This window comes from Corylus avellana, chromosome 1 (genome assembly GCF_965113065.1).
Source record: "Corylus avellana chromosome 1, dhCorAvel1.hap1.2, whole genome shotgun sequence".
In the NCBI taxonomy this organism is placed as follows: Eukaryota; Viridiplantae; Streptophyta; class Magnoliopsida; order Fagales; family Betulaceae; genus Corylus; species Corylus avellana.
The window spans coordinates 28,784,759-28,856,847 of NC_142490.1; the positions used below are offsets into that span (position 1 = coordinate 28,784,759).

The following is a 72,089-nucleotide window of genomic DNA, read 5'->3' on the forward strand; positions in this document are numbered from 1 at the left end:
AAAGCCAAAATTCTCCTTTGTTCTAACCGGAAACAGTGATTTGCTTCCACTAGATCTTTTTTAAGCTGATTTGCTTCCACGCTAAGGTATGTCCAAACAAAACCGACCACCGAAAAAAAAAGATAAAAAAGAAAAAGGTCTCGTGAATCTTATCATACTTGAAGGAACAAAACAAACCAACCCAAACTGGAAAATAATCGTGATCCGAAAGATGGTGGCTTTGCGCAGTGGCTATGGGCGTATTCTGGGGATGGCGTTCGGCACTGGGTTGATGGGCATATTCCAGGGACCGCGTGGGTCACAGCCGTGACCCAGGCGGGTCTGAGAAATTTTTCTCTAGTGTGTGTGAGAGAGTGAAAGAGAGAGGCACTGGGCAGCAGAGAAATTTTTCTCTGCTGCCAGTGCTGCGTGTGATTGAGAGAGATTTATTTATTTTCATTTTTTATGAATTTCTCTCTATTGTCGGCCACATCCAAAAAGGTTGAATTTTTTTCTTCTTAAACAGCTCCAGCTCAGTGCGTAAACATCTCTCCGTAGAACTTGTATGTAAATGAAGCAATTCTCAAAGGCGTCCGTTCAATTAAAATTTTTCATGTCAGAAAAGAATTTAATGAAAGCTCAAATTACACTTACAAATGTTTAAACTAAGAGCAAACCAGGCATATCTGCCAAAAAGAAGATTTAACTACAATATACACTATGCAGAACATTAGATACCAATAGCACATGGCCAAAAAGTGCTACTCCTTAATAGCTCTGCTACAATATCAAAGGTTGCCACGCACGACGTCAACTGGTGAAAATAGCCCAACGAATATTTGTACTGGCGGCAACTGCCCGAAAATGTACTCTGGCTCCTCCATTTACAACCAATATTATATATATATATATATATATATATATATATATATATATTCTTCTTTTTACAGATGTTCAATTGATCCACTTTTGAGTCTCTCCATTCGGGCCTGAAGCCCAGACAATGCTTTCTCATCCATGGGAAGAACACCACTCTGTACTGTATTCTCTGCACCGGTGCGGTCTGATGCATGAGGAATCTGACTAGAAAATCCATGGTTTAAGCTGTCATTCATGGACATCAGTGGCCTGCTTCCTGCATCTGGGTTCCCAGCAGCTGCTGCTAATTGCATGCTCTTCATCCTTTCTCTGATTGCATCTAATGTGCCACTGGTTACTGCAATTTCTTGATAAATGAGTACAAAATCAAGAAACAACAAAACAAATCAAAACCAGACTCACTAGCATAGATTACCTCCAGTTATAAATCTCTCATTTCTTTGGTCGCCTAGTGAGTTCTCAGAGGTGAATCCCCTTGAAGAAGTAAGGGCATTTATGGCCCTGCTGTCTTCAGTATACGACAGTGGTAGATTAAAGTTTGTTGGATCGGATTTCACATTCAATGATTTTGCATCATTCAAAGCATTTGTATGTACAGGGGAAAGAGGCGCAAAATCAGGGGAAGAAATAGTTAAGGCCACTGGAGGAGGGGTTGACATTGGCAAACTCGAGGGAGTCCTTCCAGCTGCTGCATTCTTCTCCATCTGCAAAATTATATCCACAATTTCAATTGATATCTGTGTGTATATGTGCACATGCGTGCACACATTTTTTGCAGCTGCATATTTTACTTCACAATTTTTCTTAGGCTGTAGTTAAATAATTCGAAGGCAAGGATGATGGTCCAAAACCTGAGCTAAACCATCTCTAATGTAAGTCCGAAATGCCTCACTCGCATTTTGGAGCTGAGAGAATATATCAACCTGAAACAATAATTACAAATACTATAACCAGGTAATCAAACAAACGACTTAAGAAAGCGTTATACTTGACGACTTTTGTTTCCATCCCACAAATGAGAGTATGCATGTTCCAAATGGAAACAACAAACTCAATTACTTACCTTTGGGTACAACTGAGTTATGCGGTATAGCTCATATAGACCAATGGTACATGTTTGCTTGTCACCAATTTTCTTGAATATAGCAGCAAGTTCTTGCTGCAAGTTCGGGGAGGGAAACCAAACAAATTATTATTGAGTTACAACAAGAGCAATGGAAAAACAAAATGAATGCAGGAGTGGAATTGATAAGAGAAAAATATTACAACCATTTAGGATAACCACAAATGAGTTATTGAATAATTATGCACTTAAAAACTGGCAAAATGATACCTTCAATTGAGCATCAGCAGAATGCGTGCCAGATGATGGATTGTTAGCCACAGAATCACCCCAATGAGTTTGCCCCCCCGTCCCGGAGGAGGTCAACATTCTTGCTGCAGCTAAAGTCTGAATTTAAAGGAGTAAGAAAGCCAGGTAATTCTCCATCAATACATCTAGAAAAAACATATAGCCTGACTAGATAAATACCTCAAGATTAAGATCAATGTAGGCAAGAATAATTGGCTGAGGTTTCATATCTATAGGAACCATAGAAAGGTGACCCTTTATTGCAGCTCCACGAAGCTTCACAAGTTCATGTAGTACAGTCTTGACCATACGTAATGGTTTGTCATCAGCACCAGCTCTATTGTAAATATATATTTTAGATGGAAGCAAAAGGAGAAAAGAGATCAGTTCATATAGGGTAAGGAGATAAATAACAATAGATGCCATATTCAAAATGAACAAACCACACATACACGCACACGTAAATAATAGATGCCTTATTCACCAAATAAAATACAAACGATAAAGCAGATACCTCCTCCTGATTTCTTCCATCCCCAAGTCTTGCAGGTATAAATGGATGCTTTGAAGGATACGATCAAGATCAACATCGTATATGGTGCTTTGAAGAACCTGTACCAATGAAAGCAGATCTATGACATAAGCAACAACATCTGACCATATATTAGAAAAAGAAAATTTAAAAACATATCACAGCAATCCTTCATCCATATGTACAGGTTACCCTCAGTAAATTTTGTTGCATCAATAGAATTTCAATAACCAGACTCTTTTAAAAATTTTGATAGTCATGGTTTCTTAACAATAAAGAATGACAACTCTTGGAGAAAATGACTATCTAGCATAACTAGCACTTCATCAAAATTAAAATTGTCCGACCTAGCTCTTTAGGAAAAAGCCAAGAAACAATATGAAGTCATTACCAAGGATAAGCATTTAAGATTTTCAACTAGGTGCAGAGTTTAGTACTGTCTTACGAAAGTGCTTCAGAAAGAAAAGATACTTCTGAAAATCAAAGTAACCAAGGAACTGAAAAGGAAAAGTTACCTTTGTAAGTTTGATTAAGCATTTGACAACCAAATCAGAGAACTTTTGATTTCTGGTAGCAAATGACTCGTTTGCTGCTAGTGAAGGCCATCTTGACGGATCCAATGGACGTAAGAGATTAATCAGAACAACAAAGGATGAAGTTCGGTCTGCATTATCCTGTACATACAACCACTTATTAAGCTCAAATAACAGATGCATAAAACTCAGTGCAACATGGATGTATTTTCAAAATTTTTTTTTGATAAGTAAACATTAACCAGAATCTTAAGCATCAACACGTTCAAAGCTTTCAGAAGTTGGCTGCCATCATCCATATGGGGAACCCTTTCATCCAATAGCCAAAGCAGAAGCTCAGTGATAAGACTGTCAAGGGTACTCTCCTTGACAGCATGTGCAAGTCTTTTATTTTGAAATGTCTGCAGAAAATTCCATATCATTAGAATTTTATAACAAAATAATTAATTGATGCAGAGTCTGGGAAGAGAAAATTTGGAGTCTGATAAAACGTAAACATGCATAAAAGAGCAGAAAGAAAAATGTCAGGCTAGTAGGGTGGTACACTTACCTGCATCAGAGTGTTCAGGACATATTTGCAAGACCTTGACGAAGCTCCAGTCAGACTGAAGTCAAAAGTCTTTGCTACCTATTAGGAGAAGAAACAAAGATATGAATATATAACATTTTCAAATTAACTTCATGATAAAAATACAAGTGTAATTGCCTTATTTGCCAAGCATGAAACCAGCCTATCTGAATCCTTCACGAGTTCATCCATTGCGCTGCCATCTGGATCACTAGTGGCCTGAGCCAACTCATGGCACACAACTTTCATTCCTTCAACAGACTGCATATCACAGGCATATTTCAAAGCTCAAAACTTCTTTTACACCGAAATAACATGCATATACATAAACGACTTGCATGTCTCTGTGTATGTGTGTGTGTATTTGAAAGAGACACCCTAAAGAGAACAGCAGCTTAGAAAGAATTGACATCCAAGCACAACAACTAAGGAGCTCAGAACGTGATTAGTTATGGAAATAGGTCTCATACATTCAAAAGGTTAGCTGCTAGAATAGATGAAATTGATATGGAAAACAAACCCACGACGGGTGAATCAATCATAAAACAATTATAGCAAACGAGGATGAGAAGATAACCACACCCCATTAAGTGCTCAACTGATACAGTCTAACTGAGAAGTTTAGGTTCAGATGAAGCCACTATCTTCGTAAATCAGATGATATATTGATTACATACTAAATAAAAATGAAAAACTGGGTTCTTCTGCTAAATCTGAGGATGTTTATACATAAATACCTATATATGTATACATGTATATGCATGTTCGTGTGTGTGCGTATATATACACACCAAAACACACACATGTACAGATACATTTGTCTTTACTAGTGGCCTAAGCATGCCAAAGTAAATTTTTCTCAAATTCTTCACAGTACAACAGAATATATTCCAATTCCAGAAATCCCCTTCCAAACCCCATACCTTGCCAAAGATGAGAAATTCCACCTAGGCATAAAAGACAGTAGCAGCAAATCAACAACTACATATCAAAATAAAATTTTTTAGAAGTAAATAGGAAGCCAAAAACTAGAAGCAGCAGTGAGCCAAATGAACAGCGCTGTCAATACTTCAGAAGCCTTGCTTTTAGAGAGCCAGAAATGATTCATAACCAACGTTTTCTTTCCTTTATTATATAATTGAGCCTAGTTTGGAAAAATATAAGGGTGTAGGAAATGTTATCAAAATTTGTTTGATTTGAGGTGGTAGATGGGTCAAGCCAACAACTTCACCACCTGTCAGGGCATTGACCCACTCAATCCTGAGAAGGCGGAAAACCAATACCCACAAGTCTCTAGCCACTTCATAATGGAGGAAAAGATGGTCAACTGTTTCCCGCTCCTCTTACACATACAATATTGACTCGCCATATTGACACACCTCTTTCTCAAGTTATCCATACTTCAAATCTTTCCTATATTGCCGACTAAACAAAGATCATCACTTGCGAAGGACCCTTATTTTCCCAAATGCACTTCCCAAGAAAGGGAGAGCAAGTAGTAAGAGGAATAAGCGCATTTTAGAAATATTTTACCTCAAACATCTGTCTTTTGGAATTCAATTGGAAAGAGTACAAAAGATTTTTATTTTTATTTATTTTTTATTTGGCACCAAGTATCCGAAGCTTTGCTTCAACTAATCCTGGGGGTGCACAGGCTCTCGGCAAGGAGTTTCCCACAAGTGCACCTCAGTTAAATCAAGGGGTGAACCTCCAGTCCGATCACCCCAAGAAGCAGTTTGCACTCAGTGAAAATAGTATAAAAGATTAAACAACAAGGTAATCAATTCCACCTCCCAATCATGCGATAAGATAAGGAAGGTGTCGATAAAATACTGCAAGTGATTTGCCATCGAAGCCTCGAAGAATCAAGCTATTCTACACAACTCCGAGAATGATGCCTTCAAGGTCTGATACTCGCAACATACATCATGCCAAAATTTGATCTTTGACCCATCACCCACATCAAATCTAACAAATCAATAGAATTGCACCCATGCCACAAAGCCTCCCCTCTTTGAGGCATTACCCCATAACCATTTCCCCAAAAGAGCTCGGTTAAACAAAAACATATTTCTAACACCCAAACCACATGAGGATATCGGAGCACAAATCTTTGACTAACTTACTAGATGGTATTTAAATTCATAACCCACTCTGCCCCACAAAAAGTCATGTTGAAGTGTCACAATACATTTACCAACACTGGTAGGGATGGGAAACAAGGACAAATAATTAGTAGTCAAGTTAAAGAGCATGCTTTTGATCACCATCACCCTTAGACGGATAAAGTTGCTTCCAACCAACCCAACAATGTTTCATCTTTCTCAATAATGCAACCCATATTGATTTTGCCTTGAAAGAAGCCCTCAACAGAAGACCTAGGTACTTTCATAGGCAAAGAAGACACCCTACTGCCAAGGATATGAGACAAGCCTTCAACATCTTCCACAACACCAATAGGGGCAAGCTTTGATTTAGCCAAATTAATTTTCAATCCTGACACACCTTCAAAACATAGAAAAAGGCAACACAGATTATAGAGGTGATGAGCGTTTGCCTCACAAAAGATCAAGGTGCCATCCACAAATAACACATGAGACAAGGAGAGCTCATCATTACTACTAGACCTCACCAAAAAACTTGATAAAAGCCTCTTACTTTTAGAATGCACAACCTTCACTTGGGCCAATACTATCTGATCTGGATCGCTTGCACTACAATGGGCTTAGAAGAGATCCTCTGGGTGAGGCTTTGGCTCAACAACAATATCTACTCATGCATTTTACCGAGCCTACAGAACCCAAGCCAAAATCCTTTCTCCCGATTAAAAGGTTGATTTTTTCCTCGTTATGTGGGACCAATGTTATTAGTGGGCGAAAATCAAGACTTTCACCCAAAAGCCCCATAGAGTCTTTTAAACCAGTTTTCCAACGAAGAAACTAGGAATCACTCAATCCCCAATCACTACCCCAATGCTCCGTACCTTTGTCTCAAAAGCATCAATGGCAGCAATGCCAGAATTGCCCCTACAAGAAGTGGAATTTACTGGGATCTGCCCCGCTCAAACCGGCAACCTCCGCATACAACTGCATACCCACCTCCACCGTTGGAGCTTTCAACATCGGCACTAGTAATACCCGTGCCTATTGATATGGCACCAGCTATGGGTTTTCCAATTGTCTCTGATATGCTCTCAATACCGTATGCCAACTAGAAAAAATTCAAAGCATTTGTAGCTCACCCTGGATGATTTTACATGATCTTTCGACCCCACCCAGGACACAGACTTTTCCCAAGAAAATTGAACTAAAAACCCCTACTTAAACTCAAACTCAAAAAACTTAGCTTCAATGACAAACCATCTCAAACTCCCCATTTAACAATCTTCAGTTGCGTAGTTCAGTAACTCTTGAAACAAAGATTTAATTTATACAAGTATCCTAGAAAAATATGTCAATTCAATAGAGGAACTTTTATGAATTTCCAGGCCAACTTTTTACATAATTAAGGAAAATTTCTGCACTAAATAAATGGACACATCTAGTGACAAGGTGCAAAAAATCAAATATTTTAGTTTAGTGCATGATGAGTGCCCACAGAATAAAAAACATTGACACAAGATAAGTTGGACACCTGCTCAGGAGAACCAAAGGAAATGATATCCAGAGCTTCATTCCAGTCTGTGGGGCCGTTGACACTAGCAAGAGTCTGGGGCACCAACTGTCTGTCCATGTGAAGCTCGGTATGACCATAGTTTTTCCTGGAACTGAATGACATTAAGATCATGACAGAACTATGCTGTACCAAACAAGAAAAAGAACTACAAAAATTTAAAATCCAAAAGTGTCTATTGTACCTTGAATATATTGGGCCAGAAACAGAACGTGAAACTTCCCCACTTTGCTCTGCAACATCGGAGCTGGTAATCACAGATTCACAACAGTAAACATGTTGAAAGTTCAGAACTACCTCTAAGGCAGCAACAAAAATATTACAGCTAATTATTGAACTCATAGTCATAATAGTTCACATGGTTTACAAGAACGTTTCCCTTCATTAACGAGAAAATTTTCTAGTCTGCTTCTCTGCCTTCTTTGAAATTAAATGAGTAATTTGAGCAGGAAAAAAACACTTTATACAAATGCAAGGACTACGACCAAAACTTTTCCAAATCATTCCAGGTTCTTTTCCTGGCCCTTTTTCTAATTTAAAAAACAAGATTGTAAAAGTTATAGTATCATAAGTTCTGTCAATCATAACATGAAATGTTGAAATAGCATGACAGCCATGAAAACTGTGCATGATAACATGAAAATTGTGGATAAAAATCCAAATTAAACCTCAGCTTTTAGACTTGTAATAACCATGAAAAGAATTATAAGAAACAGCATCATAAGTGATGCAGCCAGCAAGCTCTGATTTCATGTTTATGGGGTGTCTTCAATATTTTTCACAGCTCTGGCGGACAATTAATTAATCTAGTTTTGGGGCAGTTATGCCATTAGGTATTTATTTTGTAGTTTGTGCTGAATCTAGGACAGTCATGAGTCTTTATTTTTTTGTTTGATAAGTACAGTCATGAGTCTTTATGAGAGTCAATAAATCTTATTTGACTTTTAATTTTCTGGAGTGTTACAATCTCCCCCATTCAAATTCTTGACGTGTCAGGACCCATGTCATGTAATGACTAAATGCAACTTTGTGTTATTAGGTTGCTCCGATATCATTTGAAACAACCTATGAAAAGTGCTAGCTATGTCCATGCTAACACTTCAAACGTATGGGCCAAGTTGCAATTGGAGTTCCCATTAATCACTTATAAAGTCCAGTTTCACCTAGTAAGGAACTAATGTGAAACTTAGCACCCATTAATTCTTTTATAAAATCCACTACTCCATATGGACAATTCATCTTCCCAATGTGAGACTAACTTTATAAGGTATCACAATCTCCCCACTCAAATCCATGAAGTCCTTATTAGGACCCATTTCATGCAGTGTTTCAGCGTCACATGGTGGTACTAGGTTGCGATGATACCATTTGTAATGATACAAGGAAAATGCTAGCTACATCTTCGCTATCATTCTAAAATGACTAGTCGAGTTACAAATCAAGAATCCTTATGTGAGTCATAATAGAAGTATTTATTATGCTAGTTGTCTCTAGAACGTCTTGGAACTAAGAGATAATTATTAGGAGATGTTGAATTACATAAATCAGTTCTGAAGCATGGTAAGATACTTTTCTGACCAAACAAAACTATTGCAAAGAATTATTCTCTACAGCACTACTTTGGGTTTGTCTTTCCATCTATTCCCCTACCTCTCTTTATTTTCTCTAAATCAGCTTCAACAGTCCTTAGTGTTCTGTGGACTGCTCTGTCCCTCATCCTTTTTATAATTTGATAATATAAAATAAACAGTAGTAATAGTAAGACGTAACCAACAACAAATGTTGGAAGCCAAATAATCATATTTCACATTCACAAATTGACTATCATGACACAGAATATGAAAGATTGGAACTAAGAAAAAGCAAAGGCAAAACTTATGCTGCAAATGGTACAGATTCATGCATATCACAAGCATTAAGAGCAGAACAGACCCATTTTCTCTGACAGAACGCCTTAAAGCAGCTCTAGCTTCACCAGGCCTACCTTCCTTCTTCTTTTCCATCTCGCGTACCTGATAAAATGCATCCTGGTAAATAGATAGAAACAGAAAACAGAACAAAACAGAAATATTAACTTACCTTCCACTTAAATCTATCATCTAACATGCTTTTCTGAGCATCTGTTAGCTTCCCAACATATCTCCATATGTCCTCACCTACAAAAATTTGGTGCATAGAAGTGCTCAGCAACAGCCAAGCAGTAGGGAAAAAGGAAGGGAGACAGATCAAACACCAGTGGCCTCAACTTCAAAGTAAGACAAAGTTAAGGAAATCATACACTCCTATTAAAATACAAATCTTTATTCAAACCAACAAATAAGACCAAAACCTCGCACACAAAATTAATACTATGATAAAAAGAATACAGGCATAAATCATCAAAACGGGAGCTATATACATTACAAAAACCTCACAACAAGTCAAAACTGGCATTGTGGCATTCAGACACAATGACATACCAAGAATCTTATAACCCAAAGCTAGCGTATTTAATGCTGCTTTCCTAATTTCACCATCTCGTTCTGCTGTCAAGCTTGCAACAATTTGCAACGACTTCAATTGTCCACTAATCTGTTCAAACGAGAGTAGACACAAGTATGTCAGAAAACCAGAAAATCAAAGTAGTAGTAGAGCATCAACAATTGATGTAACAAACAAGCCAAAAACCTCTAACTTCACCTCAGCTCCATGATGATCAATGATGAATCCAACGAGATCAACACACTCTATCCGAGTACGGTTGTTCTTTGATCGCAAACCCTCCAAAATATAAGGGAAACTTTTTGATGCTGAACATATGGTTACAATTTGTTTGGTCAGCTCCCGCATTTTCTCTCGTACTTTCTCAATGTTATGCCCTGACTGCAGCACAACATAATTTTCAGCATTTTCCTCCATAACCATTTTAACTTGCACACAGCAGATATCATAAAGCATTCCACATTGAAAAAACCCTAAAATATGTATTATTGAAACAACCCGACAACAGCGAAATCAATAATGTCAAATAAAGTTTTGAGCAAAAAATAATAATAATGTTATTGATTATATGCATCCAACCAAAGAATATAAGGAACCTTCTCTATTAAGCATGGAAGAAAGATGGCTGCTTCAGACTCGGTCAAAGAGTAAGCCTCATCCTTCAAGGTGTCAAAAAGTTCAGGAAGAAATTCTAGCGCCTGTTTGTTTCACCAAAAAGTAGTTAGATTTTGTATAATAGATGGAACAAACTTATAAACCCTGAACAAACAAATAACGTACAGAAAGAAAGCACTAATAAAGAGAGAAAAATACACCACCTTCAACAGGCATGTCGTGTTCGATTTACAGAACTGCAACACAAACCACCTTAGAAGTACATCCAGAACTTCAATAATTTCCTTTGCTATGGATGGAAGTGCCTGAAATGTTTATAGAAGATTCATATAAAACAAGCTTCATATACTCAAATGAAATTCAAGTACTCAAGGACATGAGAAAGCAAAACACCTTCTGTAGCATCTCAAGCCCCTCCACTTGCTTCTTAAAATCCGTACTTAGAAGCCGCCTATGCAAATCCTCTCTGAAGTACCTCATCATATCATTCTACATCAAAGGCATGTCTCAAAGATCTTTGACAACTTGGTGCAACATGGGAAACCTAAATATCATTCTATGAACACCATACAAATACAAACCTCAAGATCTTGAATCTGTTCTATCCGCGGCTCTTCAAACTTGAACCTACGAACTACCATTCTCTCCCGATCATCCTGTATATAAGCCATTCCAAATTACAAATAATTTATATGCGTCTTAGATTCTTCTATAGAGGTTTCAACTTTTCAAATTTCAGCCAATGTACCTTGTTCGAGTCCTTGACATAAAACAGTGCCTGAGACTGTACAGCTATATCTTGAACAGACGTTACTGACTCTGTCTTTGAGCCCTTTGTTACAATGGCTCTCTTTCAAGACCATGAGACACACAATCAATACCTTCATTAATTTTGAACAAGAATATGTTACTGAAGACAGTATAACATACCGAAGACATAGTTCTATTTCCATGCTTCATTACACCATTTGACGTAGATTTTCCAACCCTTGAGCTGCTTTTTGATGTTGGCCCTATTGACATTACTTTTGCTGATTCAAATGATTCTAAGAGAAAAAGGTTGTGTTAGCATACAACACAACTAACCAAAAAGAAAGTTAACTAAGCTACCAGCAAAGCCACCTTGAAAAGCCCCATAAGGTTTCAGTCGTTCAAGAACGAGAGCTAGAGCTGGTCCATGCATGTCTTTAACTATCTTTTCGATCTGAAACAAATCATAATATCAAGAAAATGTTCAGGGACCAATCATAGCTCAGATGAATTATAACATGCACCAGAATTTTATCTAGCAGACATACTGTTTCTTGTCCACCAACTCTCAAAATTTCATTAATGCATGTCTCTGCCGCTTTTCGAACATCTGACGATTTATCCTAAGAAAGATTCCACGCACGTGTAATTTCAATAGGGGGCAGGGGGAACCAAAAAAAAAAAAGAACAATATATATGCAAAAGTTATAATCAGGAAAAGTTTGGCCAAGAAACGACTGAAAATTACTCTTTCGTAAATAAACTCTTACCGTCATGGCAGAACAAGCTGGTTTCAGCAGATATGCTGCATCAGAAAACTCACTTACTCCAGCAAATTGCTTTGACAACCAGTCAAAAAGATCCTTACGTCCTTCTGCCCCAAGCTTAGTGTCTGTCAATGCTACTGTAATGCAAGGAACCTACAAAAAATTATTGTTACAAAGCCTGACACTTAAACAACAAACCTTCAAAACATCAGGTTAAATAAACAATTACCATTTTATCAAGATGCACCGCACCAAGCCAAGAATCTAAAGCATTCAAAGTGCATTCTCTCATATGCTTCTTATTATCACCAAGACATTTCAAAACATCAGATAGAATGCCCTGTGATAAAAACAATTCAGAATAACTCTCAAGCTCCTAGAAGAAAATGATAAATGTAAAGGGTTGTTTGTTAACAACCCGGGTACTGTGCACCTTTTTGTGAAAAAAAAAAAGAAAGAATAATGATTAGCATAGAAAAGTAAAAAAGTGGTATTGAAAAGTGAAAAAGTTTTATTTTGTAGCGATTTTGTTATTTGAATAATAGTAAAAAGTAAATGATGTGATATAAAAAGTGAATGATGTAATATAAAAAGTGAGAATGTTTTGATATTGCTCTTTTTTTTAAAAAAAAAGGAAGTGAATAGTGTTTAGGGGAGGGAGGGCGTTTAACAAACACCCTCTAAATAACATTTACAAACCTTGCTTGATTTTTCAACGGCCGGTCCCATTGCAGAGGCAACACTGCCAATAGTTGTTAAGGTAGCCATGACTAAATTTTTGTTGCTGTCAGATAGACGCCCCCTAAGAGCCCCAAATAACTCAACTGGCAGTCAGAACAAACAGATTGTTTAACAAATTAACTATATTTGCAAGCAAAAGGGTAAACAAGAAATGAAGCTTATTGTAGAAGCATGGCGAGCAGCATAAACAGCCGCTGAACCAACAGCGAGAGGCAGGGAGAGTAAAGGAATAATAGAGGGAGCAATGGTCTCATTTATTTTACAATCTTGAACAGAATGCACAATGGTATTACACCTGTTCCGGTTGGTTGAATTCGCTTATTAGCCTCTTCCAAAATCTTATTGACAGCTTCAATTGACTCTAAACGAACCTGAAACAAAGAAAAAAAAATCCAGAATCCAAATGATTCTAGTCAATTAGTGTCTTCTTGAATCAGTTACTAAATATTGACCGCAGAAGAAGTTAATAAACCAAACTGGTGTTAATATATACAAATACTCAAACCTTCCAATCAGGACTTTCCAAGCTCTTGAGCAGAGTAGGGGTGATCTTTCCACTGATATCTTCACGTGGAAGGCTATCTAGCCCACCAACTGTCACCGACAAATTGGATTCTGATGCCCTAACAGTCTTCTTCGGAGCTGCAGAAGCACCCTGGAGGATGATATACAAGGATACTCAGTAATCCATAAACAAGAAACAGACATATGAAACGATAAAACAAACTTCTTATACCTCAAAGGGATTCTTTTCATACTCGGTATCAAGTGCACTAAGCAGCGCAGGTTTGACATCTGCCAGATATCCTTTAATATCTGCGAAGGAGAATTTGTCAGAACCTAAAAATAAAATTGAGGCAGACGGACAGTTACAAAAAATGATTAGCCACCTGGACCAACAAATTTATGCACAACACCCAAGAGCTTAATTGTAGCATTTCTAGTGGCAGCTGCACTAGACTGTAGTCCAGTTTCTTTGCAGAAATCAATTAGATCCTGCAAAATTACAGTGAACTTCATTATAAATAACAGTTTATAATCAAAAATCAAATAGAAAGAAAGACTGCACATGATACTATGTTAGAACAGAACTAAACACCTTGAGTTTCAAATGTGATACACCAAAGTCTTCAACAGCTGACACCATCCATAATATTCCCTCACTGAGAACCTTAGGATTCTTATGCTCCTTAACAATTTTGTAAAGCTACAAAAAGATCACAGTCTTTGAACTATTATCTAATACTATTGTCAAAATAAATTATATCCAAATGAACATAGGCACCCTTCATCATTGCTAAAGCAGACACTCTAAATATGCATACTTTTAGTTGCACACTAAGGGAAATTATATAAACTTCATACTTACTCTTTCAAAAATAAACCCAGGACCTACTGCTTCAGAAAAGGTAGTGAGGCATTTCATGGCATGAGCACGGGTCTTAATATCAGCTACTCGTTCACTTATACCTGTCAATAAGGCAGATTTAATCCAGCTAAGGCTAAAGTTGACTTGACATAGATTCATTCAGCCACAAGAAGAAACAGCATAAGCATAGAAATAGACATCAGGTGCACTTTAAAAAAATTATGCAAAGCCAACCAAGCAGCTAGCTGTTAATTCAAAATATAAGAACACTAACCAAACAAGCAAAGCACTACACATTTCTTTGGAAACTTTGTCGCTGTAGAAGCTATGTAAGTAGTAACTTCAATAACCTGTTGTTGAACCTGCATTGCTCGACTAAATGCTTAACATTTTTTGCGCCAAAAAAAGAAAAGGAAAAAGACGAATCTCTCAGACAGCAAAAGCAAAATCCTTAATACCTGAACATTTTTCTCACTCCAACCAGGCAAAGCAGAGAGTAAACGAATCAAAATCTCCACCGACTGGTCAAGTTCCTGTAAACCTTCCACTTGCTGCTTCAATAAGGAAATTGCTGGAACAAAATTTAAATTTTAGTAATCATAAACTTAATCAAGTACTTCAGGGACAGACTAAGAAAAATCCTCAAGGAAAATGCACAGGAAGGTAATGATCTCTTTATAGTACATTTTTATCCTATTGTACAAAATAGTCACCGCACAGTTTCAGCCAATACATAAACCTACCAATGTCCATAGCTTGCACCAAAACCAATTCAAATGCAGGGGAAAATGGCTCCAGTGAATCATAAACAGTAAATGGTAGGTGAATTAGTCATTTGACAGTTCCAAGTCAAACTAAATCAATGACAACTGTCACCTCAAAAAGTAAGATTCAGGTCACATATGTACCAAAAGAGGTGCCGGTACTGGTTACTTCTTAGGTTTTAATTTGCAACTTAAACCCAAAATTATTATAGATTGGAAAATGAGTCAAATTCCAGCAAAACAAAAAACCATTAAGCAATGAATATAGTAATTGATTTTAGATTTCAGTTCTTCCTCTCCCTAAATGGGGCCTCTTTTGTATACTTAATGTTTACTTGGGTTGCACCCATTTGCGCTTTCAAAATAGATTAATTTATTTATTAAAAAAAGGTCACAAAAACATACCCTAAAGAGAACTATGTATGGTTGCACATCAATACAGCAAACACAAGTTTAAATATATATGTATGTTTGTGTGTGTGTGTGTATGTATGTATATAGATAGATAGCTACTGACCATGTATGTAGAGGCCCCTATGCTTTTATTTTATTTTCTTTTTTTTTAATGGAACTTTCTATTACTGATCAAAAAAATGTATATAAATAGATAACTCATCGACCAGTTCCTTTTGGATAAATAGGACCATTCAACCTAATCATTCTTCAATTTGATATTTGACTAGCTCAAGAAGCAACATCACAAAGGATGTCAAAGGTAGATGACAACGAACCTTCGAGTCTCTCTTTCCATACAGTGCTCTTCAATTGAGAAATGGTCTCTTCCTGTAAAAGAGAACCTAATCTGCGTTCAATCTCTTCAAGACCCATTTCTGCTGGCTGAAAAATTTGAAACAAACTAAAGGCAGTCAGCACAGAGCTTGGAAAAGCAAACTAAAATCAAAGTAAAGCTTTCACAAACAAACCATTCATTTACCTCAATGTCTTCAGGAGGCTCAATTGGCTTTGAAGATTTCAGTTGTCCAGTTCCATCACTTTTCTTGTTAGCACCTGATTTTATAGAGCCCCCCTTTTTTATAACAGGCTGAAAAGAAGCACAACAAATCAACGAGGAAACACATTGTGATACAAAGTAAATTAAGTAACAAGAAACACGAACAAGCAGAAAAACTCACAGCTGCCAGAACAGGCCTCTTCCCACTAAGCATGCTAGCTGCCGACTTTCTCACAAACGCACCTTCTGAAGTCTGCAACTTAATCAAGTATGACATCTTAAACTTGAAATCTAAAAATAGGAAAAGAATAAACTTGAATGCCACACTAAACCCTACATAAACTAGAAAACAGTATAAAAGAAAAAGTAAATAAAACTCTATATAACTCACACAACACTATACAGTTAATATATTCAAGATACAGCAAAGATAACACTACAATCGATTACTGGTATATACATTAGGTTAGGGACTTCCATCTTGTTTTAGAGTTTTAACTTCTATAAAGACTAGGCATAAAACAAGTCCTTTGTGCCCTCTTATAAGCTTGCCACGTCAGATTGGAACACCAAAACACTTCAAGCTGAAAGCACCGAATCACACCAAACCCATCGACCAGAAATGAACAAACACTCACACTGGGTTGTCAGCAAAGAGAAGGCCTGAGTACGGTAGCCCCAGTGAATCTTAAAAATATGTTTTAGTGGTCATCCTTTTTTGACACCTTTATTAGTTGCAAATTTTTTTGCTATTCTTTATTCATGCATCCTTTATAAATTTGAATTGTAGTAGGGTGATCAAATCTCGAAGAAATTGGGTTGAATGAACCATATTTCACCTCTTTTATTTGAAGCTCCTCTGAGTCTGGCTTCACTGATTCTATCGTCAGTGTTGTTCTTCTAAAAGCTGCAAATATTGTTTTCATATGGTCCATGGACATAGTTGAGGAGTCTCAAGTCATTTGGTGCATCTTTTGTTTCTTGGTTACACACATACACAAATCCGATCTCCTAGTTTTCCTCTAGAGCACACTGTTCGTCCACAATCTGTCACGCTTCGCAGTGTAAAGCCTAGCAGCGTGGGTCTAGGCGGCAACTGCATGGGTCTACCTCAACACGTTGCAGCGGTGCTACTACACTATGCCAGTGATGCGCACTGTGACATTCAGATTTTGGTTTATGAGTTTGGTGTGATTTGAGTGTTTTGGTATTCCAATCAGATGTAGCAAACTGTTATTAGAGGGCACAAAGTACCTACTTTATGTCAGGTCCCTATAGAAGTTAAACTCCTTGTTTTATATTTGACATTTGTTTTCTATGCATTTAAAGGCATATTGGTCGTTGTTCCACACTATCTCACAAGTGTTGTTGATGAAGAGGTGATCCTAAAAATTCGCGTAGTTTGTGCCAGCTTACATCATTAAGTTCCACCATTCTACTTTTGGTCCCAACCTCCTCTAATTCGAGAAAATAAAAAGGATTACTCTCTGGTAGTGTCAAATTTTTTTTTTTTTTGATAAGTAATGATGATATAAAAGAGCGCAAAGGGGCGCAACCCATATACACGGGAAGTATAAACAGAGAGCGCCTAGGAGGAAGAGAAATGAAAAAGAAAACCAGAGAAACTAATCACTAAAGGAGCTAGCCAAGCGGCCGTCCAAGAGTAAAGAGTAAAGAATAAGAAATGAGTCAATTCCTCTATGGTCCTAGTGGAATTTTCAAAACATCTATCATTTCTTTCATTCCAAATACACCACATAAGACATAGAGGGATCATCTTCCAAACAACCGCGCTTCGAGAACGACCTCCTAACCACCAGCTATCAAACAAGGCCCTCACCCGGCAAGGCATGACCCAATGCAACTCAAACCGCTGAAAAATTGTGTGCCAAAGAGCACTTGCAAGCTCACAGTGGAGAAGAAGATGATCGGCTGACTCTCCGGTCTTCTTACACATACAACACCACTCCACAACCACTATATTCCTCTTACGCAGTGTATCATGAGTCAAAATTTTGCCTAGGGCCGCAGTCCAACCGAAAAAAGCCACCCGCTGAGGCGCCTTAGTACGCCAGATGCTCTTCCAAGGAAACTCCTCTTGATTAGAAATGGCCAAGGCCTTACAGAACGACTTAACCTCAAACTTGCCCTTCTTGGACGGAGACCAGCAAATACGATCTACGTTGCCTAAGGAAACCTTGCAAGAATACAACCGATCAAAAAAAGGAGAAACCAAATCCATCTCCCAATCTTGGACCGATCGTACGAAAATGACATTCCACTCAACAACCCCATTCCTCCCAATAAAATTATCCTTCACCCAAGCTTCTTTGTGTCTGGCGATACTGTATAAGGACGGGAAAGCTTGCTTCAAAGAATTGTCTCCACACCAAATATCATGCCAGAATCGGACTTTCGAACCCTCCCCCACCTCAAAACAAATACCTTTGGCAAAGAAATTCCACCCTTTCCGAATATGCTTCCATAGCCCCACACCATGAGAGCCCGAAACCTCCTTCGTGCACCACCCACCTTCTTGGTCTTCATACTTAGCTTTGATCAACTTACACCAAAGCGCCCCGTTCTTATTTGCGTATCTCCAAAGCCATTTCCCCAAAAGAGCTTGATTAAACTGATGCAACTTCCGAATGCCAAGACCACCATAACGTAGAGGGCTACAAACTTGGTTCCAACTTACAAAATGCAACTTGGGCTCATCCCCCATTCCTCCCCACAAGAAATCTCTTTGGACTTTCTCAATCCTTTTAGCTACACTTACAGGGATCGGAAACAGAGACAAAAAGTAAGTCGGAAGATTAGCCAAAGTGCTCTTAATGAGGGTTAAGCGACCTCCTTTAGAAAGATACATTCTCTTCCAACCTGCCATCTGACGTTCCATCTTTTCGATCACTTCATTCCACATAACCGTATCCTTGTACGACGCCCCAAGAGGGAGGCCCAAATACTTCATAGGCAATTCGGCAACACTACACCCAAGAATGTTAGCTAAGCCCCCAATGTTCTCCACCTCACCAATGGCCACAATCTTTGACTTTCCAAGATTCACTCTCAAACCCGAAACAGCTTCAAAACATAAGAGAATGAGACGAACATACTGGATTTGCTCGATAGAATCTTCACAAAAAATCAAAGTATCATCCGCAAATAAGGAGTGTGAGATCATCAACTCCGACAAGACCCTATTTCCCACCGAGAAACCAGTCAAAAGGCCTTGGTCAACCGTCACATTCACCAACTTACTCAAGGCCTCCATAACAAGCACAAACAATAACGGTGAGAGGGGATCCCCTTGCCTGATTCCCCTCGAACTGTTAAAGAACCCTTCCGGAGAACCATTCACAAGAATGGAGAATCTTATCGTCTTAATACACCATTCTATCCAAGCCCTCCACCTCTCGCCAAAACCACATCTATGCAGCAAATACAAAACAAAGTCCCAATTTACATGGTCATAAGCCTTTTCCAAATCCAATTTACAAAGAACACCTGGCACCCCTGATTTCATGCGACTATCCACACATTCATTTGCAATAAGAACGGAATCTAGGATTTGCCAGCCCCCAATAAAAGCATTTTGAGAATAGGAAATGACCTTACCCAAAACAGTTTTCATCCTATTGGCAAGAACCTTAGACACAATTTTATACAACCCTCCCACCAGGCTAATGGGCCGAAAGTCCTTCATCTCCAATGCATCCGCCTTTTTTGGAATCAAGGAAATAAAGGTTGCATTCAAGCTCTTCACCAATTGTCGTCTACGATGGAACTCCGCAAAAACCGCCATAATATCTTGCTTAATAACACCCCAGCAAGCTTGAAAAAAAAGCCATGGAAAAGCCATCTGGACCCGGAGCCTTATCACCATCCATACCTTTTACCACCTCCCAAACCTCCTTTTCCTCAAAATCTCTTTCTAACCACCCATTGTTCTCCTCCTCGATGGACAAAAAAGGTTGGTTATCCATTCTAGGGCGCCAAGAGCTTTGTTCCGAGTAAAGACTTTGGTAATACTGCACTATCTGATCTTTTACCTCCACTGGATCACCGGATAAGATGTCATTAATACGAAGCACTTCCACACGGTTGTACCTTCGGTGAGAATTAGCCATCTTGTGGAAAAAGTGAGTATTCCGATCCCCCTCCTTGAGCCACAAAGCTCTCAATTTTTGACGCCAGTGAATTTCTTCACACAACAATGTATTCTCCAAATCTTTCAACTTGTCCGCCTTACGGACTTTCTCCTCTTGATCTAAGCCTCTCGATTCTGCCAGCTCATCCAACTCCTGGATACCTCCCAATATCCCCAAAGACCTCCTCATTCCACCTTTTCAAGTCCACTTTAAGGGATTTTAATTTACTAGCAAGCACAAAACTAAGCAAGCCCTCAAACGAATACGACCCCCACCAAGAAGCAACCTTATCAACAAAACCCTCTGCCTTAAGCCACATATTTTCAAATTTAAAACCCTTCTTACCTCCACAAGGAGTCCCATAGTCCAGTAATAAAGGGAAGTGGTCCGAGAGTAGGCGTTGAAGTCTCCTTTGTGATACTGCTGGATAGTGATCTTCCCAATCCGAAGACAGCAAAAACCAGTCAATCCTCGACCAACTCTCATTTTCTTGATTATTGGACCAAGTAAATTGACCCCCCATCATCGGAATATCCACCAGATTATTCTCTAAAATGAAGTCCGAGAAATCCATCATGCCCAAAGAATAAGAAGAACCATTGGAGCGCTCACTGGGAAAGCGTACAATGTTGAAATCCCCGCCCAAACACCAAGGGAGCTCCCACACCCTCATCAAACCAGCCAACTCTTCCCAAAGTGCCCTTCTCTCCACTTCCTCATTCGGCCCATACACTCCCCCAAACGCCCACACCCATCTATCCTCTACATTTTGAAAAGTGCAAGCCAAAGAGAAATGTCCCACACACTCCTCCTTACACTCCACTACCCTCCTATCCCACATCATTAACATCCCCCCCGACAATCCATTAGAGCCTTTATACTTCCACCCCACATGTTGACCTCCCCAAAGACTATGTATCACCTCTCTGGAGATAGTCTCCATCTTCGTCTCAATCAAACACACTACATCTACTTTCCAATCTTTCAAAAGACCGCTAATGCGCAACCTTTTTTTGAGGGCATTCAACCCTCTCACATTCCATACTACTATATTAAGCTTCATAATCCACCAAAGCGACCCTCTCACTTTCCTCAATCTCTTCAAGTCCTTTGAGTGCAAGAACACATGCAGAAACACCTCCCAAGTTCGAATCGTACTGCCTTCTAGAAGCTTCAATAGCATTGAATAGAGCCTCCAAGTCCTCCTTTTTCCCCTCATCAGAAACTCCAACTTTTGGGCAAAATTTGAGGCAATTTTCAACTACCCAGCTGGATGATATCGTGTCTAACCCTAAGTCCTCCAAACCTACTGTTTCAGCAATTTTATCCCCATCCACGCCTGAATCAGACCCAAACAACTTCAATGCCGATGTTGGATCCATCCTTTCCTGCCCAAATTGAATCAACGGACCCAATCTCCTATCCTCCCCCCGACGAGCCTGCTGAGCCCACTCCCCCACGGCCAAACCTACCTTCCGGCGAGCGGGACTCCCCCCAGAAACTGACGTGTGGCCAGAAACGACCCCTCCCCAGCCTCGCCGGTCTCCATAGGCCTCTCCAGCGCCGTCTATTGCTCCTCCGACGACAAAAACGTCTCCGGCACCCTCTGAGACTTTTCCGGCGTCGGTCCCAATAGCCCTTTCAGCTGCCCAGACGTCGACGTTGAGGCTTCTAGCAAACCCACCCATGTTTCATCCCTTCTCTGCGGCCCAGCCTTCCTCCTCCTATAGGTCAGTAGAGTTATCCCTTTACCAATGGGCTGAAGCTCCTCCACCGGGCTTGCGGGAGTTTTTAGAACTGAATTCTCTTCGGCCAAGAAAGCGCAAGCATCCCCCGCAGAAGTGCCAACAGACACCCTGGGAATCCCTTTTGCCGCTGACCCAACCCCCCCCCCCCCCTGTTAGCTCTTTGCTGGCCAACAACGAACGCGCCAATGAAGGCGTGAGAACTCGCGACCCAGTCGCAACTTTCTCAGAGGCCGCCGATATAGCCAGCCCAACTTGAGAATGAAGACAATCTTGAGATGGGCTAAAACTATAGCCCACACCTGAGCCCACGACACCTCTTGGCTTAAACATCACCTTTTTCTTCAACTTCAGCCTGCTATTGGCCTTTTTTTATTTTTCCTCCCGGCCCAATTTTCTCCTTCTCTTTCCATACAGCCTTCCACTGACCTGCAGCTTCCTCCTCTCCCAGCCCAAGCCCACTGAGCTTCATCTGATTAATCACCCTGTCAATCTTATACGTCCCCACGTCACATTCTCTCTTCAGACTTCTCAACGACTCCTTCACGTTGAGGAGCTCAATACCTACCTCAGAGTAGGTCTGCCCAGCATGGTACCCCATCCCTTCCCGTCCCTTCACGCGATCAGAGACTGACAACTGCACAGACTGCGCTGCCGGCTTTGCTGACCAACTCGCCGAAGCTCTTGTCACAAACTCTACGCAACCTCCAGTTTTCGTATCATTCACGCGAAGCTCTGCCGGACCTCGAGCAGATTTCGCCGGCCAGAAGGATTTCGTCGGAGCCGTAACAGGCTCCTTTGGAAACCCCCCCGAAACTCCCTGAGCCATCGCTGGACCCTGGAACTTCTTCGGACCTAAACTCTTCTTGTCCATCGTATAGCTTCACTGACCTGGTTCCTGCCAAACTTCACAGTCTTTCTGGGTTGCCTTCGACGACAGTCTCACTATCTCCGCGTAACTTTTCTGCTTCTTCACCTCCTTTTCTCTCTTTTCTCCCCTAAACTCTCTACACTAACTAATCACTCGGTGATCACGGAGAGAGGAGTTAGCTGCTTGCATCTCTTTAACGAAACAATCCCACCCAAATCCACGACGTCCTTCAAGGATGATAATCGAGCCGCATCTTCTTCTTCCATCGAATTCCTCCACTGTCAGGAAGTATCCATGCCTATTATAACATTTCTGAGCAAAAATTCTGGGGTATCCAGCTCTGGATTGATCCCAGAATACTTCAGAACTATCCACTGCCACCAAATCATCCACTATTCTCACCATCTAGGCTAGTTCATCCTTTTTAAGAAAGATGTAACTTATGATTCTATTGCTCCTCTCAAAAATCCTCACTCCTGATGCCCCTTCCTTGATCATCACCTCAAACTCCTTGGACTCCACCGTCCACCTCCTCGGTCCAGCCATGGCACAATCTAAAACTAGCACCAACCACCTAACACACACCCCCACACGCCAACACAGCTCTCACACAGCTCAAGCAGAACATACAACTATTCCAATTTACTAAAGAAAAGGAAAACATGCAAACACATAATTAGTTCTAAACTTCTGAATGTTTGCAATGAACTCATGTAAAATGGCCAATATTAACTTTCTCTTGTATTCGCATTGCCCTCTGGATACGACACAGAATTTTCTGAAGCATTAATTTAATGCTTTAATTTATTAGCTAGAACAAAACAAGGAGTGCCAGAAAAAATTAAAAAAAAAAAGATATATCCATTGACAGTTATACTTCATCAATGTACCACATGTAAAAAGAAAATAAAGTATGCAAAGCAAGAAACTTAAATCGAAAAGCAATTATCAACTTACCTCCAGAGAAGGTACACTCCCACCAGAAGTTTGGACTGGGACTGGCAAGCCATGATAAGATATGAGAGACAAGGATACCAAATCTCCATTGATTAACACTTAAGTAAATTGGTGTTCCCTGAAAGTACAAATATTTTACAAACCTGAGCTCGTACCAGTGGACATACCAACTTCAGGGCCAGCAATCATTTCAGAGAGCTTCTTTCTTCGAACATCATCGAGTTTCTCCAATGACCTCTCCAAAGGCCTCATGCCTACCAACTAAAAAAGAATGAACAACAATAATTTAAAATTACAATAGTAGTTTTTAAACTTCAAGCATTAGCTATTTTTTTATAGTTCATGCATTAATAGCAATAAAAGGTTGAAGGTACTACCTTAGCTATTGCCGCCAAGGCTGAAAAAGCTGCATCCCTCACTTCGGGGGTCCCATCGTTGAGACACTACATGAACAAAATTGTTTCATATTTAGACAAACATAAGGAGAATCTAGAAATATGGCAGTAGATAGCGTCAAACGAATCAAACATACACAACTATAAATATGTATATAACTTAGAAAGACATTAGCAGGGAGCATAAGTCATTTTTGATAAGTAATAATGCATTAAAGAGCGCAAAGAGGCGCAACCCAAGCACACAGGGAGTATACAAGAGAGCGACTAAGCTGGGGAGAGAGAAGAAGAGAACATAGAGAGGAAATCAGGAAAATTAATCACTATAGGAGCAAGCCAGCCTGCAGTCCAAGTGAAGAAAGTGTACAAAAAGAAATGAACAAGGTCCTCAAGGTTCCTTGACAAATCCTCAAAGCATCTTGCATTTCTCTCCTTCCAAAGGCACCATAAAAGACAAAGGGGAGCCATCTTCCACACCACAGCACTACTAGATCTCCCACCCGACCACCAACTGGCAAACAAATCCTTGACACTTCTAGGCATAACCCAACACAGATTGAAGCGAGAGAAAATAACCTCCCACAACTTTCGCGCAACCCCACAATGAAGAAATTGATGATCCATAGACTCCCCATCCATTTCACACATACAGCAACGATTAACCACCACAATACCTCTCTTCCGAACATTATCCAAAGTGAGAGATTTCCCAAGGGTGGCCGACCAAGCAAAAAAGGCCACTCTCGAAAGAACCTTTGTGCGCCAAATACTTTTCCAAGGAAAGTGATTGGACACTTTTGAGACGAGCATCCTATAAAAAACGCGAACCTCAAACTTCCATTTTCTTGAAGGGGTCCATCACATCTGATCATCCCCTTCCCCACAAATCGAGGACGAATACAAGAGCGAAAAGAGGGAGGCTAAGTCCAACTCCTCCCAATCATGAATACTACGGGTAAATGTGACATTCCAGTGAACCATACCATTAAAACACTCCCGGGTATCCGCAATGAAAGCATCCTTATTACTAGCAATATTGAAAAGACCGGGAAAAGCCTCCTTGAGAGACATCTCGCCACACCAAATATCCTCCCAAAATTTGACTTTCACCCCCAATCCAGGATCAAATCTAAAGTGGCTTTGAAACAACCCCCAACCCTTACAAATGTGTTTCCATAAACCCACCCCATGCGTGTCACGAGGAACTTTAGAACGCCATCCACCCCATACTTTGCCACCAAAATACTTCTCCACCAAGCAGGGAGCATAAGTCATGTAATTAACAAATAACAATCCACACCATAATCCAAGCAAATGATTGGCCCTTGTATCAGTCCATGGTTGATATGCCAAGGACCCAAAAACATAGTAAAATATACATACTACACCATATAATACAAATGCGCATATTCTTCAAACAACTCCCCCTACCATGCAAAACTCGAATAATCTAAAAATACCTGTTTGGTAAAGTTTTAAGAAGTCTTGGGATAAGAGTTTTTGAAAAGGTAAAAGTTGAAAATTGTAAAAATTAAAAATTAAGAAATATTTTTACAAAATAAAAGATGAAAAAGAAAAAAAAGTGTTCCACCACAGTGACGGCAATGCCACCATGCTAGTGGTGATCTGGCGGCCAAGCAACGACAACACCACCTTTTTTTTTATTTTTTTAGTTTTAACATTTTGTTTTTTTAAATTGTTTTGTGTTTTATATTTTGAAACGTATTTTGGGTTTTGAGAAGAGTTTTGTAGTTTGTTTTGAAAAGTGTGTAGTGGGAGCCACATCTTAAAATCCATTTTGTTAGCATTTTGAAAGTTTGAGAAGTGAAAGGAGCTTTGTCGAGTTTTACCAAACATGCCCACATGTTTTCTTATTTTGTCAAGTTGTAAAATTACTATTGACAACTTTTACTATTTATATAAACAATCATTATTGTCATGTTTTTAATTAAAATCTTAAATTTCTTTTTAATTTGGGTGATTAGATATTAATGTCAAATGTGTGTGTGTGTGTATATATATATATTTATATTTATATTTATATTTATATTTTTTTTATAAGTAATAACCAGTCTTATTAAAAGTGTAAGGCGCTCCAAAGTACACAGGGAGTATACAAAAGGATCACCTAACTAGAAAAGGAAAAGCAAACAATAAAATCATCATAACTAATCGAGAACGGGGACACATACGCTACAGTCCAAAGATACAAAGTATGAAAACAAGATGATAAAATGTCCTCCAAGGACCTCTCCAAGTCTTCAAAGTACCTATTGATCATTTCCTACCATAAACACCAAAGGAGACAAGTAGGCACCATCTTCCAAACCGCGGCACTCCTTCGCCTTCCAGAAGACCACCAACAGGTGAACAAATCGAATACCCGTCTAGGCATCACCCAAGACATCCCAAAACGACTAAAGATGGCACACCAAAAAGCATAAGCAACCTCACAATGAATAAGAAGATGATCCACCGTCTCCTCACTTCACTTAAAATGCAACATTTGTTTATCACAATAACATGTCGCTTCCTGAGATTATCTAAGGTCAAAATTTTGCAAAGAGCCGCCGACCATCCAAAAAAGCCCGCTCTCAAAGGAGCCTGTGTCCGCCACACACTCTTCCAAGGGAAGCTCCTACCTTCAATACAAGCCAAGGAGTAAAAGAGGGAATTGACCTTGAAAATGCCTCTTTTAGAAGAAATCCACCACAATCTATCTTCACACCCTCGTCTCACTCTGACTAAATGCAACACCTACAGAAAGGAGGCAAAAACTTCCAACTCCCAATCCTGTGCCTCTCTAGAAAAACTCACATTCCACTAATTGCAACCACCCAACACCTCCATATTAGCCGCAACTGAGGCATCCTTCGCACAAGCAATACCAAATAAAACTGGAAAAGCTAATTCTAGTCCCATCCCCCCCCCCCCCCTATATATATATATATATATATATATATATATATATATATATATATATATATATATATCAATTTTTTATATATATTTAAGTAAAATTGCTACAGTTCTTTTATGAGTAAAATAATTCATTAAAAGTGCATGGGACACAACTCAAGTACTAAAGAAGTATCCAAGAGAAAGACATCCCAGCCAGTCAAGGAGAAAAGAGCACAAAATCTACAAAGCTATATAACTAAGAAGGGTCATAGCATAAATCCTGTAAAAGAGTGACTTTAGAAAATAAAATTGAAGATCCAAACTCGTCTTCTTGCAATCATTGAAACTTCGAGCATTTTTTTCTTTCCAAATGCACCATGTTCAAAAGGAATGGATTACATTCCAAACAATATCAATATTATTCCGATTGACCCTTCCTTTAAGCCAAATAATCCACCACCAACCCCCCCAACCCCCCCCCCCCCTCCGGTGTCTTGGCATAGCCCACTTTACTCCAAACATCCAAAAAACCATATTCCAAAAATCTCTCACGACATCACAATAAAGAAAGAGGTGATCTGGAGTATTCCCACTCTTTTTACACATACAACACCAAAGATTATCCGAAATGAGGATTTTCCCTAACAAAGTTGTCCAGGTGAAAAAATCATCCTCAAAGAAGCCTTAGTCCTACAAATACTCTTCTAAGGAAAGGAGTCAACATTGGGAAGAAGAATTTCATAGAAAGTTTAGAACTCAAAAGAAAGTCTTTTCGAAGGAATCCAACATAACTTATTGTCACCTCCCAAACCATCCTAACAGAATACAACACATTGAAAAAAAAAAAAAAAAATGCACCAATCTAATAAATTTAATGTCCCAATGTACCACATCATTGTGAGCAAATCAAACGTCCCCCCCAAGCATCTATTTTCCTTGCAAGGCAAAATAACTCCAAAAAAGTAATCTTCAAAGAACGATCCCCACACCAAACGTCATGCCAAAACCTAGTTCGAGATACACCACCCACCTCAACTCTAACAAAACTAAAGAAAGCATCCAAATACATTTTAAGTTAAGTGCATTGCTTCCTCCTAGTATATTTCCAAAGACTCACCCCATAAGTCCCAAAGGCAACATTAGTGCACCAACCACCCACCAAACTACCATATTGTTTATCCACTACTTGATGCAAAAAAGTCTCTTCACAAACACTTTTCAATAGAGCCTGATTGAAATTAAGCAAACTTCTAATCGCCCAACCCTCCAAGATGAAGAGTACAAACCTTCTTCTAATTAACAAAATGGAAATTAGACTCATTATCCAAACCACCCCCACAAGAAATCCCACTGCAATTTTTCTAACCGATTAACTACACCAACCGAGATAGGGAAGAGGGAAAGGAAACGGGTAGGACGGTCGGAGAGAGTGTTCATAATCAACAATACTCGACCACCCTTAGACAAGTAGAGTATTTTCCACCAAGCTAATCTTTTCTCCATTTTCACAATGATTGTATCCAATATAAATTTAGCTCCAAACACAGCACCAAAAGGTAGGCCCAAACATTTCATGGGCAAAGACTAAACATTGCAACCCAGAATATGAGTCAAACCACTCATGTTCAGCACATTACCAACAAGAACCAATTCAAAGTTAGCCAAGCTAATCTTCAACCCTAAAGCAACCTCAAAACAAAGGAGAACAAATCTCAAATAACAAAAACCCGGTGCATTTCAACAGAAAATGAGGGTATCATCAGCAAAAGGAAATGTGAGACAAATAAAGAATCATCATTCCTAGACCCCACCGAGAAACATGAGATAACCCCCATTCACAGCAGCTAACATTATTCGACTCAAAGCTACCATAACAATCATAAAAAGGCAGGGGCAAAGAGAGTCGCGATGTCTCATACCACGAGAACTATGGAAAAAATCATTAGGTGTACCACTAAAACATAATAGAGAGCCAACCTGTAGAGATGCAGTGCGCAATCCACCTCTGCTTTTCTCCCCAAAGTCGTCTCCTTAACATGTATAATAAAAAATCCCAACTAACGTACAATAAGCCTTCTCTAATTTCAATTTGTACAAAACTCCTTACTGGCCTAATTTGAGACGACTATCTAGGCATTTATTGGCAATGAGAATAGAATATAAGTTATGTTGACCTCTAATAAATGCATTCTAAGCCCTTGAAATGATATTCTCCAACACAGTTCCCAATTTTTCTGGACTTTGTTTAAGATTACCTAAACTTCTTTCAAATAATTTTCCTAACCTTCTTGATTGTGGCAATTAATAGGGGTAGAAGTTACTTAAGTTTGAAAACACGTGGTTAAAAACTGACGGATTTGTTGAGGAGATGCGGTACTAGTGGAACTCTTACTGCTTTCAAGGGTGCCCCAATTTTGTCTTATCTCAAAAGCAAAAAGCCCTAAGAGTGGACTTAAAAAAGTGTACTGAATTGGAATTGGTAATGTTGAAAAGAGAAAAAAGGGCTCTTCTTGATGAGCTTCAAGATCTAGATGTGGCCAAGGAGCAAATGCCTCTGTATGTGGAAGATAAATTAAGGATGATGTTACAGTAGAGTTGGAAAAGACTACTCCTTTGGAGGACCTGTCTTGGAGGAAAAAGTCGAGGGTGTTACAGCTTAGAGAGGAGGATAAAAATACCAAGTTCTTCCACTAGATTGCTAATTCTAATAGAAGATGCAACACTATAGAAAGTTGGTTATCAATGGCGTTACTTCCTCTAATTCAACTTATATTAAGGAGCATATAATTCATTTTTACTCTCAGCTCCACTCTAGGAATGAGCATTGGCGCCCAGATGTGGATGGTCTCTCATTTCAACCTAGTAGTGAAGAGGAGGCAAACTGGGTGGAGCAAGCTTTCAAGGAAGGGAGCTTTCGAGGAAGCGGTCTCCCATTTCAATCTCTAATGCACACAAAACACCCGAAGACACTTTGCTCCCCAAGTTGTTTGTTGTGAATTGCCATAGGACCCAGCCTTCTCTTGCAACATCGGCACCCATGGGGGATACACCCAAACCAAAGGAGAGAACACCACTATTAAGAAACCCAGGGAGATTCACTTTCCCTCCACTACCATACAATGATTGAAAATACACTACGAACTTCTACAGTTTAACCACAAAACCACTCCAACCCCTACCACCTCTCCTGAAACCATCCCTTCCATACTCTGCAACTGCCAAGAATTTACCATCACTATCTGAACCACGCTCCTCCTCAAACGAGAAACTCAAAAGTCTTGGATTCGATGAACAACCAACTTGTTTTCACCATCCAACAAGCCACTTGAGCTATAGAAACAATGTCGACGGCGAACAAAGAGGAGAGAGAGGGGGGAAGAAGAGAGAGAGAGAGAGAGAGAGATCACGTCGGGATGCACCTTCACGTGTCGACAGAGCTCACCATTCATAGAGAATAATAACATTATTTGAAATCAAACAAAAATTATTATATTTTAAATTTTAATAATAAGAAAATAAATATAATGATTTTTTTATTATATTACTTAATATATATATATCCTACAGGTATGTGGTTTAGCACAATATCTTACGAAATTATATTAAGAAAATATAAGTATGCTACTAAATTGTACTATATTAAAAGATATAACAAAACACATGAAGTTGTTCTTTTGAGCCCAAATTTTTCATTCAAAGCCATAATTTGTGGACAAAAAATAGCTACAAAAATAGTTTGTAGCTAATTCCTACAAACCATTCTAATAAATTGCCAAGTGTCCTTTAACATGTAAAAAGCACATGTTTTCTTAATAGCATGTGATTCCCGCATGTTTTAGGAACGCATGTCACTTTATTAGACTAGCTTGTAGCTACATTTTGTCCATAATTTACCTACATGGACTTCAATTTACATTTTTTTTTTTTTTTTCATTTCTCATTTTCTTCCCAAATTTTTAATACATTTTCTGAACGAACATCTAAGTGTCCTGTATCATTTACATGTTGTCCCACATATAACTAACTAGGCTCAGACACTAGAATGTAGAATAACACCTCTTGTTAATATATCTCACATTAGAATAGCACCCATTAGCTTTGGTGAATCAAGTTCCAGAACTAAAGTTTGAAAAGTATTACACAAAGAAGATGGAAGGCACTGACCTCCATAAAAATTGGTACATAGTCCTTATGCACCTTTAGAACAACAGCCTTGTTACTCGTCTCAGTACAAAATGTAACCCAGTTCAAAGTTAGGGATCGCACAAGAGGAACTTTGTTTTTCGTTGCAGTCCTAATATCTGCAATAAATAGCATTCACTGTAATCAACATTAATTCACAATTACCATACCATGTGTCAAGAATAAAACACCAAGGAAAAACAATTTATTCCATGAAACCACCTTGTAAAAAAACAATAACTAGTAGTCTTTAATCAATTGTTAGAAGTAAGATCTGTACAAAAAAAGCAGTAAAAATATTTAAAAATAAAAGATCAATCGATACTGGAAGTGGTTTTTGAAAGAAACAGAAAATAAAACCTGCCTTCAAGAATATCAACAAGATTTAAGCATCCAGCCTTGTGCATTGATTGCAGAGTTTGAGTAAGTGATTCCATCAATGTAGGTTTTTTCTCTTTCAATTTTTCCTATGCAAGAAGAAACTTGTTATATGGAAAAAATTAAGACTTCAATAGCCACTTTTCTCACGTATAGTAACAAAAGTTAACAATTCTGTTTGTACATAGGATTCACAAAAACCTCAATGCACAATCAACATAACATAATTAATTGGAGATATTTTTAAGGCTACAAATTGTCAGAATACAAATGGACAGATTTTCCTCATGAATGAAGTTTTTTATCAATTTAAAAAATGTGAGACATATTTTGAGAATTGCAACATTCACTTTCACATAACAACTTATGTGCAAGATATAGTTAAATCAAAAATAGCTATCCACCAAAGGAAATGGTAAAGGTAGCATCCAATGCACAAAAAGGGGATAAGATTGCAAGTATATTAAGGGGGAATAATAAAAGCTTTGGTGTCCACTTATCTCCGGAGTGTATATCTACGAAAACTCATCTACAGTTTCTAGTGCGCATCAGATTTGCTCATGGCTCGGAAATTCTTTGAAAATAAATCTCTGATCAACAATACCACTAAGCTTAAAGCAAGAACCAACTCTAATATTAAATCAGTTTGAATCACAAGTCAAAACATTAGGGCATATTTGGTGCCAAGCTGTACAGGCATTATTATCAAGCACAGTTTAATCTGAGAATTCCTTTCATTACTTCTTTCACAATCAGGGAAGCACATTACATAAGAAAGAGCTTATGTGCCTAAAAAAAATTTACATTTTTTATTTGTTATTTCCCAGGAACATGTGACAATTGCAGTTCATTGTATTCACTTTTCGGCTCTTAATTCATCAATTTTTTTCACAATATATATATATATATATATATATATATATTCAATAACTAAAGATGCCCTTAAGTTTACCCTAACCACCACAAGATGACTCAGCACTCTAAAGAAACAAGGAGATATTGAAAGAAGACAGCAAGCCTACTATAATACTTTCCTATTCTTTTTCATATTAGAATAATGGCAAAGATGGAACAACTAGAGATGTGACAACATATATCATATATATGAATAGGCTTTTAAATTTTATTATTCCCCTTGTAAAAACAACATAATTGTACTTACAAGTAGAACTGGCAATAAGAAGCGTGAACTCCCAGAAAAATGCAATCTTAGACCACTGGCAAGATTGCCAATAGCTTGGATAGCTTCAACTGCAACAGCTATGTTCACATCCGTAATAAGCTGCAAGAAAAAACAGTTAGAGAAACTTTTATATGCCAAATCAACTATTGGCTGCATAGCAGCAATCCAGCAACAAGAAATATACACATCAGAAAATTTAAGAGAGCATATCACCAATTTAAAAATTAAGTTCTAGCACCCAACCATAAATGTGAGAAAAAGGAAGAGAAGACTTCTGCCACATTCGCAATAAAGAATAGCCATGATGATTAATTGAAACGATGGTGGACATGGTTTTGTTTACTGTCAACAATGCTCATGTACATATAATGTGAAGTAACTACTTCATTCAGATCACTTGGCTGCAGTCTTTCCTTATGCATTTGACCTTATACTTATCTTTTCTTTTCTTTTCTTTTTTTGCCATACGATCTTTTACTTCACTCTTCAAATTGCCAAAAAACAGTCAACCACAAACCACACAACAATTTTGATGAAAGCCACCTAACAAATTTGCTTTTCATCATGCAAATTGACAACCACATCAGTCCCAACTGAGGAATAGAGTCTTCTTCCTCGTCACATATGTTTCATTCAGAACCTTAATTATGATCCCCTTTGTGGTAGGTTGTAGATCTCCTAAGCCTTTAGAATGACATTTCCTGTGCTGTGGCCCCATTATAGGCATACACAAAAGATAGAAGTAAGGGGCTCCCAGCATGCAAGCATTCAAGGTGCTTCCCAAACTACTCCCATGCCCTCAATTATTTCTCCATTAAGTAACAAAAACAACTGGGTCAGAAGGTTAAGCTTGGGAAGATATGGCTATAATGTCATTAGTTCATTGCTAAACACCATTCATTCTATATAAAATAAAACACAAGAGGCTCCAAACGAGCAAGAAACCCAAATGATACAGCAAGACCACCGACAAAACCACACACCCAAGAAGCCCTCAAAACTATATAAAATAAAATATAATTCTAAAACAATGGTTGGATCAGTAAAACTCATGTTTCCTTCAATGAAATAATTGTAACACACCTTCTTCAATGTCCGACAAACTTCTGTAAAATCACCAGGTGCTATTCTTTTCGTAGAGGCAAGTTTCGTTAGCTCTGCTACAGCATCTTTTCGTTCGGACCATTTGGCAGCTTTCTGAAAAATATTTACAATGATACTTGCATAATGAAATAGTAAAATAAAAGAATCAAGACAAGTCCACCAATACAGAACTTAAAAAAAACAGTTTACTTGTCACCAAAAAAGTAAACAGAACGGGGATAAAACACTGACCACTCCATCCCAAAATCCCGACTTCTCAAGTGGAGTCAATATATCAACAGGATCAACAAGCTCATACTCATCTATTTCTGGAGGAGCTGTCAATCAAGATTATCAGGAAAAAAAATAGATAACATGTTTAAGTAGAAAGCATGTTCAAGGATCTTGCAGGATCTACCACATACCATCAGTTGAAGATTCTTTAGTAGGAACAGGACCCACAACTTCAGACATAGCTTCTTGTTCTGGCTCTTTGTCTTGCTCAGATCTAATAAATATACAACCATTACATCCATAAAAAGGGACCACCAAGAAATATGCTCACTTCATTTTTTTTAAATCATTCCTGGTATTGGGACTGATCATAAATAAAAAGAAATGTGCTTAACAAACCTGCAATTGGTACGCATCATAAGGTGCATTTGTTAAATGTGTAGTAAAAAATGCATTGAAACTCATTTTAATTTGATCCACTTTTAGCCTCCAAGGAACCATGATATAAAAAAATACTGAAGTGCACACGCATAGGAAAATATAATGTTAAAAAGCTTAACAGACATTGCATTTCACCTATGGCATAAAAGAAGGAAATTAGGAATGCTGCCATAAAATAAGGAAAATATGAATGCTATAGTCCAAGAAAGCCTTTGGTCTTAGAAATCTAGGCTCCGTTTGATAATGTGTTTTTTTTGTTTTTGGTTTGACAAAATCAGTTTTAAGTGTTTTGTAAGCATTTTGTGTTTTGGGTTACTTGTTAATGTTTTTGTTTTGAAAACAGAAAAGAAGGGAGAAGGAACAATCTTTAACAAACACTAAACTTCTATAAGGATCTAAGAATACAAACTTCAGACCGTCATTTGAACCCTGATCATGAGCAATGCACTAAATCAATTAGGAAATCTCCCCTCCCTCCTTCCCTCCATAAACAAAAAGGAAACTAAATTTGAGCCATTGACATATAAATTCAAACTAAAGACAGAATGTAACACATGAAGTCAATCAAGAGAAAAACAATGGTAACAGAGGAAAAAAAAAGGTACAAGGAACAAAATGGAATCCAGAAAAGGGAGTAGAAAGAACTTGAACGAACCCACATTTTAACATATTCAATTTGAAGAAACTTGCATGAAGCAAGTACATTAAACCTCAATATTAGACAAATGCTTCTTCACAAAAGAACATTCACCTTATTTTGCGAGATGGCTTAGCTGTTCCCGTAACATTTACAAGCTCAGCCTCCAGCTCTTTTTTCTTCAACCCAAATAGAAAAAAGAAAATAAAAAAGTTATTTTTATAATTTCCAGACAGCAGGAGAAACATAGACAAGCCAAAGATAGATATGAAAGAAAAAAAAAATCAAGCCATAGATCTAAAGAAAAGAGGAATGTGCACAAAGCCATAGAAATAGACAATTAATACATATCATACCATTGTATCCCGCATTTTCTCAAAGAGTATTGACTTTACAGGGTCCTTCCCAATCCAACGACAAAGCTCAAGAGTCAATCCTTTAGAAGATGCACGAACATTTTGATCTTGATGATCAAAGAGTTCAGGAAGCATCTTCAGAATTCTTTTCGGGGGAACAATTTTTGATCCGAAATCACTAACACAATCAGAACAATGACATTAAACTAATTACTAAGACAATAGAGGACCTTATGCAATTTTTATATAGGTAAATTCACAAACGTAACACATCTAAATGGGATAGAATCCATGACCTAACCCTTCATCCCTTGCTGGGGGAAAAGATGCCAAAGAACTAATGCATAATTACTAAAATGAAACTTTATATGCAAACCTCAGGGCTTGAAACATGACATCAACTGCGGGCACAACAGCTTTGGCAACTTTGTTCTTTATTGCTTTCTCCATTGCATCCTACAATTAATATGAACCTTGTAACAGTCTCAGAAGAATAATTTACAAATTGCAGCAAAGTTTTTTTTTTCTTGCAAATGGATTCCAAGTATTAAGTATATACAAAGAATGAGTGCTCACTACTAAACAAATATTTTACAAAGAATGTCTCAGCAAATTATGAACAATATCGTGCTAAAACCTTGTCCCTTCCACCCCACCCCCCCGCACAAATCGCACCCCAAAAAAATTGTATTAAAAAAGAAAAAAAGAAAAAAGAATGCCATAGCATGTTTTCAAATTCAAAAAAAAAGAATGTCATAGCATGTATATTTAGTGATTGGGGATCCCAATCACTAAATATACACATTATAAGTTCACAAAGCATATTGACATAGTTTAGTTGTTCGGTAAATAACTAAACACAATACCAACAAGACACATGAATTAAATGATTTTTACAAAAAGGATTGTGAGAGCATCTTCACAGTTCAGTTACAGAATACTTTGTAATTCTTGTAAAATTATAAGATGGGCAACGTTGCCTCAAATAAATGTGGAACACTTTTTGTTAACCCTATTATAAAAAATTACATACTATGACTAGAAATTAACATATTGTCTTTATCCCAAGAAATTGCAAAGAAACTCCTTTAATATATACTGTCACTAGAAATGAGCAAAATGCCCATAGCATCGAAATAAATAAAAATTAAAGTTCAATAACGAAAGAAAGAGCACCAAGAAAGCATCGACTGCCTCCAGTTCTACCCATAGCATAAATGCAGTCTGGGCCTTCTCCACCGTCTTTGGCCTCCCGGTGAGGCATTTGGCAACAATTGCATCACATATTTCCTTTGCATACCTATACCATTAACAATCAAAACTTTCGGCTTACAGAAAATTAATAAAAAAAAAAAAAAATGGGAATCAATAATAAACGAATGTGAAAGGCAACTACAAAAAATAAAAACAAAAATCATATTGGACCTTGCGGCATCGGCGTCGGCAGCTCGTAAGAAGGCAATCAAAGCATCGAGCGCCTTCTCCTGCACCGGCGCATTCGAATCCGTCACAGTCTTCTTGAAAAATGGACCTAATGGAAAACAAAATTCAAATCCCAAGAAACAAAGAAGATCCACATAACAACGCAGAGGGACACGGCATTACACAGAGGCAAATAATGTATCATGACGCTATTACACAGAGAAACAAAGAAACGCACAGATCGACCACTGGAAACAGGAAAACACAGATCTGAAGCGTAGAAACAGAAACCCTAAAGAAAAAGAGAGAGAAACAGACCAAAATCACGTAGGCGGGAGTCCTTGGGATCTGTGATGGAGTCGCAAACGGAGGCCAAGTCGATGTTGGCCTCGTTCCTGACCTTCCAGTTCTTGTGTAAAAGCCGATCTTCCCACGGCAATTTCTTCGCATCCTTCAACAATTTTTCCTCCTCCGACATCTTTTACTCGCACAAAGAAAAGGATCAATGCAAAATGCAGAAGGGAAAAAAATGAGATAGAGCTTTCCTCTCGCTCTTGTTCCTTCGTATGCCGAGTGCCGGCGAGAGATAGAGAAGGAAAAGAATCAAATCACAAAATGGGAGGGTGGAGCGCTGTTTTTAACTTTTAACACAAGACAAGAGAACGAGAAAGAGACATTTTGTTATTTGGCCCTTCCGGTACAGCTTTTGGTATTTTAGCAATCTACGTTTTAGCGTTCATGGCGCTTAAATATTTCTTTCATGTTCACAAATATATTATAAAATAACTCAAAATACAAAATATGTTTATTAAATCTATATTTTTTCACGTTGTAAGAATATTTTTAACAAACTTGTAATTAACTTTTACATATACCAAATCTAACTTTTACATACACCAAATTTAACTCTTTGCCACTCCAAGACAGGATCGCCTTGAAATTTTATCCACGCTCGTAAAATTTCATGCCAATCAGATAAAGTTAAATCTTACCAACTAGAAGCAAAACCCTTGGATTGACCCAAACGCTCTAAAAGCAATAAGGACCACTCAAAATCATTTGACACGAAAATTTACGTACTTGTGCAGAACTTGGAGGCAATCATGTCGATGGGTGGCACGAAGTGATTCGATTTCGTTTGCCCCCCATGTTGACAACAAAACGACATCTTATTTTTGAAGCTCGATAGCCCCGATCCCCTGGCACTAGAACTCGTAAAACTCGCTCCACTCATCAACAAAATCGCCTCGAATTTCTATACACATTCATAAAATTTAGGACCAATCGGATGAAGTTGAATCTTCACAACTTCGAGCAAAACCCGTGGGTTGACCTCAACGCTCTGGTAGAGATACGCCAAACCCGGAATCATTCGTCACAAAAATTTAATAGCCTTTGCAAGACTTCCAAGCGATCCGGTTAATGAGTGGCATGAAGTGATTCGTGTTTGTTTGCACCCTTAATGTGGATGACAAAACGACAATGTTTTCTGGAAGGTTTGTAGCCCAATCCCGCGGCAATAGAACTCACGTGGTAGGATCGCCTCAAAGTTCTATACATGCTCGTAAAATTTAATTCCAGTCGAATGAAGTTAAATCTTCACAACAAGAAGCAAAACCCTTGGGTCGACCCAAACGCTCTAGAAGTGTTAAAGGATCACCCAGAATCATTTGGCACTAAAATTTACGTGCTTGTGCAGAACTTGGAGGCAATCCTGCTGATGGGTGGCACCTTCGATTCAAGTACGTTTGATCCCGCCAATGTTGACGACAAAACGACATATTTTTCTAAAAGCTCAGTAGCCCCAATCCCCCGACAATAGAACTCGAATCAAATCATGCAACTATTTGTCAAGATCACTTCGAACTTCTATAAATGCTTGTAAAATTTCAAGTCAATTTGATGAAGTTGAATCTTTATAACTAGGAGCAAAACCCATGGGTCAATTTAAATGGTCTGGTAGCGATTCACAAAACCCGAAATCATTCAGCGAAAATTTACGAGCTTCTACAAAACTTAGAGGTGATCCAGTCAACGGGTGGCACAAAGCGATTCCTCTTCATTTGCCCCCCCCCCCCCCCCCCCCCCGATGTTGATGACAAAAGGACAACTTTTTCTGGAAGGTCCATAGGCCCAGTCCCCCCAGCAAAATAACTTAGATCACTACTTCATGCCACTTGTCGACAGGATCTCCTCAAAGTTCTATACACGCTCGTTAAGGCCAATCAAATGAAGTTGAATCTTCTCAACTAGGAACAGAACCGCGAGTTGACACAAATGTTTTGCTAGGCATAAGCAAAACCCAGAATCATTTAGCACAAAAATTTACGAGCCTATGCAATAATTCTAGGCGATGCTCTCAACAGTTGGCAAGAAGTGATTTGAATTCGTTTGCCTCCTAATGTTGATGACAAAACGACAACATTTTCTGAAAGGTCGGTAGGCCTGATCGCCTGGCAATACAACTTGAATCACTTCGTACCACTCACTGACAGGATCGCCTCGAATTTCTATACACGTTCATAAAATTTCGAACCAATCGGATGAAGTTAAATCTTCACATCTATGAGCAAAACCTGTGGGTTGACCTAAACGATGTGGTAGCAATATGCTAAACCCAGAATCATTTGGCACGAAAATTGAATAGCCTCTTCAGAACTTCCGGGCGATCCGGTTAATGAGTGGAACAAAGTGATTCGTGTTCGTTTGCACCCTTGATATTGACAAAAAAATGACAATGTTTTCTAGAAGGTCTGTATCCCGATCCCACTGCAATAGAATTCGAATAACTCCATGCCACTCATCGACATGATCGCCTCGAAGTTCTATACATGCTCATAAAATTTCAAGTCAATTGGATGAAGTTGAATTTTTACAACTAGGAGCTAAACCCTTGGGTTGACCCAAACGCTGGAAGTGTTAAAAGACCACCTAGAATCATTTGGCACGAAAATTTACGCGCTTGTGCAAAACTTGGAGTGTAACAACCCAGGGAAAATCACTAGCCACATCTGCGCTATTACCCAAAAAGGACTAGTCAAGTTGGAGCTTCCCTAGAATTTATTATAAAGTCCAGTTTTACCTAGTAACTAGGTATGTGGGACTTAGCACCCATGACTATCTTTATAAACCACCCACTCTATGAGGGCTTCTTCTCATATTCCCAATATGGGATCAGGGTGTTACAAACTCCCTCTCTTAAATTCCTAACGTCCTTGTCAGGGCCACGTCATGTAGTGCTCCAATACCACATGACCTAATGTTACTAGGTGACTCTAATACCACTTGTAATGACCCAAAGAAAAGCCCTAGCCACATTTGCGTTATTACCCCAAAATGACTAGTCAATTTGGAGCTTCCCTGTAATTCATTATAAAGCCCAGTTTCACTTAGTAGCTGAAGCTGCTCCTTCAACTCTGATGATGCCATCCTATATGGTGCCTTCGATATAGGATTGGTGTCTAGCACGCACTCGATTCCAAACTCCACTTCCCTTTGAAGTGGCAATCCAGCATAGTTTGTTGAGAAGATACTAGATAGCTAGAAAGTTCCGCACCATAGGGATGTCTTGCAGATTCTTTTCTTCTTCCTTCGCCAGGGCGATGACAAATGCCAAGAACGCCTGGCCTCCTCAAAGAATAAGCTTCTTAGCACGAACAACTGAAATGGCTGGAGGTAAAAACCTCACTTGCGATCCAACAGATGTAACTTCTCCTTCCCCCCACGACATAACCGTAACTTGCTTCCGAGCGCAGTCGATAACTGTAGAATGCTTCGCTAGCCAATCCATTCCGAGAATAACATAGTAACTATTGATAGGGAGAACAACTAAGTTTGTGGGAAGTACTCTTTCACAGATACTTATAGGGCATCCATAAACTGTACGCTTACAGACTACAATTTTGCCTATGGGGGTAGCTACAACAAGACTAGTTTTAAAAGTTCGTACTACAAGTCTAGACAGTCTTACAAACATGATAGATACGAAAGAGTGGGTAGCCACTGAATTAAACAAAAATGAAGCTTAAAACCAAATATAGGGACAATACCTGTCATTACTTCCGATCCCCCTTTCGTCTCTTCTTGAATAAGCGAGTAGCCCGATCCCACGACAATAAAACTCGAATAACTCTGTGCCACTCGTAGACAGGATCATCTCGAAGTTCTATCCACGCTCGTAAAATTTCGTGCCAATCAGTTGAAGTTGAATCTTAAAAACTAGAAGCAAAACCCTTGGGTCAACCTAAACGCTCTGGTAACCTCGATCCCCCCATGTTGACAACAAAATGACATCTTGTTCTAGAAGCTTAGTAGCCCCAATCCTTAAGCACTAGAACTGGCATAACTTCATGCCACTCGTCGACAGAATCGCCTCGAATTTCTATACACATTCGTAAAATTTTGGGCCAGTCGGATGAAGTTGAATCTTCACAACTACGAGCAAAACCCGTGGGTTGACCTAAACGATCTGGTAGCGATACACCAAACCTGGAATCATTCGGAAAGAAAATTTAATAGCCTCTGTAGAACTTCTAGGAGATTCGATTAATGGGTGACTGATGTGGTATTTTTGTGACCAAAAATATCAATTATAAAATAACCATTCGCAATAGGACGAATCTTTGTAGGATACTGCTATAGAGAGGGTGTCGAACCTCAAGGACTGCAGGGGTTTTGTTATCAAATTCGAAAGATCAAAAGTAACTTAATTAAAATGATATTGATTTGATTTTCTTTAAAACTAAAGTGCATGAAAATAAAAGAGATTTAAAATAAGAGAGAGAGTGTAGGGTATTGACTTTACCTCTATCCGCACAACAATGACAATCATAATTAATCCCAGAAATTCATTTTATACATGTTATAAATAAACAAGAAATTACCTTATTAAAGAATAAGCATAATCTATCTTCGATTGGCACGGATCGTCCACCTAACCACTAAGATGCGGTACGACCCGTCTTCCCTAGGTATAAATTATCAAATTCTTTAACAGGATACATACAATCAATGAATAAGTGTAACACATCTTCGGTTGGCATGGACTGTCTATCTAAATTACACTAAACTAGGGTGTAGTACAATCCGTATTCACTAGACATCGCCTGTCAAATCCTATTAATCATATGTCAATTAAACCCATTGTATAACCATCATCCTCATAATCACAGAAAATAAGAATGATTTGAGATCAACAAAAGTAAAATACTTTCTAAGACAAGAGAAGAATTTCACAAATATTGATTTTGGAATTTAAGAACAATTGCATTTAATATGAAGAACCGAAATCAATTCTAGCAATCCTCAGAGTTATACAATCAACATGCATAAATTGAAAAATTAGAAATTAAATATAATCAAACCATTGTGCTTGGATATGGCTACATCAACACCCCACGAAGGGGTTTAGCCGCTCATGATCTTCTAAGCTCCAAAGACAATTTTCTAATTTCTAACTCTAGGAAGCGGTGTCTCCTTGTTTTCAATGCTTAGAGGCCTATTTATAGGGATTAGGAGAACCCTAGAAGCCCTAAGAGTCCCAGAAAAATCGTAATTCAGTCTCCCAGTCGGATTGGGAGACCTAGAAAAACTTTTCTTATCAATTTCGGACTCTTTTTTGTCTTTGCCACCCGTGTGGGCTTGAGCGCACTGTAGCTGCGCTCGAGCGTACTGTACCTACAGTAACGTGCTACAGTAACCCGTTACAATAAATTGCTACAATGCCCGCTACAATATTTTGCTACAGTACTTGAAATGCATTTTGAGCCCAAAATCAATGATTTTCTTGTATCTTTATTAAACACCTGAAAACACAAAAAAAAAACTAAATCAAACAAATAACAATGCTAAGGAATTAACATATGCAAATCAAGAGGCTTGAATGTGCAACATTTGGCGCTTATCAGTGACATGAAGTGATTCGTGTTTGATTGCACCCTTGATGTTGACAACAAAATGACAATATTTTCTGGAAGGTCTGTAGCCTATCCCGCGGCAATAGAACTCGAATAACTCCATGCCACTCGACGACAAGATCATCATGAAGTTCTGTACACGCTCGTAAAATTTAATGCCAATCCGAAGTGATTCGAGTTCGTTAGATCTTGCCGATGTTGATGACAAAACGACATATTTTTCTGAAAGCTCAATAGCCTCGAATCCACCAGAAATAGAACTTGAATCATATTGTGCAACTATTCGTCAAGATGGCTTCAAACTTCTATACACGCTTGTAAAATTTCAAGTCAATTGGATGAAGTTGAATCTTTACAACTAGGAGCAAAACCTATGGTTTGACTTAAACGGTCTAGTAGTGATACTCAAAACCCATAATCATTCAGCGGAAATTTACGAGCCTCTGTAAAACTTAGAGGTGATCTAGTCTACAGGTGGCACGAAGGGATTCCTCTTCGTTGGCCCCCCCGATGTTGACAAAGTTGAATCTTTACAACTAGGAACAACACTGCGAGTTAACACAAATGCTTTGCTAGGCATATGCACAACTATTGTGGCAATTACCCACCTAAATTAATAGGCGAATAATCATTACGTTTTACTTGCAAGTGCACAAGATCAAAACGATAATATAGTAGGCAAATACAAGATCATTCCCACGAGGATTGAGTAAATTATGCTTAGAATGATTTCCCTATTTAATTGACTGAATTACACAAGATGTCACAGATTGAATTGAAATAATGAAATAAAATAAAAGATTGAATAACAATAATAAGAATAAAAAGGGTAGGGTTTTGATATCCACCGCTAACCATACTAGAATATGATAAACAATATGCCAATATTCCAATTATATCAAGATACCCAATGTTTGCCAACTTAAGGACATGATATCTATTCCTTAAGCTATTGATTTTCTTAAGCAACGAATTAAGCATGGTATCTACTCTAATTCTTTTCTCTCTCATAGGATTTAGCATGACACTAAGTTGTTCATCAAGAAAGCATAGATCTGTGGAAATCGACAATCACATGAAGCCTAAGGCATGGCCAAGGACATGGGGTTCTTTTGTCACTTTATTAAGCCTAAGACTCTGTCATTTAAATTGACTTAAATAACAAGTCCATGCCGCATGCATATGATGATCAAGCACATTCATGTGAGGAATTAAATAACATAGGAAATAATCAAGTTAAATATCCAAAATATAATTATAGCAAATGCACCAATATTGCAATCCTAAAGAGACATGACTAGGACTTTAATTGAGCCTTAACAAAAGTACTAGCTACATAATAAAGGTGTTGTTTGGCAAACTACAATGCAACTCCCAACACACCGTTGCATTGTTCCCCCTTCAGACCTCGTGCAGCGCCTTCCTACAATGTAGCCCAGCTTTTGACTTGAAAAAAGATGCAGCCTTGATAAACAAAAACATGCAAAATGACAAGTAAGCCATTAGGTGAGAAATTACCAAAGTGCATCACCTTTCTTCTATCCCTCCTCACCTCTTACCAACTAAACGGTGCATCCCAACTTTCTCCCTCTTTTCACACAAGCTCCTGAGATACTTCTTGCTTACAAAAAAAATGTCTTCTTCCTCCCTCACACCGATTCGTCTCCACCTCTTTTTTGCTTAACACCATCACCATTTGTGTTTCACCCTCCTTCCTATTTTCGTCATTCTCTTTCTCCTTTCCCCATTCTCTGTCCTAGCATATGTGACGATCAAATGGGAAAGGGAATCAACACACCTTCATCGGCTTGGCTGGGTTCTCTCTCTGAACCTGTGTGCCGCCGGTGAGTTGATCTCTTACAAATCGGTATTTCACTACCTCATTAGAACAGACGGAATATATATATATATATATATATATATATAGTTGAAAAAAAACCTACTGCTCTCTATTCCTCTCGCTCCAATTAGCTATAAACCCCGGCTAAAAAAACCCACTGCTCTCTATTTCTGTAATATGCCTCAGGACAGTATGAGACACACAAAGATACCTTTTCGGACCAGATCGACAACCAAGGTGAGTGGGTTAAATTTCCTCAGTTTTTTCATGCATGTGTTTACTGCATATTGTCATTTTACTGGTTGAGTTTGGAAATGAGAGCATTATTGTTACCCAGCAGTGCACAATTCCTTCGTCTTCCCTCAAAACTTGCAACATTTTTGTGAAGGGTTTAGTACCAACTCGCTTGAATTTTTTGATTTGACATTGCATAAGAATGCTCTTGTGTTGTGTGTAGCGTTTGCTGTACAAACCAATTTGCAGAAGTGAGAAGGTATAAGAGAAGTGGTGTTGGTGTGATTGTATTTAGAGAAGAAAGATAATTTTTAAATGATAAATTGTCTTTTCTTTACAAATTTTAAGTTTGTAAAGTTATCTTTTTGTAAATGGGATAGTCAAGTTCACATTACTGCTCAAGAGTTGTTAAATTTATGAAATTGACCTTTATTTTTACATAGAACTCATGCCTTATAGGACAATTTACCCTTTTACACTTGTGTTGAGCAAGTGCAATGAAAAATGAAAGGCATATTCTATTAACATGCTATTTTGATTCGGACAATTTGTTGTCGAACATATTTAATTAGTATGAGCTTATAGTATGCAAAGAATGTGTATCCTTTCTCGAACCAAAGTAACAACTTATGGAAACAAAAGGAGAGTCAATGAAGTGACTTGGTTTTAAAGAGATGTGATTGTTAGTCAAAAGCAAAAAAGAAAGTGACCCTTATTTCTTTCACTTAGTTTTTACAAATTAATATTCACTTAGCACTAGGAGAACGGTAAGTGCTAAGTGTTAAATGGTAATTTTCTCTTTCATCTCTTTGTTTCTCTGTAGGTATAATTTTAGTGGATTAAGTCAAACAATGCAATCAACTATTTGCTTAACTAGGAGGTACATGAGTTAATAAAAACAAAAACAAAAAAGAACATCAATTGAGTTTCAGATAATCATTTGATTGCAAATTACAATATTTATTAATTGTTATTTTATAATTTGAACATTCTATAATATTTTTTAGCTGCATTTTGCCTAGTAATGGCACATGGCCACAAGCAAAGGGACGTGGCTGATAGGTTACAACGCTTGTTGAAAACAATAAGCAAGTATGTTAACGCGGTTGCGACATCGCTATGCTACCATGGGAAAACAATCATACAACCAACTATAGCAAAAGTGCCTCACCCATACGTCATGAAAAATAGAATGTACTACCCATGGTTCGCGGTAAGCCGCTATTTTGTTATTACGCGTACATGTTTTTTCTTAATGCTTTTGTCTTTGTATTTATTTATTTTTTTATTTTCTTTCAAATTTATACATTTATATGTTGAAATAAGTTTTGGTTATTCGAATTTAGGATTGTGTTGGGGCTATTGATGGCATTCATGTTAAAGCGAAGGTGCGAGGTAAGAATAGTGTGCCCTATCGAGGTCAAAAGTCAACAACAACACAGAATGTCATGTGTGTGGTGGACTTCGATCTATGCTTCACTTACATCTATTCCGGTTGGGAGGGCAGCACACATGACTCGCGGGTTTTCTTGGAGTGCATTAACGATCCTAAAGTTCGCTTTCCCACCCCAGTCGGAGGTACAATATAAAAAATTATGTTTGTTTTGTGCAATTTGCATGAGCTGTGTAACTTAATTTGCCATTGTACCTTTGATGTCTTACGAAAATGCATTTTGTTGTGTAGAAAATTATTACTTGATGGACTTGAGATATGGTTGTTACAAGGGGTTTCTACCTCCATACCGCAATGAACGATACCATTTAGAAGCCTTTTGTAAATTGGGGGTCAAACCTAGGAATGTGATGGAGTTGTTTAATTATAGGCACTCCTCCCTTCGATCAGTTGTTGAAAGAACGTTCGGTATTTGGAAGGCTCGATTTCAAATATTCGAAAATATGCCGCCGTATCCAATTGAGAACTAGTGACTATTTGTAGTAGCGTATTGCACAGTTCACAACTTTATTCGCAAGGACTGCGGTAAAACTGATCCATTATTTAAGGAAGCTCTACAACAGATATATAACCAAGATTGGGTTGATGTGTCATTGTGTGATCATATGCCAAGGATTCAATATGTAGAGCTAGGACTACGACCAGACCGAACAAAGACAAGTAAAGAATACATGCTTGCTTACCGGGCCGCGGTGGTGGAACACTTGTGGAGTACCATTCACTCTGAATAGTTCATGTTGGAGCTACATTGTACTTTTAGTTTGGTTTTTTTGTATATTATATATTTGTTGTATATGGATATTTTGGAGGTTTATCAATGTTCTTCGATTACTATCATTAATGTTGGGTTTGATGTTTAAGTTATAATATGTTATAGGCATCGCGCTTTAGCCGACTACTTTTTTGGTTGTAATAGTAGAATTGCTGCAACTATGTTATATATTCAACACTGGATCGATGTCTATTACGCACAATCATTATCTGCAACCACGCCTCATGAAGTCGAGGTCACTAAATCGAACCCCCCTCTCCCTCTTGCGTGGACATGTCAATTAATTTAAAAAAAAAAAAAAACATTTGTGTCGATACAATTGGATTAGATGAGATTTAATTGTCTTGATTACAAATGATCGAAACAACAATGAGTCGAACGTATAGGCAAGAATCAGTGGCGGAGCCACATTAGTGTTTGGGGGTGCCACGGCACAAAAAAAAAAAAAAAAAATTCTTCTTCTCCTCTCCATCAGCTTCTCTCTGTCATCTCTATTTTCCTCGTGCTTTCTATAAGAGGTATACAACATAGCCAACGACTATGAATTGGGATAGAAGTTGCTGAAAGATTGAATTTGGGAAAGTGGAATGGCAACAAAAGCCTTGAGAAGCTCCTATTTCCATGACCATGTGTCAAGTGATGCCAATCCAAACAAGCTAATGGAAAAATAGTTGTCATGTGTTTTTATGCTTTGCATTCAAAGTTGTGCGTTTTTAGTTGGAAAATTGGTAGTTTTTTAAATGGGTTGAATTGTTAAAGGGCTTTTACGCCAAATATATATATATCACCATATATTTTTAGGCTTTGCATGACTTTAACCCTTTGTTTTCTTTTCATTAGTACATATGTGTTATCTTACTAATATATCAATATTGATACATATTTATTAAGTTTTTGCTGATATAATTTTTCTTAAACATTATGTAATAAAACATTTCATTTCTATTTTAAATTGTCTTTATCACATATAATATATAAAGAAAAAAGAAAAAGAAAAAAAAAAGAAAACAACGGCACCTCCAAAGATCAACTCCTGGCTCTACCACTGGCAAGAATGTATTAGGACATCAACGTATTAGAGCATGTTAGAGGTATGTTGCTAATAAATTAAGTCCCATATAATTTGAACAGACAGTAGCAAGTTACAAACAAAAATTGGTCTGCCACAACGTAGATACTAATTCCAACTGAATTACAGTAAGTAGGCTCATATCTAGAAGTTACTAACATATCTAAAATGGCAACATACGTTTACAACTACCGTCCGATGATCCGTTAGGAAATATGCTTGGGGCCAACATAATCCCAGGAGTAAGGCACATAATGCAACCACGATGAACTGTAACCGCCTGATGGTTGCGTCTCTGTTCATAAGTTTATCACCCAACAATTGATTTTTTGTAGTTAACTCAGGCATAAGATCGCGACAGCCTTCACATAACGGGGCGTCAAACCATTCAAAAAACCTGTAGTGCGGTTCGCCCGTGCCAAATTTTGGGCATCCAAAGCATTGTCTACTAGAATTTTTTTCCAAGCTTGACGTTTGAATGTACGAGACCAACCCACAGAAGCAATGTCTGCTTTTGCTGAGACTATCTGTGGAAGCTGTGGATGAGGTAGTTGACGTCTACAAATGTCAATAACAAACCTCAACAAAGCTCTTTAACATGTACACATAATGCTGTTAGTTCTTATAATTGTACTAATAAAAAATGTAAATGTATGGTAATTTCGGTGTCGTTCGAAAACATGATATTTATCACTAGAATGGTAATCAATATTTTTTTAAAGCAATGATGTACAAGCTCTCTAATGCAATCCGAAACAAACCCTTAAAATTTAAAAGAAAGCGTTATTGTTGTTCTTTCATAATTTTAGGTAATTATTATTATATACTTTATACAATTCAAATATGTAACAAAAAATGTATATGTTCATAAATAATTTATAAGACCCTAAACCCTCCATTTTATTGTTTGGCAAATTGCAATATATATATATATAGCGCTTTATCATTGAAGATGCCGAACCTCTTCCTGTCCCAGCATATCTTAAAAGGGGTTAGATCATGCTTTTTCTTTTGTCCAAAAAAAGTCCTTGCTCTTGGAGAAATTTAGCTTATGACTTTTATGTTTTAATTAATACATGTGCATTTCCCTCTACATTCGTGGAAGAAAGACTGAACTCAAACCTAACTCAATTGGATGGTCTCCCTCCCACTGATACGATAGAGCATCAGTGGGGCCTTCCCTCATTTCCGGTCCTCCTCAGGGGGCTTGGGGTCGCCCCTCTCTTTGACAAAGGCTTCATCTTTGATGCCCTCTTTGTTCAAAGAAAGTTGCTCCTCTCTCTCTCTCTCTCTCTCTCTCTCTATATATATATATATATATACAGAAATTTCTCCAAGCTGACCCATATTGTCGGCTTGGAGAAATTTTTGGAGGTGAAGGAAGGCATTTGAACTCTCGCGACCCCCTCCCTTAGCCCCTGGATTTACACTTAGATTAAATATGTTATAAGTAGCCTAATTAAAAAAAAAGTATAATTACTCGAAAAGAGCACAGCTGAAAATGCCTAGTTTTATAGATCTTTATCATCTTATTAACTATAAGAACAAAGAAGAGCAAATCACTCTAAAAACCCAAAATTATTGACAGGGAAATGGTTTTAAGCCAACCTTTCTCTTCGATATTGGTTGGGGAGATGTCCTCAGTGACTGTTTGGAGCTCTCCCATAACTGACTTTTGAATGTTTTTGAGAGTATGTGGTAGTCGTACATCGTGGCTAACCCTTCACCAAAATTTGAACACAGCTTCTCATGAAGGAGCATGGACGAGATATGTGCTGGAAGAAGAATAGAAGAAAGGAGAAAGAGAATGATGAAAATAGGAAGCATGGTGAAACACAAATGGTGATGGTGTTAAGCAAAAAAGAGGTGGAGACGAATCAGTGCGAGGGAGGAAGAAGACGTTTTTTTTGTAAGCAAGAAGTTTCTGAGGAGCTTGTGTGAAAAGAGGGAGAAAGTTGGGACTCACCGTTTAGTTGGTAAGAGGTGAGGAGTAATAAAAGAAAGGTGATGCACTTTGGTAATTTCTGACCTGAGGGCTTACTTGTCATTTTGCATGTTTTTGTTTATCAAGGCTGCATCTTTTCAAGTCAAAAGCTGGGCTACATTGCAAGAAGGTGATGCACGAGGTCTGAAGGGGGAATAGTGCAATGGTGTGTTGGGAGCTGCGTTGTAATTTGCCAAACAACACCAAAATAAATGGGGAAGAGAAGAAAAACCCAACACTCTTCTTGAACTAGCCTTCAATTCTTCTCTCGAGCTTGTGTGTAGCACCCTTGCTCCAAGTGGTATGATATTGTCCACTTTGGGCCAAGCCTGCATGGTTTTATTATTGGGTTTACCCCTAAAATGCCTCATACCATTTAAAGAGAGTATATTCTATATAAACACATCATCTTTTCCATGCCCAGGCAATGTGGGACATCACAATCACCTCCTCTTTGGACTCAGCGTCCTTGCTGGCGAACCTCCTGGGACTTGTGCACGCTCCCCCCATCTCAGGCTGGGCTATGGCTCTAATACCTTATGTAACACCCCTGCTCCAAGTGGTATGATATTGTCCACTTTGGCCAAGTCTGCACGGTTTTATTATTGAGTTTACTCTTAAAAGGCCTCATACCATTTAGAGAGAGTATATTCCATATAAACACATCATCTTTTCCATGCCCAACAATGTGGGACGTCACATTGTGTCTAGTTCTCCCCCCCATCTATTTGGATAAATAGAGGATCTATTTATAGAGTTAGGAACAACCCTACATGTTCTTGTGCAACCTAACAACTCAACAATCGAGTTGGAATGGGATTCTAGTCTTTGAAACTGTGCAAAACCGTGGCAAACTGTGTCCTCTGCTGCCTAGCGCATGAATGTGCTCGATCGCAAGATGGTGCGCTCGATCGCAGTGCTGCGATCGATCCTATTGGTTTGGGCGCTCGAGCACATGGCTGCGCTTGATCCTGGCTGCGTGTACGCTCGAGCGCAAATGCAGTTGAGCCTATTCTTGCATGCAATCGATCCCAAGTCTCTAACTTTTCCCGAAAATGTCTTTTAAGTCTGAAACTTGCCGGAAACGCTTGCTTTTCTTCAAAACCCTAAAAATGCTAGAAAACACAAAAACAACACAAAACATCAAATAATAACAAAACTAAGAGATTAACATATGTGAATTAAGGGGCTAGTATGTGTATCATTTAGCATTTATCACACCCTCAAACTTACATATTGATAGTCTCTTAGCAATACAAAACTGAAACTAAAAAAAACATTAAAACAACAAGATAAATCCTTTTTTTTCATTGGATGTACGATTACATTTAATATATGCAACAAGCATTTTAAACCCCTAGGCATCCCTAGAGGTCGAGTGAAGTCTCGTGAAGGTTTAACAGAAATGTTACCCACAAACATTATGCAAAATTCATGTTATCCAAAAGATTAAAGTATCACTCAAAACACTGATTTTCATTCATTAGCAAGCTTAAAAGGATGAACTCCATTTTCAAAATGAATTGGAATTCCAAAGTCTAACCACTTATAAATGACAGGCCGAGGCATCACAAGTACAATTTAGTGTAAAGTGAACTAACACATAGCTATGAGGCTTTCAAATTATTTCCAATGTGCAATGACTCAATACCTCAAAGTTCACTGGGATTCCATAGGATTGAATAACCAAAACATAATACTAAGAGCATTCTTTCTTTCTACTTTTTGGTCAAGGCTATGCTATGCTTAGTTCCCTTAAGCTTTCTAATTAACCCATGTAACGAGCTTTAAGCCAATGACTCCCAAACTAGATGGTTGTAGGGAATTACATGTAAAGACACCCCTAAAGACTTACTAACTCAAGTAAAAAAGATTACGAAACCAAACTAGCTATGACATTAATCAAATCAAAATTTTCACGTTTCGACGTGAACATTCATTGCTTAATGAGGCAAGAGGTCCAATTACTTACTAAAAATCTCACAATGATCAACTTTTTTATTTTTTTATTATTTTTTTTTCTTTAAACATATGCCAAGGTTTTCACCCAACGAGTCTCCTAGCTTCACCCATGATATTGAAAACATACACAATCAAAATCACATATCATACCTCACAAACTAAGTGTTGATGTGCTTGCAATAATTTAAATTAAAACAAGTGAATTCTCAAATGCCAAAAGTAAGTAACAAGACTTAAAAATTCTAGCCATCAGATCATGTGTTCAACATTTTAAGCTCACCAATGAAATTCAAATCTCAAAAAGAATTAAGATCAATTGCATACTTAAGAACAACATGTGTACCTATACCCCCAAACTTAAAAAACATAATGTCCTCAGTGTGTGGATAGAGAAAATAAAACAGTACATGAGATTGGAGTACTTGACCAGTCACTGCGGTGTAGAAGAAGATGCCTCTGGGGTAGGTGGCAATCGTGCTAGAATAGACTGCATCAATTCTTCTTGCCTCTCTAATTATTGGTTTGCCAAGAACTTGTCCTCCCGGGCCTCCTTTCTCTGATTAGCCAGCTCAAACCGAAGGTACGCCAACTCATCATAGATTAAATGATACTCTTAAATGCCCATGGTGACGGTCTCTTCCTCCTCAGGTGGAGGCTCAACCATGTCTATAGGCTTCTCCTCCTCGATCCTCTTTGCATCGGCTACTGTTGCCCGAGGTACTCGTGGCATGTGCGAGTAACTATGGTTCCACTGGATCCTGCCAAATTGTGGGTGTATGGTGACAGGTCCATCCGCTGGGTGCCCTTAATGCCCTTTTTTCGAAGGATGTGAGTGAGGAGAAACGGAAAGGGCAATTCCCATGTGTTGTGGAGGCAGCTTGGCCTTACTGGTGCAGTTTCGGTGCTCATCGGCGTAGCTTCCCTCACAAATGTCTTTAATGATATTTGCAATAGTGAGCATGGAGGGACAAACTGCAAACTGATCTTCCGAATGGGACACTCATCATGGCACTTAAGAGCAGCAACGATGTCTACAGTGGTCACCTCAATGTCAACGTCATTAATGGATGAGGAGATGATGCCTGGCCGGTTGCAGTCGAAGATGAGGTTTTCATAGAATAGTTGGATCAGGCACTCGTAGGCGGTGGAGGTGGCTGGTTTGAAGAACCTCTTCAACCCATGGCGCTTGAATTCCTCGAATGCCAACATTGTAGCTTGAAAATCTTTGAAGTCATTTTTGACCGCAAATGAGGTCTTAAGAATAAGCTCCTTCTGCTCAAAAGTGGGCCGGGATGACTTGGCCAGGCTCTGGAAGTCCGAGACGATGAAGCTTGAGTCCTAGGCATCCTGTAAGTTAGTTCAGGATTTTAGTCGAGTACTTGGCGTGCAGCTTCAAGAATAAGTGATGCAAAATCACAGCAGAAGATAGCCCAACCCCCTGCAACATGAACAAATCCAACACAGAAAACAAGGCACAATCCGTAGCTACGGGTTGTGCTTGTCAAAATAGAGAAAAATGGGGGAAGTGGGAGAGAGACGTAAATATGGGGAAAGGGGAAAAAAATGAAAAAATGGAGGGAGAGACGATGGTGGAGGTGGGTGAGTGTAGGGGCGGCGGTATGGTGATGAATGGTGGTGCAAAAATGTGAATGGAGAGGTTGGGTGGTGCTGGGAGTGTAGAGAATGGTGGTGGGGGGGCTTACGACATAGGTGAAAAGTGAAGGGAAGAAGGGGAAAAATGACCTAAAAATAGGTCACGTGAGGGTCGGAACGAGTGTGCTCGATCGCACTCGTGCAATGGTGTGTGTGTGTGTGTGCGTGAATGCGCTTGCGTGCACAAGGGCGCTAATGTGCTCGAGCGCACAGCAAGGTGCTCTCGATAGTACTCGTGCAAGTGTGTAAGTGCAGGTGTTTGGTAGCTGCGCTCGAGCTTACCTAGGGTGAGCTCGATCGTAGGCCCATGTGAAGGATAACAATTACTTAAAACAAAGAAAAAAAAAAAAAAAAAACACATACACACACACAAAAATCAAAACAGAATATTTTTGAAGGATATGGCTTTTTCAGTGCAAGCAGTGGCCTTAGTACCACTGTTCTTGGTAGACATGCTCGAGCTCCTGGAATGCTCGAGCACTTTTGGTAGTAGCTTCAGTGCTACTATTTTTGGGAGAACTTCTCCAAGAACCTTGTGGCCAACTCCTCCCAGTTGTGAATAGAACCTGTAGCTAAAGAATTTAACCATAGCTTAGTATTATCTTTTAAGGACAAAGGAAAAAGAATTAACCTGATTCATTCTGTGGTTAGGCCATGGATATTCTGTGTTTTGCATAGGTCAACGAAATCCGGGAGGTGCAAATATGGGTCCTCTAGAGGTGTGCCTCTATAGTGTGGGATCATATTAAGCAAAAGCGGAGGCAAATTGTAATTGCTCTACACAATGGGCTAAAAATCAATGCATGATGGCTGGTTGAGGTTTTGGGGAATGAAAGAACTTTTCATAGGTCTTCGCACCAGTAGTGGGTTCTCAACATGTTCTTCTTCCATGTTTCCCTGAACTTCGAATTCTTCTTCTATTTCTGGGTTGTCTCTTTGCCTTTGTCGAATGATCCATTTAATTTATGGATTGTACGGAATGATGGCTAAATTCTGAGATCGACAACCCTGCATAGCAGAAAAAATTTAAGTCAGATTCTGTAGTTACAGCAGCTTCAGTGCTGCTGTTTGAATGTGTGCTCGAGTGCACTGGATTATACGCTCGATGGCATTGGTGCGCTCAATTACCTTGGAATGGGCACTTGCGTGCACTGCCACAGAAAAACTAAAATAGAAGGTAAATTGCAGCAGCTTCAGTGCTGCTGTTGGCTGTGTGCTTGATCACACTAGCTTGTGCGGTCGATCGCACTGCTACAGACCGTAGAAACAGAAAAAATTAAATTTAAACAAAATGAAATTTAAACAGAAATATAAAAAAGTAATGAAATTTAAAGAAAATAAATTAAACTAAAGGATAATTTTCTAAACAAAATTTAACGCAATCCCCAACAATGGCGCAAAAAACTTGTGACAATTACCCACCTAAATTAATAGGCGAATAATCGCTACGTTTTACTTGCAAGTACACAAGATCAAAAGGATAGTATAGTAGGCAAATATGAGATCATTCCCACGAGGATTGAGTAAATTATGCTTATAATGATTTTCCTATTTAATTGATTGAATTAAATAAGATGTCACAAATTGAATTGAAATAATGAAATAAAATAAAAGATTGAATAACAATAATAAGAACAAAAATGGTAGGATTTTGATATCCACCACTAACCATACTCGAATAAGATAAACAATATGCCAATATTTCAATTATATCAAGATACCAAATGTTTGCCAACGTAAGGGCATGGTATCTACTCCTTAAGCTATTGATTTCCCTAAGCTCTGAATTAGGCATGGTATCTACTCTAATTCTTTTCTCTCTCAAAGGATTTAGCATGACACTATGTTGTTTTCCAAGAAATCATAAATCTGTGGAAATCGACAACCACATGAAGCCTAATGCATGGTATCTACTCCGGTTCTCCATGTTGATTAATCCAAGAACTTATGATGTGGTTCTTTTGTCACTTTATTAAGCGTAGGACTCGGTCATCCAAATTGACTTAAATAATATGTCCATATCGCATGCATATGATGATCAAGCATATTCATATGAGAAATTAAACAACATAGGAAATAATTAAGTTAAATATCCAAAATATAATTGTAGCAAACGCACCAATATTGCAATCCTAAAGAGACATAATTAGGGCTTCAATCGAGCCCTAACTAAAGTACTAGCTACATAATAAAATAAATGGGGAAGAGAAGAAAAACCCAACACTCTTCTTGATCTAGCCTTCGATTCTTCTCCCGAGCTTGTGTCTGCTTCTCCCCCCCTCTATTTGATGAATAGAGGGTCTATTTATAGAGTTAGGAACAACCCTATATGTTCTTGTGCAGCCTAACAACTCAACAATCATTGAAAAATGGATTCTACACTTAAAAACTGTGCAAAACCGCATCCTCTGATGCCCAGCACACGAATGCGCTTGATCGCAAGATGGTGCGCTCGATCGTAGTGCTGCGATCAATCCTATTGGTTTGGGTGCTCGAGCGCATGGCTGCGCTCGATCCTGGCTGCATGTGCGCTCGAGCCTATTCTTGTATGTGATCGATCCCAAGTCTCCTGCTTTTCTCGAAAATGTCTTTTAAGTCTAAAACTTGCCGAAAATGCTTGCTTTTCTTCAAAACCCTAAAAGTGCTAGAAAACACAAAAACAACACAACACATCAAATAATAACAAAACTAAGAGATTACCATATGTAAATTAAGGGGCTAGAATGTGTAACATTTAGCATTTATCAATAACCCAAAATCATTTGGCATGAAAATTTTCGAGCCTGTGCAGAAATTCGAGGATATATTCTCAACAGTTGGCATTAAGTGATTTGAGTTCGTTTGCCCCTTGATGTTGATGACAAAATGACAACATTTTCTGGTAGTTCAGTAGGCATGATCCCCCAGTAATAGAACTCGAATCACTTAGTGTCACTCGTTCACAGGATTGCCTAGAATATCTATACTCGTACGTAAAATTTCAGACCAATCGGAAAATGTTGAATCTTCACTACTAGGAGCAAAACTTGTGGGTTGACCTAAACACTCTAGTAGTGATATGCCAAACCCAGAATCATTCAGCACAAAAATTTAATAGCCTATGCAGAACTTCCAGGCGATCCGGTTAGTGGGTGGCATGAAGTGATTTGTTGTTTGTTTGCACCCTTGATGTCGAAAAAAGAATGACAATGTTTTCTAGAAGGTCCGTCGCCCAATCCCGTGGAAATAGAACTCAAATAACTTCGTGCCACTCGTACACAGGATCGCATCGAAGTTCTATCCACGATCGTAAAATTTCATGCCAATCGGATGAAGTTGAATCTTAAAAACTAGAAGCAAAACCATTGGACCGACCCAAACACTCTGGAAGAGATAAGGACCATCTAGAATCATCTGGCATAAAAATTTACGTGCTTGTACAAAACTTGGAGGCAATCCTGTCGATGGGTGGCACGAAGTGATTCGATTTCTTTTGCCCCCCAGGTTGACAACAAAGCGAAATCTTGTTTTGGAAGCTTGGTAGCCTCGATCCCTCGGCACTAGAACTCATATAACTTCGTGCCACTCATCGACAAAATCGCCTCAAATTTCTATACACGTTCATAAAATTTTGGACCAATCGGATGAAGTTGAATCTTCATAACTACGAGCAAAACCCATAGGTTGACCTAAACACTCTTGTAGTGATATGGCAAACCCGGAATCATTCCGCACAAAATTTTAATAGCCTTTACAGAACTTCCAAGAAATCCGATTAATGGGTAGCATGTTAAGTGCCAAAATATTCAAATTTTAGCCCTTAACTTATATTTGTTAATTCCTTAGCTTTGTTAGTTTGTGCTATTTTATTCCTTTTATGTGTTTTCTATATTTTTGTAGGCTTTTGGAAGAAAATGAAGCACTTCTGGACAGTTCGAGCATTAAAGAGCAAATTTGGGACAGCTAGAGGTTCTGATAGTGTGATCGATTACAGGGGACCTGCGCTCGAGCGCACTACCAGAGAATGTCTAGACGAGCGCAGGCTTGTGCTCGTGCGCACAAGAGGAGACTCGATCATAGACATGCGATCGAGCGCACACGGGCTACGATCGAGCGCACCCGTGTGCTGGAGAAAAGACAGCTGTGGCCAGAATTTCCTTTCCTTCCATATTAGGGTTTTCCAAGTCCCGCTTGTAGTAGGACTAAACCCTACGAATTTTCTAGGTTTACTAGGGGTTCTAGGATTCTTCTAGGCCTATAAATAGACCTCTAAGCCTCACAATTCGACACAAAACCTTGGGGAGAGGAATTGGAGGCTACTTCAAGGTGTCATTTTCAGTTTCTTCTTTTCCTTTTCTTTTTAGTTTTATTTTAATTATGTGTAACTAAACCTTTAGTAGGGCTAGATTGAAGCCCTAATTATGTTTATTTAATATTTCAATATTGGTGCCTTTGTGATGCTTAACTTTGATTAATTCCTGTTTTATTAAATTCTTCATATGTGTGTAACTGGCCATTATATACATGTGGTATGTAATAGTTATTTAAGTCAATTTGAAAGACCGAGAGTACACACTCATGCTTTAGGTTCCATGTGTTTGTCGATTTTCACAGATATATGTTTTCTTAAAGAACAACTTAGTAGACACCCATGCTAAATCCTTCAAGAAATAAAAGAATTAGAGTAGACACACATGCCTAATTCGTTGCTTAGGGAGATCAATAGCTTAAGGAGTAGACACCCATACCCTTAAGTTGGCAAACTTTAGGTATACATAATATGATTAGAGTATTGGCATATTGTTTTATTATTTGAGCATCATTAGTGGTGGATATCAAAGCTCTACCTTTTATTTAACTTTATTTATTTTCAATATATCAATATCAATTTAGTGACAACTTTGATATTTTAATCAATTCTAAGCAAAATCAACAATCTCTGTGGGAACGATCTCGTACATGCTGCACTATACTATTGTTTGATCTTGTGCACTTGCGAGTAAAACATACCAATTATTATATATTAATTTAGGCAGTATTTGGCACAACAAGTTTTTGGCGCCGTTGCCGAGGATTGTTTAATTTTGTTTAGATTTTTTTTTCCCTAGTTTGTTTTAATTTTTTTTTCCTATTTTTATAGTTTTTCTGTAGTTCCTGTTTTGCCTTCGGAGGTGCACTCGAGCGCCCATTCCAGAGCGATCAAGCGCACGAGTGCTATCGAGCACACTAGCAAGTGTGATCGATCGCACATCTGGACAGCAACACGTAAACTGTTTTAATTATAGATCTGATTTTTTTTTTCTTTTCGTTTCATGCAGCGTCATTCGAGTCTGCATCTTCATAAGTTTTATTTTTAATTTTGTTTTTATTTCCCTTTTAAATTTTAACTTCTTTTTGTTATTTTATTTTTGTTTTCACACCTGTGGGGAGGCATTCCAACGCCCATGAACCATGTTCATTTTGCCATGACCCTTATCACGATGTTAGAGAATGTCCTTCAATAAGACAAATTTCTAACAATTCTTTTGGGCATATGAACACATTGTTCTCTAGACCGGAAAACGACAGCTATTTGGATTCCTATAACCTGTCCTAGAGCCAACAGTCCAATCTCTCGTGGCCAGCTCAACCTCTTGGAATTCATGCTCTACAATTTCATGGACTGCAACATCAATCATATCCGCAGTTCTATGATCATTCATATTCCTTTCAATCAGCTCCACAATAGCAATATCAGGCTGAACCACCTCATCTTGAGTTTTCTGAAAAGACATTAGCTATGATCAGTTTGGTGACCGATAAGTGCCAAATATTACATATTTGGACCCTTTATTTACATTAGTTAATCCTTTAGCTGTGTCATTATTTAATGTTTTGTGTTAGTTTTGTATTTTTAGTGTTTTGTAGGTTATTGAAGAAAAACTGCAGCTTTAAAAGGAAAAATGCAAAGTTTGGAAGAAATCACACTTTGAGAAGACCTAGATGATATGGTTAAATTTAACCCAATCAAGGAGAGGATTAAATCAAAATTTATCCAATCGAAGTCAAAATTGGATTGGATTCAAAATCAGATTCTGTATATGTCTCAGTATTTTAACTATAACTTTTTGCTCAAATATTAGATTGAGATGATTCTAGAGGCATTGGAAAGCTAGCTCAAAATACTACAATTCGTTGTGAAATAAGAGTTTCCTAACTTGGACGCTTACTATGCTAAAATCGCCCCACAATAAAAGAACGCAAATCTGGACGAATCCTATTCACTACAAAAAAACAATTTTTTCTTGACTGGAATTTTCTGGTGTCCGACACGTCAGAAAATTCTTTTGACGTGTCGTTTTTGACGTGTGTTGATTGTCAAAAGCATAGGTGTCAGTAAATTTTTTTTTCTGACGTGTTAATGGGTAGAACGTCAGAATTTTCTGACGTTTTATTGTATCACACGTTAGAATTTTTTGACGTGGCAAATAGTAGCACGTCATAAAATTCTGACGTGGTACTAGTGCCATGTCAAAAAATTTTCTGACGTGGCATTTCTACCACGTTAGAAAATATTCTGACGTGGTAGAACTCCCACGTCAGAAAATTTAGTCTTTTTATTTTTTATTTTTTTTATTTGTTTGTTGAATTTACGACTGCTTTTTTGTTTGCACCTTTCAATTTGTTTGATGTTGTTTGATCTTGAATTTTTATTCAAGAAATTTGCTCTACTGCTTTGGGCATTGAATGATTGTCAGCCACAACATGGGTCGTCGAGAAAGCTTTTCTGCCACTTCCTTATTTATTCTATACCTTATACTGAAATTTATGGGTCGTCGAGAAAGCTTTACTGCTTGAATCTGGTTGACAGCAAAGAGGCCTTTCATCTCCTTTTTCAAAATGTCAAGGTTTGACTAGAATTTGACAGTGTCGTTGATCTTAGAATAGATAGAGCCATAGAGAACCTGTCCAATTTCTACCACTACTTCACCAACAACCGCAGCTAGCACTTCCATGCCTACCGTTTTGCTATGTGAGCTTAAAAAATATACTACCAAAGAACTGCAGAAGAACACTAAAGTGTACGTTCAATAAAAAGAAGAATTCATTCCAAAAATTCTATTTACTCCCTCAATTAAAAAGAAAATGGAGGAGCTCTTGTATATATACCTGTGAGGAGCCCTTGTAGGAGCTAGAAACGGAGGGAGAGAGGACGATGGTCGAAGATTGATGGAGGAGAGACAGCCAGTGGGTTTAGCTGCGGAGGATCGGAGACTTCGTGAGAGAGAAAATACTGAGCTTGAGAGAGAGTATATATACGGCCGGCAGGTGGAGAAGAGAGAAAAAAAAAGAAACTTGATCAAGCTTTAGCTTTGGCGGAAGAAAGAAAGAAAACGGAGAAAACAAGAGAAAAAAAAAAAGCAGAGAGCTATAGCTTGGGCGCTGGTCTTCCAGCTGGGGGACAGAAAAGATATATAAAAAAAATAATGAATATTCAAATATTCAAATATTCAAAGCTGAGAGCTGCATGCAGATCGAGGAGAGATGGGACGTATGCGCGCGGGGGAAGGCTTGAGGGGGTTCCTGACGTGGTAAAAATACCACGTCAGGAAATTCTGACGTGGTGAAAAACCACGTTAGAATTTTTCTGACGTGGCAGTGTACCACGTCAAAAAATTCTGACGTGGCAGTGCACCACGTCAGAATTCTCTGACGTGGTACATTCCCACGTCAGAATTTTTTTTGACATGGCGACATTTACCATGTCAGAAAATAGATTTTTTAATTTTTGAAATCTGTAATATTTTTTTGACGTTGCAATATTTAACACATCATAATTTTTTGACGTGTTAAAACAAACATGTTAGAAAATTCTGACGTGGCACTATTTACGCGTCAGAAAATAATTTTCTAATGTGGTAAAATTCACATGTCAGAAAATTAATGACGTGGCAACAAAACATGTACTGTAGCCACGTTAGAAAATGCTATTTTTTTTGTAGTGATTCCGATTTCATACTTTTATTTGGACTGGGAGACAGACCTCCGAATTATCTAGGTTTACTAGGCTTCTAGGACTTCCCTAGGCCTATAAATAGACCTTTTTGCATTCAAGAAAAGATAGACAAGGCCAAAGAACAAAATCCCACAGCTTTTCTCTCTTTAGTTTAGTTTTTCTTTAGGGTTAGGTTTTATTTACATGTGTAGCTAAATTCCAAACTAAGGTTGGGGATGAAGCCTCACCGATGAAGAACGACATCACTTTTATATAAGTCTTTATTTATTCGATTTTATTGAGTTTTATATTTCAATTGTTTTACTTCTTTTCAATTGGATTGAATGATTCTTGGATATCTTTTGTGATTCAAGGATACATTTGATGATTTGAGAGCTTGATTTTATTTGCCTAAAAATTGGAGATCCCTTGTGATTTGTTCTATGGATACATTAGGTGTTTCAATTAAAATTGGATATCTTTTGTGATTTACGGATACATCTGATGATTTAATTGATATTGGATTCCTTTTGTGATTTGTGCAATGAATGGATACATTGGATGGTTCTGATTAACTGTTGAAGTATAGTAAAACATATCTAAGATTTTAATTGTGAGAACTTCAGATTAATATTGATGAGCATGGAGTATGTTGTTATGATTCGGTGAGTGTGAATTCCCGAACCCTAGTATCTTATCTTGTGTTTTAGTTTATTTAGTTTATGTTTTGTCCTTTAATTTTCAAAAACCCCAAAATCAAATCTTTTTCGGAACTAGGTTAGGATTAATTAGTTTAGATATAAGTTGTTATTCAAGAACACAATTCCTTGTGGGTTCGACCTCGCACTTGCAAACGATTCAAGCACTTGCGAGTTAATATAAATTGCACAACAAGGATTTGGAGCCATTGCCGGGGAATTGTTAAATTTTTTATTCCAATTTATTTCTAAATTTGTTTAGTTCTTCTAGTAGTTATAATTAGGATTTTATTTTTCTGCAATTTTTATTCCTGTTTCTAATAATAATAGTAAAAAAAAGAATAGATTTTTTTTTAGTTTCTGTTTTGCAGCTTCGGATCGCATCTGCTGCTACTAGTGCAATCGAGCGCAGCCCAACTACGCTCGAGCACACCTGTGGCAGAGACAGTAACATCAGCGCACTTGTGCACAACCATCAGCTCGGTCGCACCTAGGATGAGGGCACCTGCGCTTGATCCCACATCACCTAAGCTGGAGCCCACCTATTCAGTGAGCTGCCCCTGCAACAGTTCCGTAGATTTATGCCAAAAATTTATTTTTTTTGTCCTTTTTGTGAGTTTTTCAATTTTAGTTTTTTATTTATTTTTATTGTGTTAGTCTTTTTTTTTTTTAAAAAAAAATTTTTTATTTTCTTTAAAAAAAGAAAAGAGAGAGAGAGAGAGAATGGTTAATGTTTTATGTGGGATATTTGCATGCTAAAAGGTGAGAGTGATCATGGATTCCCAAGTTGAGATTCGAGCTGAGATCAAGGACTTACGTTACAAATTAGAGCAAATCAAAGCAGCTAGATCTACCACGACCAATTTTTCTCACAGTTATACACCACATAAACCATGTTCATATTGCTCCAATCCTTATCATAGTGATAATAATTGTCCATCCTGGGGACAATTTTCTAATTTTTCATATGTGCACATGAACACTAATTTCTCCAGCCCGTGATTTGATTCAAATTCCAATTATTACAACTTGGACCAGAGCAACCATTATGATTTCTTGTGGCAAACTCAAGCTGTAGGAAATTATGCTCACTAATTTGAGGAAGTGCACCATTCAGACTATCCGCAATTCATTCACCAAGCTCAACCATCTGCATATCAATGCACTACTCAAGTGCCACAGCCTACACCATAGTCATCACTGGAAGACATGATGAAAGCACTCATGCAAACTGTCAACCAATCTGAGCATTCAACTGAAAAGAAAATGGACAGCGGTTTTCAAGAAATGAATAGACTAAATTCCCAAGCCATACAAGAGCTGACAAATTCCGCCATGGCCAATAGCAGAGACATACAAGAACTTAAGAACTTCACTCATCTAGCTATGTCAAGGTTGGAAGGACAGATCGGTCATCTAGTTACTGAATTCAATAGAATGGAGGAAAAAGAGTTTCAAAATCAATTGATGACTGAAAGACATAACATGATTGATGAGGATGATTCCGAAAATTCTTATCATAAGCATGCCCAAGCCACCACCACGCTTGGGAGTGAGGAAATTGTGGATAACATTGAGGAGGAAGAAAAAGAAGAGTAAGTTGAGTACCCTGAGCAAGTTGAGCATCCTAAGCAAGTTGAGCACTATAAGAACAGTGAGCCTCCAACAGATTCTAATCTGCCTAGTGACATGGAAGTGAGTACTGAAGCTCATGCCTGCATCACTGTCCCTCTTGAGAGACATCAAGAACCCAAAGCTTCATCACCTGAATGTCTAAAAGAGCCATCTTATGTCAAGATACTCAAGGATTTGTGCACACAAGCACACAAATCTAGGAACCACTTTCCTAAGAAGATCCTTCGAAGCAAGCAATTCTACATAAGATGGCGAAACATCCTTCTAGAGGGGTATGAAGTTTTGAAGAAGAAGGGGTGGAAGGGATTGGTTGGACATCCACTTGATCGGGTGAAGCGCTATAAAGTTTTTTTCTCCAGTTTATTTTCTGTACTTCACTTCACAAATTCTTTCTTGCCTTTTTCATTGCTTTTTTTTTTTTTTTTTTTTTTAATTTGTTTTTGTTTCTAACAGCAATTGATCTTATGATGTTTGTTTCTATGAAAAAAAAAAAAAATTGCTGTTAGTTTTGTTGACAGGTGTTTTGGTGTTTGAGTTTGGAAGATGTCCTGACCCTTTTTCACACCTTGATGTTTCCTTACTTATGGTAATGTATTTCTATACTACACATTGAGGGCAATGTGTAATTCAAGTTTAGGGGTATGGAAAAACACTTTGTCTGTTTATTTTTGTTCTTATTTGTTTATTTGTATTTGTCTTTTTGTGTCAAAAAATTTGAAAAAAAAAATTGTGCTATGTTGTTGTCAAGTTGAGTTAAACTGTGACTGTGATTTACATTTCATTAGGAATCTGAGTCCTTTGACTTATTTTTGGGTAAAAGAGATTTAACTTGTTTTGAGAAAAAAAAATATATGAGCACATTATCATGTTTTCTGTGAGGCATGATGTTTGAACTTAAGCATGTTCCTTTTGAGATTTGGTGGATGACCTATTGATGAATAACCTTAGATTACAAGATACAAAAAAAAAAAAAAAAAGGAAAATGAAAATAAAGATCATGTTGAGTTTTCCGTTGAGTAACCGGCCCTCTTGCCTCGTATTCGCGTCAAAAGATGTGAAGTTTAATGTTGATTTAAGATATGGCTAGTCTGGCTTTGTAACCTTTTTGGCTTAAGTTAATAAGCCCTTAGGGATATTCTACAGCTAGTGCCCTAAAGCCACCTGACTTGGAAGTCATTGGCCTAAAAAAAAAAAAACATTTTTTTGCCTTTGTTATTTCATCTGTTAGGGATTCTTACAAATTTTATGGAACTTGTCTTGAGTTTAACCTGAAGACTTCATGATTGTATGCTAATTACACTTTGCACATTTCAGAACATATAAGGTCTCGATTTGATTTTGGATTTCCTTTTGACTGATGGTGTTTGTCTTTTTAAGCTTGCTCATGAATAAAAACAATGGTTTGTGTGAAACTTCTTTCTTGTTAACAACATAGTACTACAATGTTTGTGGGTATCATTCATGTTAAGCCCTCACGAGACTTCACTCGTCCACTAGGGATGCCTAGGGGTTTAAAAGGCTTGTTGCATATGCTAAATGCAATCGTCTCTCCCACGAAAGAGGATTTTATGTTTCTTGCTTTCATTTTAATTTTTGTTTTGTTTTGCTAAGGGACTAGCAAAATATAAGTTTGGGGGTGTTTGATAAGTGCTAAATATTGCATATTTGGACCCCTTTATTTACATTAGTTAATCCTTTAGCAGTGGTGTTATTTAATGTTTTGTGTTTTTAGTGTTTTGTAGGTTATTGAAGAAAAACTGCAGCTGTAAAGGGAAAAATGCAAAGTTTGGAAGAAATCACACTTTGAGAAGACTTAGATGATGTGGTTAAGTTTAACCCAATCAAGGAGAGGATTAAATCGAAATTTCTCTAACTGGAGTCAAAATCGGATTAGATTCAAAATCAGATTCTGTATACGTCTCAATATTTTCACCATAATTTTTCGTTCAAATATTGGATTGAGATGATTCTAGTGGAATTGGGAAGCTAATTCAAAATACTACACTTCGTTGTGAAATAGGATTTTCCTAATTCGAACGGTTACTATGCCAAAATCACCCCGCAATAAAAGGACACAAATATGGACAAATCCTATTCCGATTTTAGACTTCTATTTGGACTGGGAGACAGACCTCCAAGTTATCTAGGTTTACTAGGGATTCTAGGACTTCTCTAAGCCTAGAAATAGGCCTCTTTGCATTCAAGAAAAGATAGATAAGGCAGGAGAACAAAATTCCACAGCTTTTCTCTCTTTAGTTTAGTTTTTTTTAGGGTTAGGTTTAGATTTAGGTTTTATTTACATGTGTAGCTAAATTCCCAACTAACGTTGAGGATGAAGCCTCACCAATGAAGAACGACATCACTTTTATGTAAGTCTTTATTTATCCGATTCTATTGAGTTTTATATTTCAATTGTTTTACTTCTATTTAATTGGATTGAATGATTCTTGGATATCTTTTGTGATTCAAGGATACACTTGATGATTTGAGATAATTCAATACAATCGATTGCTTGATTTTATTTGCCTAAAAATTGGATATCATTTTGTTAAGTGCTAAAATATTCATATTTTCAGCCCTTAACTTGCATATTTTAATCCTTTGGTTTTAGTTAAGTAGGTCATTTTAATTCATTTTTGTGTTTTCCATACTTTTGTAAGCGTTTGGAAGAAAATGAAGTAAATCTAGAAGATTTGGGCTCAAAGAGAGAAGAAGGGCAAAATGGGAGCCCCCTGACATTGCGATCGATCACAAGGTACCTGCGATCGAGTGCAGTACCCGAGAAGATCAAACACAAATTAGGCCAGGAGCGATCGAGCGTAGGACAGAAGAAGGATCGATTGCAGACCTACGATCGAGCGCACACGGGTTGCGATCGTTCGCACCCGCGCACATGAGACACATCAAGTAGAGGCCAGAATGTCTCTCTTTCCATATTAGGGTTTTCCAACTCCCAATTGTAATAAGTTTTGAAACCCTACGAAATCCCTAGGTTTACTACTTTGTCAAAGACTTCTAATGCCTATAAATAGACCCTTAAGCCTTTAGAATAGGGAGGCTTTGTAAGGAGAAGAAGAGGAGCTCTTCAAGTTCAAGTCTCGGGTTTATTCTTTTCCTTTCTTTTCATTTCTTTTATGAAGATGTTTAACATCAACTCTATGTGTAGCTAATTTATTTAGTAGGGATTGGAGCTCTAGTTATGTTTTGTTAATATTTCAATATTGGCGCATTTGTGATGATCTTGTTGTGCTATTTAATTTGATTAATACCTGCTTGCATGAATTCCTCATATGTGTGCCTGATCAACATATGCATGTGGTATGGACTAGTTAGTTAAATCAATTTGGATGACTGAGTCCTGGGTTTAACATAAGTAACAATATATATCCACACCGGATTCTTGGGTTAATCAACATTGGGAACCGGCAGTATACACCCATGCCCTAGGCCTCATGTGTTTGTCGATTTTCATAGAACATATGCTTTTCTAAAGAACAACTTAGTATATACCATACTAAATCCTTTAGGAAAGAAAAGAGTTAGAGTATACACCCATGTCTAACTCGTTGCTTATGGAAATCTATAGCTTAAGGAGTATACACCCATGCCCTTAGGTTGACAAACATTAGATAGATATAACTTGATCAAAACATTGGCATATTGATATATTAGCTTAATATAATTAGTGGTGGATATCAAAGCCCTACCTTTTTATTATTATCAGCTCAAGATTCAACAATCCTCGTGGGAATGATTCCGTATTTGCACACTATGCTACTGTGTTGACCTCATGCACTTGCGGGTAAAACACACAATTATTTGCCTATTAATTTAGGTAGGTAATTGTGAATAATAAGTTTTTGGTGCCGTTGCCGGAGATTGCGGTGAATTTTGTTTAAAATTATTTTCCTTTAGTGTGTTATTTTGATTTTCAATTTTCAATTTTGTTTTTGTAAAAAAAAATTTCTATTGATTCTAAATCTTTTCTCTTTTCTATTTTAGGTTGCAGATAAACATTCTGTTATTGCGATCAATCGTCAACTAAGTGCAATCGAGTGCAGTGCGATTGAACGCACCAACCTGCGATCGAGCACAGTTCCAGGGAGCATCCGGACTAGCAGCACTGAAGCTGCCTGATTGAAGAAGCAATTCAGTTGATGCAAGGTCGTCGATCTCAAACCGCAACCGTTCTTCCACTCGATCCTGAAATTGAGCGGACGATTCGACAACGACCGAGAGACAAAGAAGAAGAAGAAGAAATTGATATGGAAAATTTGCAAGAGAATACAATTGGGCCAAGACCATTAGAGGCAAATCCACCACGGGTAAGGAGACCAATGAAGTAGGCATATGTTCCAGCAAACCTCCATCAACCCTCATGCATAGCATATCAACCGGAGGTGGATGGCAGCTATTATCTCTCTTCAAATCCTTAATGCATTGACTCACTTCAGAGGCACAACTACTGAGGATCCCAACTTGCATCTTAAAGAATTATTTGATTTATGCAAGTTGAAGAACATCCAAGGCCTAACTCTAGAGAGACTTAGGTTAGACCTCTTCCCTTTCTTTTTGAAAGATAATGCTAAACTGTGGTACAATTCCTTGCTTGTAGATTCTATCCATACTTGGGAAGAATTAACCACCAAGTTTCTGAAGAGGTTTTTCCCAGCCCAGAAAACGAAACAACTTAAAAGGGAACTTCAAATGTTCCAACAACAAGATGGAGATTTGTTCTTTGAGGCCTGGGATCACTTCAATTCCTTGCTTCTAAAGTGCCCACATCACAACATCCCTCAAGATGATCAGGTACAAATTTTTTTATGAAGGTTTAGATGATATTAACAAACGGATTGTTGATAGAGCTTGTGGAGGTATGCTGATGGAGAAGAGCAGTGAGGAAGCCATATGGATCTTTGAGAGGTTGAGTGAACACACTCAACAATTCCCATCTAGAAGGAGGCAAGATATAAGGAACAAAGGCAAGAATGAAGAAATTAGTGGAATGCAAAATCAGATGGTTGCTGTAGAAAAGAAGTTGGACATGATTGTCAAGGCCATGATTGCTAAGAAAATCTCACCTCTGCAACATGACACACCAATCCAGGTATGTGCTATTTGTTCTCATATAGATCACACCCTTGAGACGTGTCCTTTATCACCAATTGCAGAGCAAGAAGAGGTGAATTGTGTGGGACAAAGCAACTACCCCTACAAGAACAATTCATACTCCAACACCTACAAGCCAGGATGGCAAAACCACCCTAATTTATCATGGAGTAACAATCAAGGACAAAAGGGTCCCCAACAAGCAAGCCAGCCAACTCAAGAGTCAAAACTGAACCAACTAGAGAATATGATACACACCCTGGTGGCTTCTCAACAGCAGTTCATGACTTCACAATAGCAATTCATGGCTGATCAAAGACAATTCAATACAAAGACTGATCAAGCCATTCAAAGACTGGAAGTGCAAGTGGGGCAATTGGCAAAGGAGCTGAGTGAAGGAAAGCAGGGAGAATTTCCAGCCCAGACAATACCCAACCCAGGGGCATCAGCAGCTGGAAGCAGTCACAGTTCTTAGGAATGGCAAAGTCATTGGAACTGAAGAGCCACCTCAAGCAACTCCAGAAGGACCATCAACTTCTAAGGTAAATAAAATGGAAAAGGTAAATGCACCCCCCTTTCCTTAAAGGCTAGTCAAACCAAACAAAGAAGAGCAACTCAGGGATATCTTTGAGACCTTGAAGAAAGTAGAAATCAACATTCCTTTATTAGATGCAATTAAACAGATTCCTTCATATGCTAAATTTTTAAAAGATTGTTGCACCAACAAAAGGAAGTTTCAGCAGTCTTGTTACGAAAATTACCACCAAAGCTAACAGATCCAGCTAGTTTTACCATTCCTTGCAGGATAGGAGACCATTCTTTTGAAAAGGCACTATTGGATCTAGGAGCAAAGGTGAATTTACTGCCTTACACTGTATATGAAAAGTTGAAATTGGGGGAACTTCAACCAACCTCTATCACCTTGCAACTGGTAGACAGAAGCATCAAACGACCAAGAGGTATACTGGAGGATGTGTTGGTAAAGGTAGGTACATTTATTTTACCTGCTGATTTCATTGTATTGGATGTGGAAGAATCCTCTATGCCATCACCTTTACCTATTATCTTAGGAAGACCTTTTATGAGAACTGCTGATACTACAAAAGGTGTGAAAAAGAGTATAGTGAGTATGAAGGTAAATGGTGAGACAATAGAATTCAAAATATTTGATGCATTGAAATTACCTCACGAACATTTAGAGTGTTTTGATGTTTGTATTATCCAAGATGTTAGTGAGACAATTTTGCAGGACCAACATAAAGATCCATTGGAGGCCATCCTCACCGATAGTCTCACAAGGCAGGACATTGAGCCAGAACTTGAAGATATTACTAATGATGTCATTGAAACAGTGCATCACCTTGAGGCTTCTCCAAAATCTCAAGTAAGTATAATCCTCCCTTCGAGATTCTTGAGCCTACTAATACCTCTCTTGTTCCGCCTATTGTCTAGGCACCCAAGTTGGAATTGAAGCAATTACCAAAGCACCTAAAATATGCATACTTTGGGAGAAAACAAGACACTACCAGTCATCATTGCTGCAAATCTGAGTTGTGGGGAAGAAGAAAAGTTGTTGAGAATTCTTAGAGAACATAAAACTGCCTGGGGTGGACCATTGTTGATATTAACGGAATAAGTCCAGCTAGGTGCATGCATCAAATCTTCCTTGAAGACGAAGTAAAGCCAACCAGGGATGCACAGAGAAGACTCAACCCACACATGAAGGTGGTAGTCAAGGTAGAGGTATTAAAACTACTGGATGTGGGCATAATCTATCTCATCTCAGACAGTAAATGGGTCAGTCCAGTCCAAGTAGTGCAAAAAAAGAGTGAGATCACAGTGGTGAAGAATGAAGATGATGAATTGATACCCACAAGAGTAACCACTGGGTGGAGGGTATGCATTGATTACAGAAGACTAAACAAGGTAACCAGAAAAGACCATTTTCCATTACCCTTCATTGATCAAATGCTAGAGAGGTTAGCTGGCCATAGCCACTACTGTTTCATGGATGGGTACAGTGGCTATAATCAGATTATAATAGCACCAAAAGATCAGGAGAAGACCACCTTCACATGTCCTTTTGGCACATTCGCCTACAGAAGGATGCCATTTGGCTTATGCAATGCCCCAGCCACATTCCAGAGATGCATGATGAGCATTTTTTCAGGCATGGTGGAGAAAACCATTGAGGTATTTATGGATGACTTTAGTGTTTTTGGGTCTAGTTTTGATGAATGTCTCCACCATTTGAAGAATGTTCTCAAGAGGTGTGAAGAATGCAACCTAGTGCTCAATTGGGAAAAATGCCACTTCATGGTTCAACAAGGCATTGTATTGGGTCATGCTATTTCAAGCAAGGGCATTGAGGTGGATAAGGCCAAGATAGATATTATCTCCAAACTTCCCACACCTCTGACAGTAAAGGGGGTGAGGAGTTTTCTTGGACATGCTGGGTTCTATAGAAGGTTTATCAAGGATTTCTCCAAGATCTCTAGACCCCTCTGTGCATTGCTAGGGAAGGAGGCCAAGTTTGAATGGACTAAAGAATGCATGACTGCCTTCAACACACTGAAAAAGCTGCTCACTTCTGCACCAATAATGCGAGCACCTGATTGGAGTCTACCCTTTGAGCTCATGTGTGATGCCAGTGACTTTGCCGTGGGAGCTGTCTTGGGTCAAAGAATCAAGAAGGTACCTCATGCCATTTATTATGCTTCTAGAACATTGAATGATGCCCAACTAAATTATTCTACTGCTGAGAAAGAATTATTAGTTGTTATATTCGTTTTGGAGAAGTTCAGGTCGTACCTAATTGGTTCTAAGGTTATTGTATTCACTGATCATGCTGCATTGAGATATTTGTTTGCCAAGAAAGATGCCAAACCTAGATTGATCAGATGGGTATTATTACTACAAGAG

At 38.3% G+C, this 72,089-nt stretch overlaps 1 protein-coding gene across 4 annotated transcripts; it reads right to left on the reverse strand.

Moving 5' to 3' along the window:
- Positions 1-559: 559 nt before the first annotated feature.
- Positions 560-37,553, reverse strand: MOR1 (ARM repeat superfamily protein). 4 transcript variants are annotated; one of them, XM_059584394.2, is made up of 54 exons: positions 37,208-37,553; positions 36,893-36,998; positions 36,644-36,767; positions 35,844-35,923; positions 35,468-35,645; positions 35,226-35,290; positions 34,225-34,307; positions 34,052-34,137; positions 33,800-33,913; positions 32,696-32,815; positions 31,520-31,622; positions 31,138-31,274; positions 24,055-24,120; positions 23,833-23,938; positions 23,678-23,718; positions 16,135-16,206; positions 15,936-16,043; positions 15,733-15,838; positions 14,696-14,808; positions 14,512-14,599; positions 14,238-14,338; positions 13,968-14,075; positions 13,759-13,864; positions 13,605-13,684; positions 13,374-13,523; positions 13,164-13,239; positions 12,827-12,951; positions 12,357-12,467; positions 12,131-12,280; positions 11,909-11,983; positions 11,733-11,814; positions 11,541-11,656; positions 11,359-11,460; positions 11,192-11,266; positions 11,004-11,099; positions 10,814-10,915; positions 10,592-10,693; positions 10,194-10,376; positions 9,974-10,085; positions 9,594-9,670; positions 9,447-9,526; positions 7,699-7,761; positions 7,476-7,608; positions 3,981-4,103; positions 3,825-3,902; positions 3,517-3,675; positions 3,257-3,415; positions 2,724-2,821; positions 2,390-2,546; positions 2,192-2,308; positions 1,922-2,017; positions 1,710-1,781; positions 1,274-1,562; positions 560-1,195 (listed from the first exon to the last, which is right to left on the reverse strand). In XM_059584394.2, the coding sequence occupies exons 1-54, from the start codon at positions 37,365-37,367 to the stop codon at positions 924-926; spliced, it is 6,081 nt and encodes a 2,026-aa protein (XP_059440377.1). In that variant the 5' UTR covers positions 37,368-37,553; the 3' UTR covers positions 560-923. The 4 variants fall into 4 exon arrangements, with proteins under 4 accessions (XP_059440377.1, XP_059440373.1, XP_059440375.1 ...); XM_059584390.2 differs by having other exon boundaries at positions 23,821-23,938; XM_059584392.2 differs by having other exon boundaries at positions 7,476-7,602; positions 23,821-23,938; positions 37,208-37,552.
- Between the last annotated feature and the right edge of the window lie 34,536 nt (positions 37,554-72,089).

Coding starts and splice junctions, on each gene's coding strand:
- MOR1 (XM_059584390.2), bottom strand. CDS start 37,367: ATGTCGGAGGAGGAAAAATTGTTGAAGGATGCGAAGAAATTGCCGTGG. Junction 23,939..24,054: donor CCTTGGCGGCAATAGCTAAG/GTAGTACCTTCA, acceptor ATTCTTTTTTAG/TTGGTAGGCATGAGGCCTTT. Junction 11,267..11,358: donor ATGTCAAGGACTCGAACAAG/GTACATTGGCTG, acceptor GCTTATATACAG/GATGATCGGGAGAGAATGGT.